We start from the raw sequence: 72,089 nt of genomic DNA, 5'->3' as shown, positions 1-72,089 counted from the left end.
ATTGTATAAATATTGACTCTGATAGGGGAAATAGATATTAGACTTTCAATCGCTACTAGTCATAAAGTGTTTAATGGATTTTAACCAAATTTGGTCAAGAACATCCTTGGCAGAAAGGGAACAGAGTTTGTATAACTTTTTACTCTGAACACCCAAGGGCCTGAGGGTCGGGGTCCGATAAGTGAAATAGGGGTTAATCCTTTAAATTGCTACCGGTCATAAAGTATTGAATGGAAATAACCAAATTTGGTCAGGAACATCCTTGGAGGAAGGAGAACAGAGTTTATATAAATGTTTTACTCTGAACCCCCAAGGGCCTGAGGGGCGGGTCTCGATAGGGGAAATGGGGGTTAATCCTGCTACTAGTCATAACGTTATGAATGAATTTGAACTAAATTTGGTCAGGAATGACCTTGGGGAAGGAGGAAAGAGTTTGTATAAATATTGACTCTGAACCCCCAGGGGCCTGAGGGGCGGGAGCCAAATAGGGAAATAGAGATTAGTCTTTAAATCGCTACTTGTCATAAAGTTCTAAATGGAATTCAACCAAATTTGGTCAGGAACATCGTTTTGGAAAGGGGGAAAGAGTTTGCATAATTTTTTACACTGACCCCAAGGGGCCAAAGGGGCAGGGCCCAATAGGGGAAATAGAGGAAATTCCTTTAAATCACTTCTAGTCATTAAGTTATGAATGGATTTGAACCCAATTTGGTCAGAAACATGCTGGGGGAAGGGTAACAGATTTTGCGTAAAGGGTGACTCTGATCCCAAAGGACCTAAAGGGACAGGGCCCTAATAGGGAAATATAGGTAATTTCTTTAAATCTCTACTTGTCATAAAGTTATGAATGGAATGGAACCCAATTTGGTCAGAAACATCCTTTGGGAAAGAACAGATTTTGCATAAATGGTTACTATGACCCTCCAACCCATTGCCATGTATAGCATCGCTATATGTTTAGGGATAAACACAATTCTTATGTAAAAATAGGCCCAAGTGTCTTTCCTCATTCTAAGGGACTTTTTCTTTAAACACAATCATGTCGTAAAAATAATCCGTAGGGTCTTTTAGTCCCTTAGACAGTAAAAGTATTAACAAATTGAACATAAACATTATTTTGACATTTGGTCAAATCCAACCAGTTGAGCGACCCCATGGGCCTCTTGTTGTTGAGTAGCTTTGTGTACTCAAGTTTTCTTCGTGTAAAATTATTTTTTAATGTCAATATTAGAAATCAGTACAGATAAATAAGGAAGCAGTTTCTTTTCAATCTGAAATAAAACCGTTGTCTGGAGGACCGTGGATACTGAAACATTAACATTCATTTTTATTAACAATAAAATTGAGTGTATATTTATTTGTATATATCATGTACATTGAATCTTCATATATTTAAAAGATTGTTTACCTAAATCTACATTTTTTTTATAGTATTTGTTGTTATCTGAATTTCAATATTAAATGCGACACTCATTTAAAGTATGGTTTAGAAGAATTTTGAGGTCATTTCTGACGTGTCAGTACTTTGTTTTAATACCAAATACACTTACTACCATATGCATATGTGCAAACATTGCGATGTGCTTCTGAAAACGGATTGAATTTAATAATGAAAAGCAGAATATACATCTTTGATGTTTAATTTTAGCTGGAAGTTATATTCTCTAAACAATAGGCACTAATAAATCGCTATATAAGTACATATACCTACATCTTCTTATATAAACGCGGGATAATAATAGAACATGCTTCATTGATATAGGCTACGACTGAGCAAACTACAAATTGATACCTAAAATGTATCTGTTTTTGGTCAAGTAAATCACAGATAATATACAAAACAGTTACATTGTATGTTTATGACTCGTCCATGACGCTAGGAACCAATAGTGTTGTTGGTACATCTATATAGGCTTAAACAGGTGTTAGCATATGGAAGGGACACACAAGTCATACATTAATTAATACTAGTAAATATTAATTCCTTGATATTGAGTAAGATGTATCGCCAGGTTTTATCAATGTCGTGAATGTCGATTGGATATTAGTCGTTAGCGTAATGGAATATTTTGTTTCATATACATAGTCAACATGAAGGAACAGTTGTCTTTGAGTAGTACCACTGTGTCAAATCCAAATTACCCAGTATCTAAGACGACAGACGGGAATTACGGTCCTTTTGATGCTGGCGGATGCATGGCCTCCGATCAGGCCAATCCTGTATATTGGAGAGGGACATTTACTGGTTCGGCAAGAATACAGAGAATCGATATCGTATTCAGATATGGTGGTGAGTCGTCCTTTTGTACATAACAAACTACGCATAAAATTATACTTATTACTCCAAATTATTTATGCAATCTTATTTTGTTATACTTTGTTTTACTAAATTTGACTAAGATTTAATTATATTTGTATTTTATGCAATACCTTAATGATAACTAAAGATTAATTCGAATTATATGTAATTTTATTTGGTTATTCTTGAAGCTTAAAATTGACGCATTTAGGTTCACTACCGTGATATATTGAAAACTAGAACTGTCGCCAGGATGGCTGACTAATACCCCCGCAATATGCACGAGTCAATGGTGAATTGGAACTGTTAATTAGAGGCTAACTAAGATAACCCAGTAATATAGTGACCAGTTGCCATAACAACCATAATTTTGAGAAATAGAAAGAGTCATGCTGGTCTACACATGATCATTAGTATTTTTGTGAAGTTTCATCGGAATTTGCCCATCGGTTTAGGAGGAATTGTCCGGACAAACTTAGAGTAATGGTTCTTATCGGAAAACCAGTTTATAGTGACCAGTTGTCAAAGCAACCATACTTTTGAGAAAAATAAAGTGGCATGCACATCTACACATGATCATTAATATTTATTTGAAATTTCATCGGAATTTGCCCATCGGGTTAGGAGGAGTTGTCCGGACAAACTTAAAGTTATGGTTCTTATCGGAAAACCTGTTTATAGTGACCAGTTGCCAAAGCAACCATAATTTTCAGAAAAATAAAGTGGTATGCACATCTACACATGATCATTAATATTTACTTGAAATTTCATTTGAATTTGCCCATCGGTTTAGGAGGAGTTGTCCGGACAAAGTGCGTCTACAGACAGACAGACGGACGGACGGACGGACAGACAACCTGATTCCAGTATACCCCCCCTAACTTCGTTGCGGGGGTATAATAAGCAAATGTAATCATCAATAAACATGGTGATCAGGTGTAAAATTGTATATTTGAAAATGTCTGACTTAGAAAAAAAAATCTTAATCATAATTGCAGCAAGTCAAAATTCATGTAGTAATTTCGAATGTCGCTTTATTATTTCAGGTGATGTAGACTGTTTTACTTTTATACGGACTGATATCCCTTTCTCATATTCGTCTCATCCAGGCTTGTGATATAAACCTGTGCAGAAACCATATTGTATTCGCATTGTATTGTTGTTATTACTAATACTTTTTGTAAAAACTCTTACTTTAAAAAAAAAAAAAAAAAAAAAAAAAAAAACAACATAAAAATGTTCATATTTCAGCACAGGGTAGATAACTTTAAGCGGATCATTACACAATCTAATTAAAATATAGGTGGTCATTATCACTACGTTACATGATAGCTATCGGCTAACATAGTGAGAATGACCATCTATATTTTAATTAGATTGATCATTACAATAATATCTTGGTGATAGTAAGTAAAAGGGTCAAGGTCACAAATCAGAATGTAAAAATGTTTTGAAAGACTTCCTTGTTTCAATGCACGGCAAATCATCAGACATTATGCAGATATGGCACTTTTTAATATGTTTTAATGCGAAAATCAAAATTAACCAATAATTACAATTCAAAGCTTTCGCTTCCTTAACTTGCAGTGATTTGATAATTAGCACATTTGTAGTTATGCAAGTCGTTGACCTTGGACTCCTAATATCCCTCTTGACGATGTCTCACATTTGGCATTCAGTTGAGCGTTCGCCAATGTGAGAAAGGCTTTGGGTTCTATCTTCCCTGGTCCTGCTTGATGTCTTCGGCAGTATGCTTCAGTGAGGTAGCACTATAAATCGGCAAAAGTTCCTGCCTATCACACGGAGACTTAACACAAACATACCACAGCCTCCAAAACACACATACGCACTTACCACACGCACGGGAGGGCGTCCTTTAATGACCATAGCTGTTGATAGGACGTTAAACAAATACAACCAAACTAAACAAAAACTGAACAAACAAAACAATCCGCGTGTGTGTTATTTTGTACACCTATTTGGCAGGGCGTATTTTAAAATATTTTTTTCTTGAGTGACAAGAAAGAAATTTATTTTAAAATACGCCCTGCCAAATATTAAGAAACACATTTCCCCATAATTTTCACTTCTTTGGTACTATTGCCACTGTGAGATAGTTATTATGTATTGAGGGGCAGCGGTGGCCGAGTGGTTAAGATGTCCCGACACTTTATCACTAGCTCTCCACCTCTGGGTGGGGCCGCGGTGACCGAATGGTTAAGGTGTCCCGACACTTTATCACTAGCCCTCCACCTCTGGGTGGGGCCGCGGTGACCGAGTGGTTAAGATGTCCCGACACTTTATCACTAGCCCTCCACCTCTGGGTGGGACCGCGGTGGCCGAGTGGTTAAGGCGTTCCGCCACTTTATCACTAGCCCTCCACCTCTTGGTGGGGCCGCGGTGGCCGAGTTGTTAAGATGTCCCGACACTTTATCACTAGCCCTCCACCTCTGGGTTGCTAGTTCGAAACCTGCGTTTCCTGGTTGCCTGGTACTGACCGTAGGCCGGTGGTTTTTCTCCGGGTACTTGGCTTTCCTCCATCTCCAAATCCAGGCAATCCTTAAATGACCCTGTCTGTTAATGGGACTTTAAACAAATACACGACGTTATGGATATCATATATAAATATATATTTTGTCTTGGTTCAACTACGACAGGAAATTCAAATCTATATCTTCGGATCACCAACACAAAGTGTATATGATACAGTGTGCTAATAAATAGATATATAACATTGTAACACAAATGACGGAGGAAGACAACTTTCTGACTCGTGCCCTGACCGGGCCTCGAACTCACGATATACGGCACCCAATCGCCTAGCCAGAAATACCTGCAGCTTATACCGCTGCGCCACAACTATACTTCCTATCATGCATTCCAAAGTTACCGTTCAGTTAATGAAATCTGTATTTTTATAATTATTGTCATATCTAAGTGTTCTAATAACTTTCGGCCAAACAATATATCACCTAATCTAACCATTTTGGGCTATGTATTTACATATATATATATGCCAAGACCCATTAACTGTGGTTACTCTAAAATTGGTTAAGTACCTGTCGTCCAATGGTGCAAATTGTATTTTTTATTCTTGTTTTCAGATCGTGCTGATGGATACCAATTTTGGATATCAAATGGAACAGATGTACCGTCTGGTATAAAATGTTATGAGGATGTGGAAGAGGGCCTTCCAAATGTCATTCAAAACATTACTTCATGTAAAATAACTGGTAAAACATTGATGATATACATCAAACGGACATCTGGCAGCGCGTATATGGACGTGTGCGAAGTGGATGTATATGGTAATTTATAATTAGACTTGGTCAAAACCTTCCATATCTAAAATAATGTTTCCTTTGAAATCATTACAATTGTTGTCACTCATCCTATCAGTCGCTCGTACCGTACGCCAAAAAACTTTTTAAATATTTCTGTTCGATGCTTCAAGAACACCTCTTATATTTAAAAGGGGAGCATAGGTAATTTGTAGATGATATGCTAGATACAATAATTTATATAGGTAAACCAAGCTATTCAAATAAAAAAATGATATAGCTTTATATAAATAGAAATAACTGTTCGTGTTGATTTTATAAAACAGTTAACGTAAAGTGTCCAAATTGATTTCGCCAGGCTGCTTTTCAAATAAGTATGGTGATCAGTGTCAAAACAATTGTAACTGTAAACACGGCTGTGATCCTGACAACGGAGTGTGTGATTCGCCATATTGTAACGCAGGCTGGAGTGGATCAAGATTTTGTGACCAGCGTAAGTATCATTAGGTTACATGTGTGTGTGAACATTGCGACCCTGTTCTCTATTCACTTCAATCGAGTTGACCTACAGATGTATAAATATAAGAAAACGTAAAAACTGGGATTTGAGAGTTACTATTCATTATAAGAATGACCCGGTAATGTAAACTGTTGGTTCTGTTCTAATTTTGTTGTTGATTTTATAGTGCGATTTATTAATAACGTACTTCTCCGAAGATACCCAGAAGAGCATTAAGCAAGTTAAGCAACTTCTTTTGTTTGGTGTCAATGACCACATTTGGATAAGTTGTTTACAGAGACGGGAAATATAACACCCCAAATTTAGTGGTCTTTTAACGTCAGTTTTAGATGACTTGCTAAAAGAACATCTGTTTTACATTATTTAGCATTTACACTTATAGATATTTAACCTCTTTTTGAGTTTGTTCATTAGTTGAACTATGTAAATACATTAACACTTGTTTTGAGCTTTAACTGTCTTTTTTTTTTATATAAGCATGTTCCACTTGAACATGTGGAAATATGAAAGTATCCTTATTTTTGCTTGTGCAGCAGTTTATGATGGCTATATTCTGTTTAAGCTTGTTCACAAATTACATTTGGAGAGAATTGTCTACAGAGATGTCATTGTAAGACGTCTGGATGTAACAGTCAGAACGGGGTCTGTCTCATACCGGGCTGTCAGGCTGGTTTCTCTGGTGCAACTTGCAGCCATGGTGAGTAACTGTTTAGGATTCTGAGTGATGCTCTATACGTGGTTTAGTTTCATTAGTAATTTACAGATATTAAACAACGTAACTAGTTCATTCATGTAATTTTTACAAGGATTTTTGTTTTGTCATTTACAATGTATACTGCTAATACTGATTATGACTACTTTCAATTCAATTTTATTTGCTTTTTTAAGTTTGGTAGTTCAAGTGATGTTTTGCCAAAAAAGTTCTTGTATGCTACAAATTGTATGTTGTATAGTTTTAACTTTTGTTTCATTTAAGATAAGTTCAAGATGTCATTTTATCACTATTTCTGTACACGTAGCTTGATCAAAAACTGAATATCTTCTTTTGTCAAAATATGATAACTCAGTTATTTCATGTTACGTAATATGATGACCATGCTAGTCTACCTGGTCAGTTTGTTACTGATCTCAGGCTCGCTTAACATCTGTTGTTAAGTGACATTTGTCACTAAAATATCTTCGAATTTATCTATGTTGAATTTAACATCGATATAAATGCTTTGTAAGCAGAAAGGTCCCACATTTTGTACGGAATACATCGGGTTTATTTTAGATATATTGTCATGTCAGAAAGATATAGTGAATTAGATTTCAAAATGAAACTGATCTAACTCCTATATCAACCACAATAACCGTTATCTTTATTTCCTATTCATTTCACATCCATATATTTTTGCTAAAAATGTTTGTTTCATGAATAAACTTTCAGCTTGTATAAACACAAGATTTGGTGAGAACTGTTCCAGCGTATGTCACTGCGATACACCAGGATGTGATTCCGTATCAGGTCACTGCATTGTACCCGGATGTGCTGCTGGCTGGAAGGGAGACACATGTAGCGAATGTAAAGATTATTCTTACTAATATTTATACATCAGCATAAATAAACAACCCTACTGTATTTGATCGTTGGTATCACCAGTATTGATTCCCTGCGTTAATATACACTCAATATGACATGGACTAGGAAATGAAGAAACTGTTTTTGTGATAATTATGTTAATCTATATTTATTTACCTGTAAGTCACGTTTTAGTTTATTTGAATAGTGGCAATGTTCTTGATATACACTTATACTTTAGTTTTTTTTTAAATCAAACGGAATACATGAATATGACTTCTTTATAGCCACAAAGGAGTGTTGTCATTTTGATATATTTTGCGCCCCCTCAATGATAAATGTAACTGTTTGAACTGATACAAATTCAATATTAGAGTAAAGAATAATATGTTTTGAAGTTTCTGTTAGACCTGAAAATGCACTATGTGACCCTCTTTAGAACACCACCCTTAAGCTCGCAGGACTCTGCAGGGCTAGCAAAATATACACTTTTATCCCCGTACGTAAAGTATTTGCGACCACAATTGCAATAAACGAGACGTTTAATTGTGTCAGTTTGACCTACCTATTCAAGTTTCTGACATTTTTGTCAACTGATTTATTTCTTTTAAATTTTCGACTTTTATTTAACATTTAAAAAAAAAAACATTAGCATTCTTACTCTAAAGAATGAATGTATATCAGCTCGAACACTGAGATTTGAATTTTACACCCAATGACGTTTGGCCACTGAGATTTCCACGAGACCAGAATAAATCGAAGGTTTTGAATAGCATAAAATACGTAGCTGACCTCAATGTATCTTCCTGTAAAGAATTTTGCTGTTCACTGAAGGCATACAGACCTAAATTGGCACCTCTTTCTTTGTTGTAAATGGTGCTTCAATTTAAATGACCGTATAGAGTAAAACTGTAGCTGGCTGCCAATCCTTAGAACAAATTTACTGACAAATCTATAATTTACTGTATATGTTGATATTTGTGTAATAAAAAATCTTCTCTTTCTGAGCAGATATCGAGTATATGACGTTACATAGACAGGCGAGATATATAAACAAGATATTTCCTTTTCATGATAAAACATCTAAAGACATGAAACTTTTCCTTTTTTATTAGCTTGCTCCGAAGGAGAATTTGGCAAGGGATGTAACATTCTATGTCAATGCGCTGAACCGGGATGTAACAGGGAGAATGGAATTTGCACAAACCTAAATAAAGGGTGTTTGGCTGGCTGGAATGGCACCACTTGTAGCCAAGGTAAAAAAGAGTCATGATGAAATCGTTATACTGTATCTTTATAATGAACAAACGATAGTGTAACATATCTTCTTAATTTATTCTAGAATGCGTTAGTCCGTATTTTGGAAACAATTGTGCCTCACAGTGTATATGTAGAACACATGGCTGTAATCATATTGATGGGACATGTACAGTACCCGGATGTCAGACTGGGTGGATGGGTACCTCATGCTCCACACGTAAGTACTAATTGCATAGACTAATTAGTTGTAGCATAGATATTGTATTGGATTGACTGGCGCACCAAAAAGCTCGTTGGTATATTACACTAGTCGCATAAATAATCGTATTACACGGGCAAATTGCGATTAAAAACAAAACTTGCTTGATTCCTTTATAATTCTTTGTTACTCCCAGATGCAAACACATATAATGTACAATCCTCGATACTCCTTGCGCTACGATCACATCCGTTTTGTTCACCTCTGAAATATGTCATTGGAAAAACGAAGGCTCCCAGGTCTACCACCTATCGGGAACTGTGAGTTACGTCCCTTGGGATTAATCAAAATGCGTGTAACAAAATGTGAAGGAAATGCAAACAAACATGGATTAATAGAAATATATATAATATGGTGCGCAGGGACCTCAAACACTAGAAATCGGTAATTCTGACATTAAGGAAGAGACATTTTAAACAAATTGTCATGCTACCCAATGCCTCATAATAGTTTGACGAGGCTGTCAAGACACGATATAGTTTTTGATTGATGTGCCATCGAGACAAATATCACACTTTCAAGCAAAAAAAAATTGTTAATTGTTAAATAGTTTCTGTACAATGCCAGATAAATTTTGCTTTTCCATGAAATCAGCAATTCAATTTCAGATACAATAAAGATTATAATCCTTAAATATATTTTTATATTTATATAGTACGCAATCACGCTGCATACACCTTAAAATATTGTATCGAAGAAATTGACATTGGGACCATTGCCCCTTGAACCCGGTGATTAATACACAAAGATAAAATTCATTATCTTCTATATGCACTGTATATTTGTAAAGCTATAAAGTTATTAGATTTTCATTATGCGTGCTGATTAACAGACACAAATGTCTAGGACTCCAGTTGGTTTATCCTTCACAAATCATCCCGTTGTAAGCTGTATCCTAGGACTTTCTGGTTATGACAAAAATTTCTAGGAAAAATGAAATTCATTGACGCTGATTATTATTGAGTTTCAGGTAAGATCATGTTAATTAGAAATATGTCACTGTCTGAGCTATAAGATACGACATAGGAATAAAAATAAATATTGTCATACAAGACAGTGCCGATAACGTTGTTCTATAATATATTTCTGTAAATTGCATTCTTTAACGGCACCTATAATCAACATTCAATCACAGTGATATCTTTGTTTATCCGTAATTAAATTACAGGCGATTACGCCCAATTTGATTAGTCACGTCTTTCCCCTGAAAAGACCAGTATATTTGCCACAACATATTGCAGGGGCAAAGACAGCGTATGTGGTGGTAACACTTAGATTATTGAGACCGTAATGTCATTCATAAGTTTGCCTATAACTTGCTGTCGATAAATGTCGATATAAAATTATGTAATTTTGTTAATTGTTTACCTAACGAAGATACTTTATAACAAATGAGATGTATAGTAATGTCTTACGATATAATGAATTCTTATCTTTACCCACAGAATGTACTGAGAACACTTTCGGAATGGATTGTCAATTCATTTGTCATTGCAAGACACCTGGTTGTAGCCGTTTCAATGGGACATGTACCTCGTCCGATGGTTGTAGCGATGGATACGTCAGTATCACGTGCAGTACAAAAGGTGAATTAAAAAAAATATATAATTTAAAAAAAAAATCAAATGTTAATCGGTCATTACGTGTAAAATGCTGCTTCAAGTGCATTAAATAAGATATTGATGCACAACATCTTACTGGTTAAGCGACCTCAAATACACTTGCATGAACAGAACAAAAATCGTAATGTTTTTCAATAAATTCATTATTTAATCATTTCCCCGTCAGTTATGTTTGTTTTCTCGACCGGATGTTACTGTTAGGTGTCCGACGTCCTTATCGGGATGTTTTCGTCGGTCCTCGTGTTCTCGCGTGGTCACGTGTCCGGCATGAAAGACTACACTAACACTTGGCCTGAACACCCGACTAACGTATTTCCCGTACAAACAAACGTGATACACTTGTTCAACGTACTAAGATCCGAGGGAAAATGCTGTACATTCTTCTCTTTATTTACGTACAGTTACATAACGGCGCTATAAACTGGTATTAATTGACAAAGTGCCGATTAATTGAGTACTTTTTAAAAATAATTTTGACGATGTTAGCCTTTTTCGTAGGAATGTACAGCACTTTTCGCTGTTCTCGTACAAATACCTTCACACTCTTATCTGTTTCATAATTATTGATTTTGGGTAGTCCGGTGCTCTAGGACAATTTATAGAGCATGTGTTAATGTTCATGCTTCAATATTGGAACTCTTCAGTGTTTTACGTACCGAAAGCGGCATAAAGTTTATAGACGAGTGCAATGGATCGTTATTAATTCATTTAATTATTTACAGATGACATAATGTATAGTTAGCAGTTTTCGGTTCTAAATGCCAGTTTGTAGATTCAACACTGTGGTAAAACCACCGTCCTCGACGTTGCCATGACAGCAGATCCAAGCAACGATCAAGAGTATACTGACAAAGTGAAAGTTGAAAGTATTGCGCGCAACATGCCGTCTTTTCTTAAAACAACATTTACACCTAATATTGTTGAGGTTATTTTACCATACCTAATCAATTGAAATATAGGAAAACTATCAAAAACACTAAAAAACACAAAATGAAGCCTTCGTGTCAGGCAGTGTAGACACAACGCGGCATCTGTAAACATTGTGACAAAATGGGACGCAAAATAAAACCACATGCGCTCCTACATAGGCATACATAATTGTCGATAGTTATATCAAAATCAGCATGCAAGATTTTAGTATCAGCATCAATGTTTGAATAAATCATTGAACGACTTTCCATATTACTCAATTAAAAATGATTTAAGAAAAAGGTCAAAAGAGAATCGACGTTTATCCATTTATAGATTAAAATCTGGTCAAACAAGCGCTCGCACTACCTCCTGTAGACACTTGTGACTATAACATCATGGTTCTTTTGTGCAATGTGTCTTATCTGCATAATCTTTATTTGTTCTCTTGAAACTTGCAGTTTATGGTTGTTTTGCCGAAATGAACAGGTAGCTTAACAAATTAAATGTCAAAAGCAAGACCCATGGATAGCCCTGACACATATGGACAATTGGTCAAGTTACTTCTATTTAATTGCAACAAAACATTGATTTTTAATTTGGATAAATACCACTTGATTTACTATTTACATGAACCTTAACTATATTAATATTTCAAACAAAACTATACAAATGTACTGCGACATGACTACTGTTGATATATAACCGATATAACGTACATACTACTCAGTCGTTAACTTGTTGAGATGACGGTAGTTTGTTTTGGTGATGTAATTCAGTCCGCAAACCAATTTGTTAATATATAAAACATAATGTTCTTAATCAAACCTATTCTTGATTCTTAGCATGATGTCTGTAATGTATCTTTTCATAAGAATGCAAACCGGGATTTTATGGAGTGAATTGTTCGAAGCAATGTCATTGCAAGGATGCTGGATGTCATTATATGACCGGAAACTGCTCGCCATCAGGATGTTTGCCGGGCTGGAGAGGAAATTCGTGTAGCGAAAGTGAGTATCATGCTGGATGGAGATATGTGTGGTGAACAAGTGTAAATTTAGATGAAAAGTAAGATTCATAAAATCGATCAAATGTTTAAGAATAGGCCATACTATCGCTCATGATCAACCGTGAAATAAGTTCCCTTTATTTGTATTTTGAAAATGAAGATGTTTTGGAAGAAAGGAAGTGATGTCAATATAGTGTTAGTGTTATAATCTAAAAAAAATTGTTCCATTCGTTGATTTTGTCTATTTAGTTGTTAAATCTTCCGATGATTGATCAAGACCGCTAGAGGACAGCATGTATACATATATGTTCCTTTTTTGCATGTATTTATGTTTCTTTTTGACATGAGGCTACATCTAAGTTTACCAGAATAACCGATATCGATTTTGCCTATTTATTTCATTATAGCTCGTAGTTAACAGGTCATTTTTTTATTTAATATAGAATAGTATAATTTGGGAGACTGAATGTTCCGACAGCTTTGGAAATACCTGAATCATCTATCAACACGACCGTTATCCTATCGAATGAACACTGGTGTATACATATCTTAATGTTACTTTATTTCAAGGTTGTGGCACTGGGAGGTTTGGTGAAACATGTTCCTTGATTTGTCCCGTGACGTGTAAAGACTTCTTGTGTCATCACGAAACCGGGCATTGCTTAGGTAAACGGTTATATATTACGAGAATAATAAAATCAGAAAGCAAATTAACACCTAATGGTATACATATATTTTTTTCTCTAACAAACTACTAACACTATATCTGGTACTTTAGAGTGTTCCAATTGTGACATTTTAACAGGATTTAACTGTAATGATTTTCTATATAGATTGCTACCCCGGAAAGTACGGAGTGGTGTGTGGTGCTGATTGTCCGGACACATGTACGAACAACACCTGTAATAAGGACGATGGACAGTGTCTAACCACTGGTGGGTACATGAGTAGATGATAATCGTGTATAGTTTGTCCATTGTAACCATGCTTTCAGTATAAGGTTTTAAATTAAAAAGAAACTGTACATGACAATCAACGATGAATAAAATATCGATATTAGTATAAATGACAGAACATAGCAGGAAAACATATAGCTATTGCATTCAAATCCAAATCTTCGAAAGGTTAGATACATTTTACATGTTCATTTATTAGATATTTTCTATTGTATATTTGAACGCTTTGCCTTAAAATGAAATGGGATATTTCAAGGGTTATTCAATAGCATGTAAAGTTAAAATTACGTATGCTTTCAATGGAAATGTTTATAAGGGTAAAGAGCCTTTGTTCGGTTGACTTTAATCATCTGTTGGCAACGCGTTTCTCTAGTCAAACAAGAGTCGTTTGGGAAACTTTATCTTTTGCACTTTTGTACGCAAATAATTGGCATGCAATAACCGCTTGATAATCATATTGTATTACAGTCGACCCAAACTTGTTTATAATAGCTGTTTTGGCTGTTGTATGTGGGCTGCTTTTAGCTGCATTGATCGCCTCAGTAATACGCCAGCACCGGTAAGTATTTAAGTTAAGTTAACGGCATAAACACTTTCATTATACAAGATTTAGCAAATATACCAAATATAAATGTTTGCTGTCACATCGGTATATATTTGGAAACAGCAAGTACTTTTGTAATGTCATCATTCTTGAGTTTAACAATCGCTTAAACGAAACATGTTATTTGATATTGTAACTATCTGTGAAGCATAAAAGATGCACAAACCTACCAATATTAGAACTTTCTTTGGTTGTTCAGAGGGCAATACAAATTACACATACTTATACTTTTATTTGTAGAAAAAGACAAAACATAAAGAAATCGTCAGATACAGGGACAGGTACGAAAGAAAAAGTGTTCAAACAAACACGACACGAAACAAATACTGATTTTTATATTTGTATTTTCTAACCGCCTAGTCCAAACGTTCAATAAAGCATAAACTTCTGACTGAAAATTATCATGTTTTAATGAAAGACATATTATGACAGTTTACGTTTGGTGATACTTCAGATTCTGCTTAATCTCTACTAATTTTTTGCATTTTTATACGCAACAACATTAGGATGTGGATAGGGGTAAACGTTCATTGTTTGTTTTAATCATTAATGTTTTGTTGCCATGGTAAGCAAGTCACTACACAGTGATTTCGGTCTTGTGTACTGGCTAACAGGTCATCGGTCCTTAGATCAATTATATTCAAACTTTGCCTTTTATTTAAGACATCAGGTATTTCAAAAACCGTTAGTATGGAAACCACGAAGGCTTCAAATTGGTCAATTGGGTTTGGTTTTATTTGTTAAACGTCCTATCAACAGATAAGGCCATTCAAGGACGGCCTCCCTCGCGTGCGATATGCATGCGTGAGGTAAGTGCGTATGTGTGTTTTGGGAGGTTGTGGTATGCTCGTGTTCAGTCTCCTTATGATAGCCCGGAACTATTTCCGATTTATAGTGCTACCTTACTGAAGCATACTGTCCAACATCAAGCAGAACGCCCCATCCGGTCACATTATACTGACAACGGGAGAACCAGTCGTCCCACTCTTAATATACCTAGCGCTAAGCAGGAGTATTAACTTTCATTTTTAAAGACTCTGGTATGTCTCCACCAAGGGACAGAACCCAAAGCCTTCCTCACAGGGGCGAACTGGTCATAATTAAGATATTGTTTCTGTAAATTGGTCTTATGTGAGGTGTAGTAGGTACTATAGTGGACCACAGGCTTAAGAATCTAAGTGTTCAAGGATATTCAGCAAAAACGAGGATTCAAATAATGAAAACAAATATCACAAGAAAGATCTTTTATAAAGGCACAGAACAACCACAAATTATACAACTTGCGCTTGATATCACTTTTCTCTCTATTATATAACTTTAACAATGTTATTATCTTTATTTGGTAAACAATTGATATTTATGACTCAAATGTGTATTATCCATTTGTATATTCTATATTCTTCTCATCCATGATTGCCTTTCAGAACAATCCAACCCGGACACCGGATATACATCTATTACTCATCGTCCAGAGGAGACTCCCCACGTCTATGAAATGGTTGTTACCTAAACCAAAGTTCACCAAATTCATCAGTGGATTCCAATCATTCAATATATGTGTACTATCTAATTTTACATACAGCCACAAACCCATGGTGTCAGTACAAACCAAGCCAGAAACAAGCTTCCGTTGTGTTGCCATATCAGATCGTGCCAAAATGTTTTCCTTGGCTGATATGCTTAAATCTGAATCAAGCTCTGCTGTCATGCGTCGACTCATACAGTAATATTTGGAAGTGTATATTTCATTTTCGGACATATGTGATACAATGCTTTCACATTAGTTTAAATCTGTTTTATCATCGTCTAAGTACGGCGTATCAGTGTGTGGGCTCATTTGTATTGAAATCGAGCTTTCCCAAACGAAAGTATGACTTATGTTACTTTGATGACGCTTTCTTATGACATTTTAAAAGTGTTTTTTTTAAACTTATTTTATCTCTAGCGTGGCTCGATATAGCAAAATGTACTAATACACCGCCTTATTATTGTGCGTGAATCAAATGTTGGTTACACAAGAAACGCATGATTTCCAATTGACAATACATACGCACTAACCACACGCATGCATGTCGCACGCACGGGAGACCGTCCTTAAATGATCTTAGCTGTTGATAAGACGTTAACAAATACAGCCAAACCAAACCTTTTCTTATTGATGTAACAGCTGAAGTGGTTCAGGAGACAGTTATCCAATAATATTTATAAAGAGACGGAAGATTAGAATCCTGGATGATTGAAACATCACTTCAGCTTTCTAGCCATCATTGTGGTGTCCTCAAAACACACATTTATCACATTTCATGACGACTCGGGGGGACGTACTTATTGGATGGACCAGTGATGTTACTAGGACATTACACAAAATAAATCAAACAACCGTTTGGTATATAAACTAGTATAGGCAAATATTGGCTCAGTTTAGACGAGTGCTTCAATGTCGAATTTCGTGAGTTTAAGTAATTTATAGATACCTACATATACTATGTGTTGAAGGATACTGCAGTAACTAAAGCAATGCTACACACATACAACTTGTACCATTGAAATAATGTAAAGGTACATCTAGGTGGAACACATGCTTTCTGAATAATTGGACCGGTGTGAACTAACTTGTATCATCATTGCTGGAATAGCATGCACATGTCATTGTCATATGATTCTAGAAATTAACAATGACTATTTAGCTAAGCCTCTCGGAAAGAATCTGTATTAGAAATGTGTTAAATGTGTTTTTCACAGTTCCATAAAAAGTGATGTTTCAAGTGAAATGGGCTGGTTACATATATCGGATGCCTAACCTTCAGTAGGGAATTTTAATTTAAACCAGGTGCCTCCTTCGACCACCAAACCCGCCTAGTGAGCGTGTTAAACATTTTATATTTACAATGCCTTCAGACACTACCTTGTAAATATATGTATATCTAAAATTGTGCTGTTCTTTTTTTACTTTTTGTACCTTGTAAATGTATATATATATATATATATCCAAAATTTTGTTGTACTCATTTGAGTAGTCAGAAAACTGTATGTAGTATAATGAAATATCCAGTTTTCACATGATTGTTGAGATTTCCTGGTTAATAAACATAACAATCTATTGCAAATTCAAGGTAGCATGTATTTATTTACCTTAATATCTCGCGCCGAGTATTCTACCAAATTAAAAAAAAACAAGTACTACGGAGTAAATAAAATGTTCATTTTATTTTATACAGCCACAATATACATATCATGTTTGTTAATTTATTTTATCGTAGTTTTCTTTGGTCACATGGGTAGCAAAATACCAAGTTATTCAGCTTACACATAATCGAAAGAACAGCTTGTACAAGACCTGTCTTATGCTAGGCGTTTTCATCTCGCACACAAAGCTGAAGAAATATAATTTCAACTTAGGTAACGAAGTTTTCAAGTGTCACTTCAAATTCAGGATTAGAGCATATGAGATATCATACCTGTTACATTTGGCTAAGATCACGTCATCGAAAATGATACGACACGACTTTGATCTACATTATCAATTTCCGATTTTTTTCTGTTTCTTTGTCGGCCAAGATGTACTTTTTAGCTCACCTGGTCCGAAGGACAAAGGTGAGCTTATGCCATACCGTTGCGCCCGTCGTCCGTCCGTCCGTCCGTCCGTCAACAATTGACTTCTTCTTCATAACCACACATCAGAATTTGACCAAATTTGGTCAGAAGCATCCCTATGGGTAGGGGACTCAGAATTGTACAAATCATGGGGCTGACTCCCTGGCCGGCCTCTGGGGCGGGGCCAAAAGGGGTCATTTTTGCGCTATTGATATAAACGACTTCTTCTCTGAAACCAAGCAATGGCTATCACTCATATTTGCCTGGTAGCATCACTATGGGGTGGGGATTCAAAATTGTACAAATGATGGGGCTGACCCCCCAGGGGCCTGAGGGGCGGGGCCAAATGTTGTCAATCTGGCTATATTGATATTAACGACTTCTTCTCTGAAACCAATCAATGGCTATCGCTCATATTTGCCTGGTAGCATCATTATGGGGTGGGGATTCAAAATTGTACAAATGATGGGGCTGACCCCCCAGGGGCCTGAGGGGTGGGGCCGAATGTGGTCAATTTGGCTATATTGATATGAACAACTTCTTCTCTGAAACCGAGCAATGCCTGTCACTCATATTTGCCTTGTAGCATCACTATGGGGTTGGGATTTAAAATTGTACAAATGATGGGACTGACCCCCCAGGGGCGTGAAGGGCGGGGCCAAATGTGGTCAATCAGGCTATATTCATATAATTGACTTCTTCTCTGGAACCAAACAATGTATATCTCTCATATTTTACTGGTAGCATCACCTTGGGGTAGGAATTTGAAATTGTACAAATGACGGGGCTGACCCCCTGGGGTGTGAGGGGTGGGGCCAAAAGGGGTCAGTTTTACAGAATTGATATAAACGACTTCTGCTCTGAAACTAAGCAATGGATATCACTCATATTTACCTGGTAGCATCCCTATGGAGTGGGGATTCAAAATTGTACAAATGGTGGGGCTGACCCCCAAGGGGTCTGAGGGGCGGGGCCAAAAGGGGTCAATTTGGCTCTCTTAATATAAACGACTTCTTCACTGAAACCAAGCGATGGATATCACTCATATTTGCCTGGTAGCATCACTATGGGGTGGGGATTAAAAATTGTACAAATGATGGAGCTGACCCCCCGGGGGCCTGAGGGGTGGGGCCAAATGTGGTCAATTGGGCTATATTGATATTAGCGAATTCTTCTCTGAAACTGATCTTTTGCCTGGTAGCATCACTATTGGGTGGGCCTTCAAAATTGAACAAATGGTGAGGCTGACCCCCCGGGGGCCTGAGGGGCGGGGCCAAGAGGAGTCAATTTGGCTGAATTGATATGAACAACTTCTTCTCTGAAACTAAGCAAGGGATATCGCTCATATTTGTCTCGTAGCATCCTTTTGGGTAGGGATTCAAAAATGTTATAAAGGAAGGAACTGACCCCCACTCCCCCCGGGGTGCAGAAGGCGGGGTCAAAAGGAGTCAGCTGGTTTAAACAACTTCTTTTCTGAAACTAAGCAATGGATATCACTCACATTTGTGTGATAGCATCCCTATGGGGTTGTGCCAAATGTGAATTTCATTTCATGGATTAATGCATTTTTTGACATCAAATCCTCATTTTCCCATATAAAGTGCCTATGATATATTGACATAGCAATACCAGTGACAAATATACTTTATCATCATTCTTGTTTCATATCTCATGAAATCCAGGTGAGCGATACAGGCCCTCTGGGCCTCTTGTTACTATATAATTATATATATAGCCTTACCTGTAGGTATATCGCAAGCTTGTACCAAAGAAAACTTATGTTTTATAAAAGTAATGTCGATTACATATATACAGATGTTGTACCGACGAATTTTTATATATAATAGTTGATACAATAGTCGTTTTCTAGATATTTGGATTTAATCCATGTACCATTGTATTACTATATGTACATATTCGCTTATATGGCACTCCGATAAAATACACTGTACTTTAATTATGATTGAGTGTTAGGACATCCAATCTGAATCTAACACACCTTGATGTATAGAGGAAGATCAGATATGCACAATTGTACATGAAACATCAGCGATTCTATATTTAAATCCGATCAAACATCCAAACAATAATGTATCTTTGGAAAGTAAAATCTCGATCTATGGATATACTGCAAATATAAATTATAACCTCCCTTTAACAAGTAACTGCGTATCAATTCTGATATGGCATGTCTTTTAATATCAACCAATCTCTGTAAATATGTTTATCATCATTTCTTTATATACGTTGTCAGCTTTAAATATGTTATATATACCTAATTTTCAACTCACCTGTTTATAACTGGAAAATATTTATACATGTTAAATCTGCTATATGATTAGTAGGTATGTTTTTTGTAGATAAGCCTGGACTGGAAACGAAATAAACTTGTATTTTATCACTTAAGACCAATTTCATTTTGCTGTTTTTAGAGATCGTTCTTGAATATACGTTTCCGTTTTTTAAATCAGTTTCTTAGAGTGGCATAAAACACATACAGATCATACACTGACTTGCATGATTATAATAGAGATGAGTTTTTACATAAATAGCCTACATGATTATGAGAATAGCTATAGGTTAGTTGTTATATACAGAGTATACACGGTCTTACATATTATGAACATAGCTAGAGTTAAGTTGTTACAGAGTATACACCCTTTTAGCTGAAAATAATTATAGCTAGGGTAGTTTCACTTTGATATAATCACATTTTTAAATAGGAGTTTATATCAAATCAAATATACGCCCTCTGTTTTACATAAGCTTTAAATAAATACACATATATAGTCTATACTCAACAAGGTAGTCATCCATTTTCATCAAAGGATCAGTATCAAAATCATATTTGACTTCAGCATGAAAAATAATCCAGAAAAATGCCAACGGAACATTAAGACAAACATAAAACACCTATTTATAGAAATTATAGACACGGTTACCGTTTCACAAAGCTAGATTACCAATTACTTAGCGTTTCACAAAACTTCGTAATTTGAAAACGCTCATAACTTGCGTAAAAAGAAACATTACGTAACGTAACGCCAAATCCACCCTGTCGTGAATTACGAAAACAAAATAAATCAAACACAAGCAAGTACTTCTGAACAGAAAATGAAGTCGTACTCAATCATAAACTATTACTATTAAAAAGAATGACTGCCTTACGGGTGATCGTTGCCAGACAGAAACCAAGTTTCGAATGTCGAAGAATGATGCCGGAAAAAAACTCATGGTCATGGAACTAATTGTACGCATATTCGTAGACCGCGTCACAAAGTCAATACATATATTTGTGTGCAGACAGCAAAATATGTGAATGTTTTGTTGTTATTGTTTGTTTTACCGTCTTTCAGTAACACGGTTGTTTTTGTAGAGCAGAATGAAGTTCATTATCTGTGTACGGGACACGGATATATGACCGGCGGACACTTTTCACCCCAAAAGTACCGTTTGTTTACCTCCAACTTGGAGAGCGGCATATTTTGACCGGGATAACGTATTACTTGGCCGTAATATACGAAAATAACGACGAACACCTCTGTGGAACGAACTTACTAACTTCTTATGTTTTGCGTTAGATCTGCATAAATATTTACGGAAAGTCATAAGTTACGAAGCATTGTAAACGGTACCCAGATAAACACAATCACGATATTTGTCTTATCAAACAACAACAACAACAATAACATGGAATACATATAAAGTAAATCATTGTAACAAAATAGAAAATCATCTTGATAAATCATGTTATTCTACATTAATACGTTAAAACCGTTAAGATTTTAAAACTATGAAACCTTAGCGAGATACACGATGAAAGCATCTTTCAATACCTAATATTTAAATTTTCACTTTCACTTTCACAACAACAACAACAACAACAACAACAACAACAACAACAACAACAACAACAACATATGGAATACATATAAAGTAAATCATCGTAACAAAATAGAAAATCAGCTTGATAAATCATGTTATTCTACATTAATACGTTAAAACCGTTAAGATTTTAAAACTATGAAACCTTAGCGAGATACACGATGAAAGCATCTTTCAATACGTAATATTTAAATTTTCACTTCGCCCCGCCTCAATGAACCTAGTAAACTCAGATTACTTCATTTCCCGTTGAACATTTTGGGTATCGTGCTTCTGTTCTGAGAGACGAATCACTTTCTTGCCGGCGTGTGAATACATTCACTGAGTTTACAATAGCGATCGAGTTCTGTACCGTCTCAGACTTGAATGCACTTTCACTTTGTGAATTGTGTAACAATGTTATAAACGTATTTAAAAACAAATGAAGAGACGTTTTATGTGCTAATAAAAATGCCAGTATAATGCAGACAGTTTAGAAAACAGGATCTGACAGAACACTGACACTCCCGATAGCTACGAGCTCATGACCTACGTAGCGCAGTAGGTCTAACGTTAGCTGTATCTCGAATGCCATGCTTGCTACCATTTTAGTGACTAAATCGAGCACAGGGACACATGGAGCCATAACGACGCCCAGATAACTTTTTTCCACCTTTGGAAACAGAGAAAAAGTCACATGGACTCAAGTCTGGAGAATAATGAGTATGGGGAAGCTGGGTGATACTCTCTTGTTTCAAAAAGTCTTGTAATTATTTACTTCTATGAGCTGCGGCGTTGTCATGCAGTAGACAGACATTTCGTATTCCTGTCTTTGGTCTTTTTTTTAGTGTAGAATTTCTCAACCTTTTGCAGTACAACTACTCTATAAAATTGGCCAGTAACACTGCGGCAATTTTGCGAGGGAATTTGCACAGCCGGTCCACTGAATTTGAAGAAGATTTGGTACAAAACCTTTTTCGTGCTCTGACACCTTTTTGCAATGATTGGTCCTGCTCTCTTTTTTTCGATCCACATTTTATTATCAATATTTCTTTGAGGTTCAAAATAATAGATCCAGGTTTCATCACCTGTTACAATATTGGAAATCTTGCGGGCATCATACTTTCTTTATTTTTAGGAGTTCTTTTGCCATTTCGACTATATTGTCCTTTTGCTGTTGTGTCAATAAATGAGGGACCCATCGCGCAAAAGCCTTGCGTAGCTTTAAATGTTTGGTCAGAATTTCATAAACTGTCCCTGATGAAATACCGACTGTTTTGGCCATATATTCTAACGTATATCTGCCATCTTCGGCTACGAGATTCTTTACAGCGGCAATGTTACCTTTTGTGGTTGCAGTTTTTGGTCTTTCTGATCTGTAGCAATCTTCTAAAGCAGTAGAACCATGTAAAGGTACATCTAGGTGGAACACATGCTTTCTGAATAATCGGACCGGTGTGAACTAACTTGTATCATCATTGCTGGAATATCATGCACATGTCATTGTCATATGATTCTAGAAATTAACATTGACTATTTAGCTAAGCCTCTCGGAAAGAATCTGTATTAGAAATGTGTTAAATGTGTTTTTCACAGTTCCATAAAAAGTGATGTTTCAAGTGAAATGGGCTGGTTACATATATCGGATGCCTAACCTTCAGTAGGGAATTTTAATTTAAACCAGGTGCCTCCTTCGACCACCAAACCCGCCTAGTGAGCGTGTTAAACATTTTGTATTTACAATGCCTTCAGACACTACCTTGTAAATATATGAATGTATCTAAAATTGTGCTGTTCTTTTTTTACTTTTTGTACCTTGTAAATGTATATATATATATATATATATATCCACAATTTTGTTGTAGTCATTTGAGTAGTCAGAAAACTGTATGTAGTATAATGAAATATCCAGTTTTCACATGATTGTTGAGATTTCCTGGTTAATAAACATAACACTCTATTGCAAATTCAAGGTAGCATGTATTTATTTACCTTGATATCTCGCGCCGAGTATTCTACCAAATTAAAAAAAAAACAAGTACTACGGAGTAAATAAAATGTTCATAAAATGTTTATTTTATACAGCCACAATATACATATCATGTTTGTTAATTTATTTTATCGTAGTTTTCTTTGGTCACATGGGTAGCAAAATACCAAGTTATTCAGCTTACACATAATCGAAAGAACAGCTTGTACAAGACCTGTCTTATGCTAGGCGTTTTCATCTCACACACAAAGCTGCAGAAATATAATTTCAACTTAGGTAACGAGGTTTTCAAGTGTCACTTCAAATTCAGGATTAGAGCATATGAGATATCATACCTGTTACATTTGGCTAATATCACGTCATCGAAAATGCTACGACACGACTTTGATCTACATTATCAATTTCCGATTTTTTTCTGTTTCTTTGTCGGCCAAGATGTACTTTTTACTATATAATTATATATATAGCCTTACCTGTAGGTATATCGCAAGCTTGTACCAAAGAAAACTTATGTTTTATAAAAAGTAATGTCGATTACATATATACAGATGTTGTACCGACGAATTTTTATATATAATAGTTGATACAATAGTCGTTTTCTAAATATTTGGATTGAATCCATGTACCATTGTATTACTATATGTACATATTCGCTTATATGGCACTCTGATAAAATACACTGTACTTTAATTATGATTGAGTGTTAGGACATCCAATCTGAATCTAACACACCTTGATGTATAGAGGAAGATCAGATAATGCACAATTGTACATGAAACATCAGCGATTCTAGATTTAAATCCGATCAAACATCCAAACAATAATGTATCTTTGGAAAGTAAAATCTCGATCTATGGATATACTGCAAATATAAATTATTACCTCCCTTTAACAAGTAACTGCGTATCAATTCTGATATGGCATGTCTTTTAATATCGACCAATCTCTGTAAATATGTTTATCATCATTTCTTTATATACGTTGCCAGCTTTAAATATGTTATATATACCTAATTTTCAACTCACCTGTTTATAACTGGAAAATATTTATATATGTTAAATCTGCTATATGATTAGTAGGTATGTTTTTTGTAGATAAGCCTGGACTGGAAACGAAATAAACTTGTATTTTATCACTTAAGACCCTTTTCATTTTGCTGTTTTTAGAGATCGTTCTTGAATATACGTTTCCGTTTTTTTAAATCAGTTTCTTAGAGTGGCATAAAACACATACAGATCATACACTGACTTGCATGATTATAATAGAGATGAGTTTTTACATAAATAGCCTACATGATTATGAGAATAGCTATAGGTTAGTTGTTATATACAGAGTATACACTGTCTTACATATTATGAACAAAGCTAGAGTTAAGTTGTTACAGAGTATACACCCTTTTAGCTGAAAATAATTATAGCTAGGGTAGTTTCACTTTGATATAATCACATTTTTAAATAGGAGTTTATATCAAATCAAATATACGCCCTCTGTTTTACATAAGCTTTAAATAAATACACATATATAGTCTATACTCAACAAGGTAGTCATCCATTTTCATCAAAGGATCAGTATCAAAATCATATTTGACTTCAGCATGAAAAATAATCCAGAAAAATGCCAACGGAACATTAAGACAAACATAAAGCACCTATTTATAGAAATTATAGACATGGTTACCGTTTCACAAAGCTAGATTACCAATTACTTAGCGTTTCACAAAACTTCGTAATTTGAAAACGCTCATAACTTGCGTAAAAAGAAACATTACGTAACGTAACGCCAAATCCACCCTGTCGTGAATTACGAAAACAAAATAAATCAAACACAAGCAAGTACTTCTGAACAGAAAATGAAGTCGTACTCAATCATAAACTATTACTATTAAAAAGAATGACTGCCTTACGGGTGATCGTTGCCAGACAGAAACCAAGTTTCGAATGTCGAAGAATGATGCCGGAAAAAAACTCATGGTCATGGAACTAATTGTACGCATATTCGTAGACCGCGTCACAAAGTCAATACATATATTTGTGTGCAGACAGCAAAATATGTGAATGTTTTGTTGTTATTGTTTGTTTTACCGTCTTTCAGTAACACGGTTGTTTTTGTAGAGCAGAATGAAGTTCATTATCTGTGTACGGGACACGGATATATGACCGGCGGACACTTTTCACCCCAAAAGTACCGTTTGTTTACCTCCAACTTGGAGAGCGGCATATTTTGACCGGGATAACGTATTACTTGGCCGTAATATACGAAAATAACGACGAACACCTCTGTGGAACGAACTTACTAACTTCTTATGTTTTGCGTTAGATCTGCATAAATATTTACGGAAAGTCATAAGTTACGAAGCATTGTAAACGGTACCCAGATAAACACAATCACGATATTTGTCTTATCAAACAACAACAACAACAACAACAATAACATGGAATACATATAAAGTAAATCATTGTAACAAAATAGAAAATCATCTTGATAAATCATGTTATTCTACATTAATACGTTAAAACCGTTAAGATTTTAAAACTATGAAACCTTAGCGAGATACACGATGAAAGCATCTTTCAATACGTAATATTTAAATTTTCACTTCGCTCCGCCTCAATGAACCTAGTAAACTCAGATTACTTCATTTCCCGTTGAACATTTTGGGTATCGTGCTTCTGTTCTGAGAGACGAATCACTTTCTTGCCGGCGTGTGAATACATTCACTGAGTTTACAATAGCGATCGAGTTCTGTACCGTCTCAGACTTGAATGCACTTTCACTTTGTGAATTGTGTAACAATGTTATAAACGTATTTAAAAACAAATGAAGAGAAGCTTTATGTGCTAATAAAAATGCCAGTATAATGCAGACAGTTTAGAAAACAGGATCTGACAGAACACTGACACTCCCGATAGCTACGAGCTCATGACCTACGTAGCGCAGTAGGTCTAACGTTAGCTGTATCTCGAATGCCATGCTTGCTACCATTTTAGTGACTAAATCGAGCACAGGGACACATGGAGCCATAACGACGCCCAGATAACTTTTTTCCACCTTTGGAAACAGAGAAAAAGTCACATGGACTCAAGTCTGGAGAATAATGAGTATGGGGAAGCTGGGTGATACTCTCTTGTTTCAAAAAGTCTTGTAATTATTTACTTCTATGAGCTGCGGCGTTGTCATGCAGTAGACAGACATTTCGTATTCCTGTCTTTGGTCTTTTTTTTAGTGTAGAATTTCTCAACCTTTTGCAGTACAACTACTCTATAAAATTGGCCAGTAACACTGCAGCAATTTTGCGAGGGAATTTGCACAGCCGGTCCACTGAATTTGAAGAAGATTTGGTACAAAACCTTTTTCGTGCTCCGACACCTTTTTGCAATGATTGGACCTGCTCTCTTTTTTTCGATCCACATTTTATTATCAATATTTCTTTGAGGTTCAAAATAATAGATCCAGGTTTCATCACCTGTTACAATATTGGAAATCTTGCGGGCATCATACTTTCTTTATTTTTAGGAGTTCTTTTGCCATTTCGACTATATTGTCCTTTTGCTGTTGTGTCAATAAATGAGGGACCCATCGCGCAAAAGCCTTGCGTAGCTTTAAATGTTTGGTCAGAATTTCATAAACTGTCCCTGATGAAATACCGACTGTTTTGGCCATATATTGTAACGTATATCTGCCATCTTCGGCTACGAGATTCTTTACAGCGGCAATGTTACCTTTTGTGGTTGCAGTTTTTGGTCTTTCTGATCTGTAGCAATCTTCTAAAGCAGTAGAACCATTGTTGAAAGTCAGAAAATATCTTCGTTGCAGGATCATTCAGACTGCCTTTTGTTTTGGTATAAGCTCTGATTTCTAGCTTCTCAGATGACCTCATAATTACCACAAATATTGACAGTATATACGAGTTGACCAACTTCAAATGCTTGTAACTTTGCGATAAAGTAACGCACGAGCATTTTTAGCATACTCGCAGGTAGGTTAGGTATCGAACTATTGAAGCGTGAAGACTTGGTTATAACCCAGTTTTTCAATTCTATGGAAGCCCATTACTTGCAAAACTTTTTGATTGGCCCTCGTAAAATGCGAAATTCTCAAGTAGATAATCAAGATACATGCAAATAGTTAGTCCATTGTGATTATGATTATATAATACACTTTTCACAAAAGGGGGAGGGGAGTAAAAATTCGACTTGTCCGTGATCAAATTCATTTTCACAAAATCAAAAAATTTCTGAAACTGCTATTTCCCCCCAGCAAAATACTATCCTTATCTATATTTAAATATAGATATGTATATGTAACTTGAATAAAATTCTTACAGATATCTTTCTGAACAACTTTCTTCTTCCTAATGTCTCCCTTGACAAATGCCTCGCTTTTGGACTTTAGTTGAGCGTTCGCCGCTGTGAGGAAGGCTTTGGGTTCTGTCCCCTAGCAGAGACATACCAGTCTTTACAAATGGTAGTTGCTGCTCCTGCTTAGCGCTCAGATATTAGGAGTGGGACGACTGGTTCGCCCGTTGTCAGTATAATGTGACCGGGTGGGATGTGCTGCTGGGTGCCTTCGGCAGTATGCTTCAGTGAGGTAGCACTATAAATCGGCAAAAGTTCCGGACTATCACAAGGAGACTTAACACGAACATACTGCAGCCTCCCAAAACACATATACGCACTCGTCACACGCATACATGTCGCACGGTCGGGAGGCCGTCCTTAAATGACCTTAGCATTTAATAGGACGTTAAACAAAATAAACCAAACCAAACCAAACCTCACAATATATAAAAGTACATTTCTCTCTTTTATATACATATAATTCGCGATTTGAATAGATTAGTAGCAAGGAATATTATTTAAGTACCCATAATTGTATTTGTCACAAAATTTCATCATTAAAATAAAAGAAACTAGAAATAAAAAAACTATCAATTTTGTTTATATTTTTTTTTATTTTATTTACTTTTTTATTTTTTTTTTCTTATTTTGACAAATGGTCATGTACAAGTATTTTCAAATAAATTACCAATTCAAAGAAGTTAAGCGAAAATACGTATACTTTCGAAATAATTTATTGTAGAAGATCACTAAAGATAGTCATGTTGCATTTGCCATACCCATGCAACATATCATTGCTGTCTAGAGAAGTTTAACATTAACTTCTACAAGATCAAGTGTGTACTAGGTACGGCTATGTTATTACAGCAACAACATGAAATAAGTTAAGGATACTTTAGAAATAGTGTATGTGTCCCTTCCAATGATCTGCTTTTTTAAAAAGAATATTGCCTTTAGTGTAGGTAAATCTTATAAACTGTAAATGTAGTCATGACCGAATAACTAGCTCACTGCAGCTTAATTACATATATTGATAATTTATTTAGTAATGTGATGACATGCATTGCCCGTAATACGAAATATGCCCGTAATACGAAATACGAGGTCAGTACTGTAGTACGATAATGTATATAGGGCCAACACAAGCTCAACTCAACACTTATTTGCAATCGCGAAAATGACGTTTTGCACGTTATAAAATAAATGGCAAAGTGATCTGTTTAGTTTTTTACATTTTCATACAGTAAATTCTGGTTTTCTACTGTAACACTTTAACATTTATTGAACACGTATGTCATTGCTGTTATGGTTATAATTTTATGTGAAAACGAAATCCTTTTAGATAAATATATATATATATGATAATAAGTTTAGGATATATCCATCTCGAATCCAGATTTCAGCATCCTCGGGCCCTCGGGCTGATATGTGGTGCGATATCAAACTGGTCATATAATACTTTCTAAATATCACAGCATACCAACAACTGCAACCAATACGGGAACTTGCATACGATGAAGTACCAGCCAATTGCTTCTGTATCGTTTATTGATATAAACTATAACACTACTATATTTACAATAGTGCACACAGATTACCATACAATATTCCCAATATATAAAACCTAATCATAATCACATACAAACTGAATGCACACTCTCATACTACATATATCTTACATTCTAGACACAAAGTCACACACTGACGATCGATAAGTCAACAATAATCAATAAAATACTTTCATACACACTTCTAACAAGGGACACAACTCTCAAACAAAGGGACATAACTCTCAAAATCCATTCTTTTTTCATATATAGTAGAGATGACACTGTTCAAACTGCACATGCTAAAGACGTATCTGTAACACATCTTGTCAAAATTATCGTTTTGTAGTGAATTAGGAAATAGACAAGTTTCATATATGTGATGTGTTCAAAGTTACCTAGAGTAGAAAGCCTGTGTTTGAATTGCTTCCATTAGATTAGCAGTTAATTAACCCGTTTAAAGTTAACGGCCTTCATTCGTTGTCTTTGTCAAGTAACCAAACGGTAGCACCTGAAAGTCAGTCATTAATATGTTGCACACGGTCCGTGGGACCAGTGGTCAGTGCCTAGGGCTTTAATTAGAAATGACGTTATAGGGGTTTAGAGACGCCCATATTTCGGGTAAAAGGTCAGGATTGGTCAATTGACCACATCGTCAATTTATAGATATTAATTAACTCTCAGGGGATATAAAAAGACTTGGGCATTTTGCATAAGGAGTTTTCCAGTAGTTTTTAGACCAAACGGACTTGTTCGGATGTAAATATGTAGACTTAGATTTGTTTAAATGTGTGTGAACTGTTAAGTGTGAATGCGGCGGCGATAGTGTGGAAGATGGATGAAATTTCATTGGATTATATTGTACCTTCGGGATTTTCCTGTGGATTAATAAATATAAGTAAACTTTATATCCTGTGTTGAATTATGTTTATCGCACCACAACCATTCCAAAAAGAACTTTCACGTCCCGTGTTTATGGAGAGCGGACGTTACAATTGGTGGCAACAGCGGTGGGATGGTTTTAAGTTGTATATTCTCGGATATCCAAACATGGAAAGTGGAATTTATATTCTTGACACGGATGCTAGTAACTTTGTCACATTTAATTGTAAACTCTGGATTTACATCAAGATACGTGAAAATTAATGTTTTTCAAAGGACATATCATGGAAACAATAATATTCAATTCGAACTCAGTGCATTCGCAGTAATTCGAATTAACTCGGTAAACTTGTTTACAAAGTTAACCAATCATTCAGTACGGCACGGTTTGGTTTGGTTTGGTTTATTTTGTTTAACGTCCTATTAACAGCTAAGGTCATTTAAGGACGGCCTCCCGTGCGTGCGACATGTATGCGTGTGATGAGTGCGTATGTGTGTTTTGGGAGGCTGCGGTATGTTCAGGTTAAGTCTCCTTGTGATAGGCCGGAACTTTTGCCGATTTATAGTGCTATCTCACTGAAGCATACTGCCGAAGACACCCAGCAGGACACCACACATGTCACATTATACTGACAACGGGCGAACCAGTCGTCCCACTCCTTATACAATGGTCCATCAAATCAAACGTAGAGTGGTGACAATACGCTGTATTGTATTACTTGTCGTTGATATTACTGTTGTTTTTAACGGACAATGACATACAGATGTATGTCTTTACAATCACGCAGGATCTGGAGTCAGCCAACGGTATTAGTTTCGTTAAACTCAATGAAAATAAATACATACACACGATAGAGATTACATATAACACTTAAAAATGCATCTGACGGTATTTACCCTACGAAATTGGTTTTATCTGTTTCTTTACAATGGAGTACATTGTAAATTAAAATAACCATGTGGGTCTATCTTAATGAGCCTAGTTTCAGATCGTATATTAAGTATTTTGCAATTTTAATTAATAACTCAGGCCTGCGGCCTTCGTTATTAATTTAATTGCAAAATATCCTCGTCCTCGTTGTATATCCTGCAACAATACACGAATCATCGTTAATTATTTCTTAAGCATAGTTAGGGAAAATCAAATACATTAGCTAATGGAAATAAATATACTTCCATATTGTCAGTGTTTCTGAAGTGCATGAAATGTTTTCGAATAATATCTCTGGAACGAAAGTTCAGTCACATTGAACACGTCATGAAATCAAATATAAAACAACCTATAGAAATCGTATTTATTAAATACATATATAATCATAGGTTAGGTATTGGATAGCGACAGGTTGCATTCAATTAATCGACTTTCCGGAAACAGCTTAATCTGATAACCAGTCAATTTAATGAAACAGTAATCAAAAAGACAGAATTGGCCCTTTAACTTTTCTTTGTAAACGATACTCATCACCAAGTCCTATGTACTTCCACCATACTTAATTGTAATCAAAATCAACCTTTAAACACACGTAATTATTAGCCATTAGATTGTAAGATCTAAGTGAGATTGTATGTACGCTGATTTAATACGTAGGTAGTTAGTGTTTCCCTGAAAATAACAGATTTTAGATTATGTTAGCTATATGGACTTTTTCGTCTGCACTAAAAAACCCAGGTTTAATAGCAAATTGAGATTACACACACATACCTTTACAAAATGCACGCGTTAAAATAGAGAAGAGAAGTTTGCCAAAGCAATAATAGAACTTAACCATTAAGTGTCTTTGAATAAATTTTCAATAATGAAACTGATAGTTTGAATGAACTCTTAATTACAAGCTATATTTTAGTTTACTCTGAGCCATAGAGGACCAAGGCTTATGTCGTATTTACATCACTCGAAGGGATAAAGCCAAATTGCTGGGATATTAAAAGTGTTAAAGTCCGTCCCGCGAGTGAATTTGTATATAATTCGGGAGTGAAGTCAATAGTCGCCTACAAATACTAGTCACATTTATTTAGTATTGTGCATCCTTTATACAATACCACCTCCCTTGAGGATGGCTCTCTTCGGTTCCTTTGGAGACGTGTAAAGTAGAAGAGGATTGTATCAAAATTTCAGCGATCATGTCGAAAGGTTCGCCCTTAGATGGTCTTTCTCCAGAGCAGGAGAGAGCACAGACCATGGTTTTGTTAGACTCCGAATATAATTTTAAATATGTGGCTAACTGTCTACAAAACATTGAAAAATGGGTATGGAAGTGGAGGAAGATGGGTATGGAAGTAGAGGAAGATGGGGAAGAACAATATCGGACTAAAAACTGGTCCCCGGGTGGACGTCCTGAAAAAGTGAAAGTTAGGGTAAAACGGGAGATAGTTTAAAAGAAATTCAAACGAGAGAAATTGACAAGGAAGTGTTCCAAGGACATGAAGAAGTGTGGAACTGACGCGAGTCATGTTGCAGTGTAAAAAACATGTAAATGAGCCATATGAAAAAAACAGCGATGCTGTGTCCCATATTGCCAAAAAAATCAGCACCTGACTAGTTTTGTTTGGTTTCGTTTATTGTTGTTATTAAAAGTTCTATCAACAGATAAGGTTTTTAAGGACGGCCTCCCGGGCGTGCTACTGTCTTTGTGTGGTGAGTGCGTATGTGTGCTTTTTGAAGGCTACTGTTTGTTCATGTTAAATCTCCTTGCGATAGTCCGGGACTTTTACCGATTTATTGTGCTACCTTCAGAAGACACCCTGCAGGACACCCCACCCGGTCACTTTATACTAACAACGGGCAAACCAGTCGTTCCACTCCTAAAATTCAGAGCGCTAAGCAGGAGTAGCAACTACCATTTTTAAAGACTTTGTTATGTCTCGGCCAGGGGACAAACCAAAAACCTTCCACACAGGGGCGAACGCTCAACCAAAGGCCAAAAGTGAGGCATTGTCAAGGGAGAAATAAGGAAATAGAACGTCGTTAAGAAAGAAGAGAAAAGGTATGATCTCAATTTTAGTCGCCTCTTACGATCATGTAACGGGGCAACAGGTATAATTCTTACGTCTTACCTGCAAGAGGGCACCGGAAAAGTATGAGGTTTGTTAGAGATAACAAATATTCAACAGAAGAAAGACTGTGGGAATTGCATCTCCAAAATGAATCTACTAAACATTTGTTTCATAGTCCGAATCGACAACATGCCATTGTGTAGGCATCCTAGTTAAATGACGTACCCGAAACTAACATCGAGTCAAGCAGGAAAGGATATAGGGGGCTATGGGAGTGAGCGGATTTACTGAACTCCATGTTTTACCTTCAGGGAAAACTGTTGATGATCAATTTCAGGGAGTCGTACCTATTAACTTTGCTGATGTCATATTTGCTTTGCGAAAAAAAAAAAAAAAATGGCTGCGCCAATCCGCTTTGGAGCACAGAGGTGGGTAAATATATATAGTGTATAGGATGATATATAAATAAATTGCCAAACTGGAGTAGCCTGGCAATACTCCTGATTTAAATCTAATTGAAAACAGAGGTCTAAATGTTTAGTGTCAATGGACAAACTACGATTATGTTTAAGATTTGTGTGAATGGATATGAATCAGGAACAAGTTTGCCGTAATTCACCTAATGCCTAAAAGAATAAAACAATTAATCAGAAACAAAGCTGGTGCCTGAGGTTTTTAAAACAAAAATATTCATACCAATGCTTTCATTATTTTTGAAGTTACATCATTTCTAATTTGCAGAACAGACTTTCTAATATCCTGTATATACTTCCGGGAACTGCCACGAAATGGAGACGTGTTGATATCAGGTTGGCGCCTTGCCTTGTCCCAGGCTTTTTTTAACTTAATTTAAATATTGTCTTCAGTATAAGGAATTGATACGACAACTATTAATCGGTATCTTATTCTTTGCATTGTCTATAGGAAATTCATTGCTGCCAACATAAATCCAATGTATTACAGAAAGTGAGGTCTGACATCATAACCAAGATCGCATGCAAAGGAAAGTGCTGACCTTGCGCAACTGTATTCTGCTGTTCTAACAGGTACATTCTCACGGGTAGAAATAAAAATGCGAATACTCAAGACCATTGTTGGCTTCTAGTTTTATATAAGCGAACGGAAATAATCATTTATTAAAACAGTTATATCATTTATCATAAAATCTTAAACTGTAAGAAACTAGTGTTTCTTCTGCACAATATTCCCCCACAATGCCGTCTTCATATTTTCACTAACAACAGGCCTATGTCATGTAAAAAGGAGTTTCCCTGTATAGTTTTAAAGTGGTCACATAAGATATAAGATATTTAAAAAACACATTTTCAATCAGAATAAGCCTAGTGTTTTATCTTCCGTTACTACATGCATTAGTAGTAGTAGATACATTGATAAACAATTAGCTTTAGTATTGATTAACACCTCTAGTGCTGCCTTAACTTATCACCACGATCGCCCGGATTTGATCTTTGCTGGCTTGGTGTTACAGGTTTTACTTTTTTTTTCATGACAATTTTTTGTGTTCAGTGGACGTGAGGTGGAGGTAGTCGAGTGCCTTTGGTGCTATATCCCCCTCACGTTAGGCTTGTCCATACGGTACGTCCGCATGACCGGATTGCTCCCTCGACGACCCTTGGGTGTGGCTAGGTGGTCCCTCTCCGTCCGGTGTCTCATATGTGCACTGATATCTGGCTCCTCCGCCTTATATATACCCTTTGGACGAATTAATCATAACATAGGACAATACCATTGGTTTCAAACAATGTGACTGTTTCAAAGCGCTTGAATAACGCTTATTACGTCTTATGAATGCTTGCATATTAACGGTAACATTGAACAAATTATGAACCGAACAAATAAATTAAGGAATAAAGGGACGGATGATTGACTAATAAAAGTACAGATAATTTGTGTTACGGTATTTTTCACAAAAATCAGACATGTCATGATTTATTACAGCGGAAGGTCCAACCCGTAGTTATGGATTCCGCCAGTAGGACGAAGTAGCATATAGCCGGGCCGATTACTTCTTGTTAGGCTTGTTAAGTGCAGTATTAACAACACGCCAGTATACTACATAGCTATAGCCCGGTTCCCATGCCTTATTCTCATCTCAATAAACTAGACATAATTATGGCATGAGACGTTCGAATTACATTATCTCCGACAACCAGTATTTGTAAAAACTTCTGCATTTTAATGATCATAATGACATATGAAACAAATCGCTTATTTATCCTTCATGGTCCGTCTCGCCTACAAATGCAAGACAACACATTTATGTGGCAATATTGACATGTAAAGCTAGTAGTGTATTAATATAGCGATCCGTTAGAGGTGTGACATTACCCTGTACTTTGTCTTTAACATAACAGTCACGCAAATCCGTCAATGATATTAGCTTTGCTTAACACAATGGAATGAACAAGTATATACATACACAAGATCAAGATTGCATATTACACTGGACAATGCGTCGAAAGACATTTACCTGTACGGTTGAATAGTTATGAAAGAATTTAAAATGTTTTGATTTGTATCTTGATTTAAAAATAAAAGTATAACCACCACGCTTACGTCCAACTTCCTGGTCTTACACAAAATCACTGACAGGTATACTACGATGTGACCAACAACTACACCCCTGATATCTTCAATCGACAGAAATGGCCAGGCGTGCAGGATCGGTGTTTACTGTGTTAGTGATAATTTGGTTGAGCGAGTTGCCAGGGATACAGATGAGCGGTATGTTAACATGTTCTAAATCATCAGACTGGTCACTGTTTCACACATGCTATTTATTTCAAAGGATTCCGTTTGTATACCTGGTTAAGGGTTAAATTCGTGGAACTTTAACACGATTTCTTATTTTAATATAGTGCGGTAGATGTACCTTAATCACTATCAACAGCACTATTGATATTTTTGTATACATAACAAATATTGATCTTGATCTTTACACTCCGTGAATACTTATAAGGTAGTAAACAATTGTATTGTTTGCTTTACATGTATATCGAAATTGATATCTTTAAGGCATAGTACAAGGGCCCAATGGGCCCAAATCGCTCACCTGCAATGCAGTGATCTTTTCATATATGGATCCGGCAGTTATTTGAAAGCATGCTACAGGACCAATATAATGTCTCTCTGCACTTTGGCTATTCACTAAAAGTCATTTAAAGATTTAATCATGCTTGATCGATGTGACCTTGAAGGTCAAAGTCATTCATTTGAACGAAGTTGGTAGCACTTCACCCCAGCATGCTACAGACCTAATATTAGGTCTCTGGGACTCTTGGTTATTGAGAAGTCGTTTAAAGATTTTAGCCTTTTTGACTCCTGTGACCTTGAATGAAGGTCAAGGTCATTCATTTGAACAAACTAGGTAGCCCTTCACCTAAGTATGCTTCAGACCCAATATCAAGTCCCTGGGTCTTTTGGCTATTTAGAAGAAGTCGTTAATTTTTTTTTGCATATTTGACCCGTGTGACCATGAATGAAAGTCAAGGTAATTCATTTGAACAAACTTGGTATCCCTTTACCCCAGCATGCAACGGACCCAATATCAACTCCCTGGGACTCTTGGTTATTGAGAAGAAGTCGTTTGAAAGATTTTAGCCTTTTTGACTAGTGTGACCTTGAATGAAGGTCAACTTTATTCATTTGACCAAACTTGGGAGCCCTTCACCACAGCATGCTGCAGGTCAAATATTAGGTTTCTGGGACTGTTGGTTATTGAGAAGAAGTCGTTTAAAGATTTTAGCCTTTTTGACTCCTGTGACCTTGAATGAAGGTCAAGGTCATTCATTTGAACAAACTTGGGAACCTTTTACCCTAGCATGCTGCAGGCCAAATATTAGGTGACTGGGACTGTTGGTTATTGAGAAGAAGTCGTTTAAAGATTTTAGCCTTTTTGACTCCTGTGACCTTGAATGAAGGTCAAGGTCATTCATTTGAACAATCTTGGGAGCACTTCACCCTAGCATGCTGCAGGCCAAATATTAGGTCTCTTGGACTCTTGGTTATTGAGAAGTCTTTAAAAGATGTTATCCTTTTTGACTCCCGTGACCTTGAATGAAGGTCAAGGTCATTCATTTGAACAAACTAGGTAGCCCTTCACCCCAGCATGCTACAGACCCAATATCAAGTCCCTGGGTCTTTTGGCTATTTAGAAGTCGTTTAAAGATTTTAGCCTTTTTGACTCCTGTGACCTTGAATGAAGGTCAAGGTCATTCATTTGAACAATCTTGGGAGCACTTCACCCTAGCATGCTGCAGGCCAAATATTAGGTCTCTTGGACTCTTGGATATTGAGAAGTCGTTAAAAGATGTTATCCTTTTTTACTCCTGTGACCTTGAATGAAGGTCAAGGTCATTCATTTGAACAAACTAGGTAGCCCTTCACCCCAGCATGCTACAGACCCAATATCAAGTCCCTGGGTCTTTTGGCTATTTAGAAGTCGTTTAATTTTTTTAGCATATTTGACCCCTGTGACCTTGAATGAAAGTCAAGGTCATTCATTTGGACAAACTTGGTAGCCCTCACCCAGCATGCTACAGACCCTATATCAACTCCCTGGGACTCTTGGTTATTGAGAAGAAGTCGTTTAAAGATTTTAGCCTTTTTGACCCCTGTGACCTTGAATGAAGGTCAACTTTATTCATTTTAACAAACTTAGTAGCCCTTCACCCCAGCATGCTACAGGCCCAATATTAGGTCTCTGGGCCTTTTGGTTATTGAGAAGAAGTTGCTTGAATGGAAAAGTTTCAATGGACGGACGACGGACGCCGCGCCACGGCATAAGCTCACTTGCCCTTCGGGCAGGTGAGCTAATAATATACATGGACTCAATGTTTTTGAAGAAGGATAACTTGTTAGAAAATACCTATATAACTGTACGTGTTAAAAGATCCAAATTAAATTACACAGTGAACTATATCAGACAAATATACAAAAAGATAATCTTACATGAGTGGCAATGCCATATGGAATGTATTAAACGAGTTCAATAATTTAATATACCATTCCCGTTTAGGCGAGTTTCATATCAAATTATAGAAGGATTTTAATAAATGTCATATGGCATAGCCACGAGTGTAAGTATAAATCACGTTACTACTAACTATAAGAATATATAATAAAACAAGAGGCTCATGGGCCTTAACGGTCACCTGAGTTTTGAAGTACTTAAGTTAATTAAATTGACCCTTTTTGGCCCTACAAATCAGCCCAGGGGGTAAGTCACGGCCAAAATGTGCAGACCATCGAGCTGTCATCCCATGCTGATAATGTTTACAAAGTTAGAATGAATTTCAATACAAATTCAACAAATAATAGTCAAAAATGTGATTTCCTTACATAAACTATAGTAAGATTTATCATCTCTCCATGGGCCAACGTAAGATCCCAGGGTTAAGAAATTCACAATTTCGGTAAAGCACTTTAAGACCCTTTCATCTACAATGAGTGTTTGATTCCCCCATATCTGAGAGTAAAGAAGGTTTTTGAAATTTCAGTCAACATGACCCTTTTTAGCCTCGTCTATTAGCTCCTGGGGGTCAGTCAGGGGCAACATGTCCATACCATCAAATTGTCATCCCATGCTAATAATGTTAGAATGAATTCCGATAGAAATTCAACGAATCAGTCAAAATTGTGATTTCTCTATATAAACTATAGTAAAGTAGAAAAGACGATTTTTGATTCACAGGTTTGATATATTTAAAGCTCGATATCAAATGTAACACTCAATTAGTTCTGGAGCGGACATTTCAAGGCCCGTTCCGACGTGTCAGTTAGCATACCAAATCTACCAACTTGTGTATATAGATACATGTAAACATGACAACGTGTTTCTGAATTAGGTTTTTTTTTAATTCTGGAAAGTTTTATTTTGAGTTATTTTCCTAACAACAGGTACAAGTAAAGTGATATATCATCATCATAAACATCCATTTCTTCATCTATGTGCGATGAATTTAGGAAGACTCGTAGTCCGATTCCGTTATATAGATTATGACTGGGGAAAATACAAAATGATTATTTATTTTCGAGGGATTATTTGCTAATGATAAAGGAAATGACGGACGGTGAATACAAACTACAAAGTAGTACATTCAATTTATCTGAAAGGAACTATCCGTTATTGATAAAGTCGATGACGGACTATGAATACAAAACAGTTGTATCGTACTAATAGGACTCGTCTAGGAACCAATACTGTGGTAATCAAGAGATGAAATCTCAATATAGGCTAAAACAAATGTTAAAATATTAAAAGGACATACAAATACAAGTTATACATCAATTAATAGTACTGAATCTGGGTTATTTTATATTGAGTTACATGTTCCATCATGTTTATTAATGTTGTAAATGTTTATTCGTTGTCAGTCATAGGCGTCATATTTTTTTTTATATACATACACTGTAGTAAACCTGAAGGATCAGTTGATTTTGAGTAGTACCACTGCGTCAAATCCAAATTACCCATTATCTGGGACCACAGACGGGAACTACGGTCCTCCTTCTTGGGGGATATGCATGGGCTCCGATCCTGACAACCCCGTATTTTGGAGAGGGACGTTTACTGGTTTGGCAAGAATACAGAGAATAGATATTGTCTTTAGAGATCCCGGTGAGTTGTCCTTCTGTACATCAATAAACCTTTCACTTCCGATTGTTCTATACATAGAGTCCGTTATAACTTCATGAAAAGAGACATTTACTCAAATTATTATATCTTATTTTGTTATACTTGAAATTTAAAATTTATTCAGATTTAATTGCATTTATATTTCCTGTAAAATGCAAAGGTTTACCTTAATGATAGCTGAAGATGCATTCGAAGTACCCTGTATATGCCTTTTTATTTGGTTATAGTTTAAGTTTAGAATTTACGCATTTTAACTTCAGTATCATATATATTGGGTAATGGCAAATTTTAATGATCATTGTACAGTACATGGTGCTCAGGTGTAAAATTGTTTATTTGAAAATGTCTGATTAAAAAAAAATCTTAATAATAATTGCAGCAAAGTCAAAATCGATGTTTTTAATTTCACAGGTCGCTTTATTATTTGAGATGATGTAGGCTTTTTACATTTATACTAACTGATATCCCTTTCTCATATTCGTCCCCTCCAGGCTTGTGATATAAACATATCTTGTGCAGAAACTATGGGAACATATTAGAAATCTCTATTGTTTCGCATTTTTTCATTATTATTATTACTATTGATTTTTTTGTCTCTATTGACGAGAGATAAACTGGCGAGTTTCACCTCTAAGTTCTCCGAATGGTTGCTTACCGTCTCGAAAACTTCGTGTAACATCTTTTCCGTATAAACGACTAAGCGGACAGCACTTTTGAATCAGTTTTAAGTGATATAATTACCAATCTAATTAAACTCTAGAAGGTCATACTAACTACGTTACATAAACATCTAACAACATTCCATAAGGGGTCACGTTCTGATGACCTTTGAGATGTGTGTATTTCACTTTCGGGGCGAATTGCCAATTTGTCGATGTCATCGAAGCAAACCATTTCGTCACAGCATGCATCTGGTGCAAACCATTTCGTTATAGCTATAGTGATGACTTGAAACAAATTGACAGATTATGCAAGCTATGCACTCTAGTTATGCTAAGTCGGACATATAAAATTCACTTCCAACATTCTGGAAGTAGTCATTGATTGGCTAATCCAAAAGTTCATCAGAACGTGACCCCTTATGGGATGTTGTTAGATGTTCATGTAACTTATTGAGAATGACTATCTACATTTTTATTAGATTGATTTAAGACGGAACTGCGAACGTGCACGGGTCTGTAATATGCAGTATCTATACCTCGTTTACACATTCATTAAACGTTCATATTTTAGCACATGGTAGAGAACTTTGAGCGGATCATTACTCTAATATCTTGGTGATCGTAACCAAAAGGGTCGAGGTCACAAATCAAAAAGGAAAAATGTTTCGGACGACTTTTCCTTCGTTTCCAAGCACACCGAGGGCTTCATGTAACTCATGGTCGAGGGTAATACTTCCCTATCACCTGGGGCCGCGGTGGCCGAGTGGTTAAGGTGTCCTGACACTTTATCACTAGTCCTCCACCTCTGGGTTGCGAGTTTGAAACCTACGTGGGGCAGTTGCCAGGTACTGACTGTAGGCCGGTGGTTTTTCTCCGGGTACTCCGACTTTCCTCCACCTCCAAAACCTGGCACGTCCTTAAATGACCCTGGCTGTTAATAGGACGTTAAACAAAAACAAGCAAACAAACAAACAAATCCCTATCACCTGTTATCAGAAAATGAGTTAAGGTCAAGACCGCATTGTGGGGTAAAAAGTAGGTAACATGAATCTAAAATCGATTAATTTTTTTAAAATTTAAATTAAAGAGAAAGTTCCAAGAAGACGGATTATTTAAATTTAAAAGAGATATACCACTTTCAATTGTTTTTTCCCCGCAAAAATTGCACCCGAAATGGTTCTGCTCCTTTATAAACATTAGACCTGATATTTGCAACATTCATATCTTGCATAATTGGCTTCTTGATTTTCTGGTGACCCTGTCCTTCATATAAAATCAAATAGGTCAAATGATCAAAGAATGTAAATAATCAAAATAATTTAAAACGGTTAATTTGTACGACTAGATAATGTTCTTAAGATGATATTTGCAATGTTTCAAGGTCAACTAAAAACATTATGCAGATATGGAACTTTTAGATATCTTCCCCCCCTTCAAAAGTCAAAATCATCCAAAATTACAATTTAAATGCTCCGCTTCTTTAACTCAGATATTTGATAAGTAGCACTTTTGTAGTTATGCAGGTCGCTGTCCTTGATCTGAGCAGATAAAACAACCCCATTTTGCAGGGCGTATTAAAAAAAATTGCTCTCTTTAGAAAGATTTTTTACTATACTTTTGTTTCCGAATTCAAAATTAAGTTTAAATAATTTTCCTCGTGCATTATAACTCATGCCTATATTTTTAAACAACACAAAACCATATTTACCAGCTTCACATTATGATTTACAGCGAAAATGTTTAATTCATCCTCAACAGTTAATGTGATTTCATTACCGTTAGTAGTTATTGTTAAGAGTCACTGGACCAACGCTTAGATCGGTAGTTAAAATGGCATAATGTATCAGCAAAGCTGGAAGCTGGATAGCATAAGTACAGCTATTATTCCTATCATGCATTTCAAAGTAACCGTTCATTTCATAAACTATCTGTATTTCTATAATCATTGCCGTATATAATTGTTGTAATAACTTCTGGACAAGCGATATACCAATTGTTCTAAGCATATTTGGCTATGCATTTACATCTAGATATGCCAAGACCCATTAACTGTGGTTATTCTAAAATTGGTTAAGTCCCTGTCGTCAAATGGTGCAAATTGTGTTTTTCATTTTAATTTCAGATCGTGCCGATGGATACCAATTTTGGATATCAAATGTAACAGATGTACCGTCTGGTATCAAATGCTATGAGGATGTGGACGAAGGTTATCCAAATATCATTCAAAACATTACTTCTTGTAACATAACTGGTAAAACACTGATGATATACATCACACGGCCACCTGGCAACAACGCATTTATGGACGTGTGCGAAGTGGATGTATATGGTAATTTATAATTGAATTTGGTTGTAATCTTCAGTATCTAAAATAATGTTTCCGTTACAAATGTTGTCACACATCTACTAAGTCGCCTGGACCGTGCATTTTTTTTTTTTTTTTTTTTTTAAATATTTCTGTTCAATGCTTCAAGAACACCTCTTATATTAAAAAGGCGCGCATGGGTAATTGTGTTGATGATATGCTAGATACTATAATTGATATAGGTTAACCAAGCTATTCAAATAAAAAAAATGATATAGCTTTATATAAATAGAAATAACTTTTCGTGTTGATTTTATAAAACAGTTAACGTAAAGTGTCCAAATTGATTTCGCCAGGCTGCTTTTCAAATAAGTATGGTGATCAGTGTCAAAACAATTGTAACTGTAAACACGGCTGTGATCCTGACAACGGAGTGTGTGATTCCCCATATTGTAACGCAGGCTGGAGTGGATCAACATTTTGTGACCAGCGTAAGTATCATTATGTTACACGTCTGTGTGATTATTGCGACTCTGTTCTCGATTTACTTCAATCGTGTTGACATACAGATGTTTGATTATAAGAAAACCTAAAAACTGGAATTTGAGAGTTAGTATTCATTATAAGAATGACCCGGTAATGAAGATGTTGGTTCTGTTCTAATTTGATTGTTGATTTTATAGTGCGATTTTTTCATGAAGCACTTTACCGAAGATACCCAGAAGAGCATTAAGCAAGTTAAGCAACGTCTTTTGTTTGGTGTCAATGAAGACATTTGGATAAAAAAAAGTTAACAGAAAAGTGAAAGACAACATTCCAATTTTAGTGGTCTTTTAATGTATTTAACATCTTTTTTGAGTTTGTTCATCGGTTGAATAATGTAAATACATTAACACTTGCTTTGAGCTTTAACCGACATTTTTATATAAGCGTGTTCCATTTCAACAGTTGCATACTTGAACAATTGTTCACTTGTGGAAATTAAAATTATCCCCATTTTTGCTTGCTCAGCATTTTATTTTGGCTGTTTAAGCTTGTTCACACGTTACATTTGGAGAGAACTGTCTACAAAGATGTCATTGTAAGACGTCGGGATGTAACCGTCAGAACGGGATCTGCCTTATACCGGGCTGTCAGGCTGGTTACTCCGGTGCAAGTTGCAGCCAGGGTGAGTAATTGTTTAGGATTCTGAATGATGCTCAATACGTGGTTTACTTTCAGTAATAATTTACAAATATTAAATAACATTACTAGTTTAATCAACAGATTTTATTTATGTTACGTAATAGGATTAGCATACTAGTCTACCAGGTCAATTTGATACTGAACTCTTATTAAACATAGGTAGTAATGTGAGATCTGTCACTGACGTATCTTTAAGTTTATCCCTGTTGTATTTAACATCGGTATAAATGCTTTGTTAACAGCCTAAAGCGATGATATCATAGATAGGATAATTAATACATGCGGATTAAACTATTCCAACGAAATGCTGATATAGCTATAGGTATCAATGAATATATTCTTGAAGAAAATTGTAATTTGATATTTACATAATGAACACATTATAGTGCAAAATATAATAACTATATTTTTCTCTAGAATGCGTTGTTCCTTATTTTGGAAATAACTGTGCCTCACAGTGTAGATGTAGAACGCATGGCTGTAATCATATTGATGGGACATGTACAGTACCCGGATGTCAGACTGGGTGGATAGGGCCATCATGCTCAACACGTAAGTACACATTACTTAGACGAATTACTTGTATTATCGATATTAGATATCTGACAGGCGCAGCCAATAATAATAAACACTCCTTGGCGTATTACGCTAGACACATAAGAAAAATATCACAGAGGGGAATGGCAATGACAAACACTTACCAGATTCCTTAATAGTTCTTAGTAACTTCCTTAAGCGTACTCATTTAACGTGCCATCCTCGATATTCTAAACAAAAACGTTCTTCCTGCTAGGTTCAGGGAACGCATATTATACAACGCGATGAGTTGTCGTTTCTTAAGCAACGTATAGTCATTTTTTATGAAAACCAAAGATCACTCTTCACTCTTCCTCAGGTGAACTGTCCCACTTAAGCGACAATCGAACAATGTAATGGCTATGATTGTTTATTATTAATTAAATTACTTTGTAGGATTTTTTTATTTTGCCATGACATATATCAGGGGCGAAGAGGGCGCATGTGAAAAAAAACACGACTAATCTTTAATGAGATTACTCTGATATTTCTTCCAAGGGGTCATTCTGTATTCTATGTATGTTAACAATTTGGACTCTTGTCTTGTATAACCTTTGCCATGGATATCGTACTGATATGAATAGAAAGCTGAACTGAAAACTGACTGAATGAACGTAGTGCGCTTTTTGTTTCATACAAACATGAAGTAGAAATTTATTCACATCAAAACTTATAATCAATGTTTTAACAGATTTACAGCGAGGTGACCAGTGTTGATATATAACGTGTATAGTAAATAATGTTTCGTGTAAATGGAGGTAAGGGTGCTGCCAGAGAGCCATACGCAATAGGTTACATAATGTCGTCTTAAAATTCGGACGTAAACTTGATAAGCTGATGACAGTTTGATCTTGCGATGTAATTCAGTCAACAGTTAATTGTGTTAATAAATAAACATTAATTATATCATACCAAACCTAGTATTCCCTTATTGTTTTAATTTCAAGACAAGAAGAGGTATTCAAACATTTGCGTTGCTGCAGCATGCTTGTTTCGCTTTTTTTTTTTTTTTTTTTTTTTTTTTTTTTTTTTTTTGGGTTTTTTTTTTTTTGTTTTTTTTTTTTTTTTTTTTCTTTGGTTTTTTTTTCTTTTTTTTTTAAATTTATTTTTTTTTTTATTTTTTTTTTTTTAAAAATTTTTTTGTTTTTTTTTTTTTTTTTTTTCTTTTTTTTTTTTATTTTTTGGGTTTTTTCTTTTTTTTTTTTTTTTTTTTTTTTTTTTATTTTGTTTTTTTTTTTTTTGTTTTAAAAATTTTTTTTTTTTTAAATTTTTTTTTTTTTTTTTTTTTTTTTTTTTTTTTTTTTTTTTTTTTAAAATTTTTTTTTTTTTTTTTTTTTTTTTATTTTTTTTTTTTTTTTTTTTTTTATTTTTTTTTTTTTTTTTTTTTTTTTTTTTGTTTTTTTTTTTTTTTTTTGGGGTTTTTTTTTTTTTTTTAACGAGGTGTTTAAATCCATTTTGGAAAAATTTTAAAATCTTTAAGTTTTTCAAAGGCCAAGGGAATTTTTGGGGTTTTTGTTTTGAGTCTTGGGGGAAAGCCATTTTTGACAAATTTTCCCCGGGGTGTTGGGTTTTGGGGGGCCCTGGCAAAGTGGGTTGGTGGGAAAGGTTATTAATTTGGGAAAGAATTTTCCCCTTTCAATTTCCTTTTAATGATGAACTAAAAACGGGGGGGGGGGACGGATAAATTGGAAAAAAGGAGAAAAAACCAAAATTCTAAAAAAAGAGCAAAAAAATTTATAATTTTAAAATTATGTTTTGTTAAATTTTCCTAGCCTTTTGTGTTTCCCTTTGGTTTTAAGGTATTTGTAATTATGTCAAAAGGGGAAATTTTCCTGGGTTTTTTAACGAAAAAAATTTCCCAAGAAAAATTTTTTTAAACGCCCAAAGGCGGGGGTCAAAAAAACCTTTCCAAGACGAACCCAGGGGGGGGAGACCGAAAGGGGCCCTTTGGGGTTTTGGAGGGGCCGAAAAAAAGGGCTAGGTTTCCCAGAAAATAAGGAATATGGGAAATTTGCCAAAAAGGGGGGGGTTTTTTCCCAGGTTTCCCCGGCCAATTTTTTTTAAAACTTGGCCCCCCTTCCCCCTTTTCGCCAAACAAAAGAAAAAAATTTTTTAGTGGCTTTTCTTTTTTTTTGGTAAATAAGTTTTTGGGGAAAATTTCCCAGGGAATTTAAAAAGGGGAAAAGGAAAAAATTTAAATTCCCGTCCGTAAAAAAAAAACTCGTTTCACCAAACTCCAGGTTTTGGGAAAAGGCCCTTTTAAACCTGGTTTTTGTCAGTTTTTAAAGGGTTTACCCAATTGGGAAAATACACCTTTTCTATTAATGTATCATATTCTTACGGGAAAAAAATGAAAAATACCCTTCTTTAAAAACAGGTTTAAAATTAGTTCCCTTTTTCCAATAGTTGCTTTGGGAAAAAAGGATGGGGGGGGGCTTTTTCCCCCGGGAACCGTCCGGGAAACAAATTTTTTACTAAGAAACCCCCTTTGGACCTTTTTTTCAACCAAATGGGGGTTCCCAGTTGATGCCCTCGGGGGTTTTTATCCCAAAATGGTTTTTTTTTGCATTTATTTTCCAAAAATTTTCACTCAAAAAGAAGGAAATCAAATTTCCAAAATTTTGTTTTAAAACCTTTAACCGCCCCTTTTTTTTTTTTTCCCCTTTTTTCCCCAAAAAACGAAAAAAAATCAACTTTTTTTTAAATTTGGTATATTTTTCATGTTTTTTTTTACGTTTAAAATTGGGGTTATTTGGGGCCCCTTTTTGGGAAAAGGAAAATTTCTAATTTTTTTTTCCCCAAACATGTATTTTTAAAATGCAAAGCATAATCCACTATTCAAAAGCCAAACCCAACCAAGTTTACATTTTCAATTTTTAAACTAATTTTTATTGGGTTCATCCGGGAATTTTCGGGGTTTCCATTTCCAAAAAAACCCCTGTGGAACTTAAAAAGTTTGGGGAAATTTTTTAACCCCCGGTGGGGGCCTTTTTGTGGTTTTTAAACCCAAAAACCTCTTTAAAATGTTCTAAAATTTTTAACAAATTTAAAAATGAAAACTATTTTGGCCCCTTTTTTCCTTTTTGGTTGGGTTTTTTTTTCCACCCCTTTTTTTTCTTTCCGCGGTTTTAATTTATTTAATTAAACCCTTTTTTGTTCCCTTTTGGGAAAAAGTTTTTAACGAAATTGTTAATTTTCAATTTTTAAAAAAAATTTCAAGGGTTTTTTTTATTCCCGGAGGTTTTTAATTTAAGAAACCCTTTTTGGTAAAAAACCAAAAAACCTTTCCCGAAAATAAATAAATTTTTAATTTTGCTAACTTGATATTTTTAAACAAACTTAAAAATAAAAAGGGTTAGGAAAAATTTTTAAAAGCAGTAATTTTAAAAATTGGGAAAACGTTTTACCCCCCAAACGGCGGTTTTTGGGGGTTCTTTTATTGCAAAACGCCTTTTTAACATAGTTATTCTTTCCTTTGTTTGGAGAAAGGAATTTAAACCCGGGGAAAGAAATATATAAAAAACAAGGGGAAGAAAAAAGGTTTTTATAATTTTTAAAATTAGGGAACCAGGCAAAAACAAAACCGGGTTTGCCTTATTTTGTTTTTTCAATTTTTGTATTTATTACCCCGGCTTAACCCTTAATAAAAGGAGGACTTTAAAGGCATATAAAAAGGGGGGGAAAATTTTTAAAGGGGGTTTTGGCCGGGGTTTGATTATTTTAAAAAAAACTTTTCTTGTTAATTTTTCCCGGGAAAACCCAAAAGGTTGCAAAAACTGAAAGGGAAAATTTGTTTTAAAAAGAGAGGGCAAAAAAAACTTTGTTTTTTTTCGGGATTTTTCCCGTTTTCAAAAACTTTTGCCCGTTCTACAAATTGGTATAAAAAAGGGTTTTTAGGGTTAAATTTTCAATTATCCCCAATTTTCCAATTTGGAACAAAAGTTTTTATTTCCTTGGTTTCAAATGTTTCCAAGGAACACCAAAAGAGAACCCTTTTTGTCCGGGTTTTTTCCCTTCCCCAAATTTTTTTTTCAAAATTGGGTTAAAGGGTTTTTAAATTCAAAAAAATTTTCTTTTTTTTGTTTGTTTTGGGTTCTTTTTTTAAAGTTTTTTTTTTTCTTCCAAACCTTTGAATTTAATTTTAAAATTCCACGGAATTTTAAAAGGTTCGGTTCGTTTTTTCCTTTTTTTTGTTTCCATTAAACCCCCTTAAATTTTTTTTCCAGAAAATGGTGTTTCCCCGAAGTTTTTTTAAACCTTTAAGGGTTTTGAATTTGGTTTAAAATTTTTAAAGGTGTTGGCTTCCAATTGGGGCAAAAATTTTTTTTAAAAGGGGGGGTAGCGGGGGGTATAATCAGGGCCCTTGTTATAAAAAAGTTTTTAAAATGGGTTTTCCTTCGGTAAAAGGGTTTTATATTTTGGGGGCGGGTTTTTTGAACCCTTTGTTTCTTCTATAAATTTCTTCTTTCCCCAAACCCTTGTTTTCTTTCAGAACAAAACCCCTCCCGATACCGGGTTTTAAAATCTATTAAACCCCTCGCCGAGGAACTCCCAAAGTCCCATGAATGGGGGTTTTTCTTTTAAAAAACAAACCCGTGTCTCTATCCATCAAGGGGGAAACCCAATCATTTTAAAATCGTTAGTGGGCCCGCTACTCCTTGGTAATTTAAAAGAAAAAAAACCAAACGTTTCCAAATTCCCTTTTAAAAAAAGGTTTTTCATGGAGGAACCCTTAAAACATTTCCTCAATCTCCAGCAGTTTATCACTTTAAAATTTAACCTCAAAAACCCCTTTTAATTGAAAAAATTACGCAGTTTCGTGAACACACATCCATCCATACAAGACTCCGCAGACTTTCCCAACGGGGCCTTTTTTTGATAGGACCAAAAAATAAACAATTGATTTCCACGTAAAAAATGCATTTTTTGGCGAAATTTTTGTATATTAAAATGCATTTAGATAAATATGTTAGATCTACTCATAGCTTAAGACCTATACCTAAAAAAAGTATTTGCTTCACCCATAAACTTGTGGGCCCCTCATAAAAATGGACATTTGGTGGAAAACATGTTTTCAAATAATCCGACTTTTGAAACTATTTTCACCACGGCTGGAACCAAAATCGATTTTTTTTTTTAAATGATTCTAGGGAAATTTTAAAATGCTTTGGAAATTTATCTAACTATTTTTTAACGAGCTTCTCAGAAATTTCCCTTGTCGAAAATTTAAAAAAAAATTTTTTTATGTAAATTTTTAATGTATTTTTCACAGTTCACTAAAAAGTGTTATTTTGGGTAGAAATGACATAATTTCGTGAATTCAGTTATTTTGAAAACATAAAAACCTGTCTATTGAATGCATAAAGTGATAGTATGCAATCATCCAGAAATTTTGTCTGGAATCCTTGTAAAACAAAAAAAAGACAGGCCCCACATCGCCAACAAGATTTCAGACTGTCTCATTTACAATATCAATACTACGCATATTTTCCTATGTTGGGATCAGCCACTTATTACAATGTATGACAGTCGATATTTTCCTTTAATATTTAGTTTCCTCGTTTCCAAAGATGATTTAAAGCAAACTGCGGTTGAAAATCATTTAACTGTTTTTCATCTCTTCCAATGGGCCAATCCCTCATCCTCTTGAGCGGTTTCGACTTAATAGTTGTTGAATATTCATTGATGTCGTCCTAAGATGCTGCAACCCAAATATTATGAAACTATATCTGATACGCAAGGAAAAAGGCTTCGAAAATTTATTTTTTTGTTCAATTGTCCCTTGCCCCTACACCCTCCTCTGGTATTCCGAATTGACTCCCCTTCAATCGATGATGCACCATATCAGGTTAAATAAAATATCTTAATCCGTATTAAATGAGATTGTAAAGGATTTGCCTTATTCAAGCAAAATGGGATGATACTTACCATTTGAACAAAGTTGTTTCCCTTTCCTAATTGATATTCAAGACCAAATGAAGGCAACTTACCTACATCCCCAAGAAGGTGGATTTTGATGCTATTTCCCGTATAAATCCACACTTACCTGTATAAGTAACCGTAAATATGCCAGGTAAAGACGCGAGTCAAATACATTGTTCCATCCTCCGAACATCTGGAAGGGGATTCAAACTTAAACCACATCATGTTTCCTTCCATCGAACACGCCGTGTCAGCGTGTTGCACCTCTCGTATTGACATTGTCTAAATATACTATTTTTTTCTTAATTTGTATACATATATCCGTATCTGAAATTTTTTTGAACTGGTTTAGGTAGTTAGAACATTGTAATTTATGATGAAGTACACTTATTTAACTCAATAGCATACATGACTTTCCTTGTTAAATAAACATAAACTATTGAGGATTCAAGGAAAGCTATTTATTTTAAGTAAAATAAAAAATACAATCATTTACTTAAAATTGCCATTTTATTTGATACAACTTTATAAATATGCATAGATAGTCGCTTATTTATTTGATGCAAAGATTAATGTCTTATGCTTAGTGTTTTAACCACACATAGCTGCAGAAAACAGAATATTCAAACTTACATAAAGAGTTTTTCCCAAATGTTTCCCAATTCCCTGATGCTATGTGATTTTCTAGTGCGACTACACAGTGATCTGAGACGGGCTGTCATGTGACTAGTGCGATGGATCAAGATGCATGACGTTTTCGCGGGAAATTTTAAAAGCGGCACAGTTATTGGCCTAAATGAACTGCTGGTTTGCTATTAATGCGCCGCACATAAATCTATTAATTTGTTGAAATAAATTGAATAAATGATGGTTTATGTCTTAAAAGCATTGTTGTTAGTTATTAAACTAAAATTATAAGCATTATTCTCAATTTTTTTTTGGTTTATGAAGTCATAGACAAAAAAACGGAGGGGCATTCTTTTTCATAGACGCTTCGCGTCTATGAAGAATGCCCCTCCGTTTTTTTGTCTATGACTTCATTTCGCGTCTATGAAAAAGAATGCCCCTCCGTTTTTTTGTCTATGACTTCATAAACCAAAAAAAAATTGAGAATAATGCTTAAATATATTTCATGTATCTACCATTATATTATTCTATAGTTAATGCATCTTCCATTATATGATTCTATATTTAATATATCTACCATTATATAATCATATATACGTATTTGACTACTGGTCTCTCTAGTAGTATACATTGTACATTAATTTTATTTGAATTATGAACGATTTTATGGGTGTCAGGATATCCAGTCTGAATCAAGCACACCTGTGTGGAAGTCTAAAGGAAATGTAGATAATGAACATTTCTGCCCGAAACTCTACCGATACTGGAACCAATACATTACCGAAATAATAACTAATATATCTCGGAGATGCAAGTCGACCTATATATATATACTTTTTTTATATTATAAAATAAGTTAAACATAAATGACAACTCCATATTGACCAATCTTTAAACATATGAATCTTATTATTTGCTTTAATAATTTTTATTCATCTAAATTTCAACGCATATGTTTATAACTGATTCAACGCATATGTTTATAACCGGTGATGATTATTATAGCCCGAGTCTGCTTTATGAGCCTTTTTTGCAAATAAACCAGGCAATAGAATGAAATAAAATTATATTATATTACTTAAGACAAATTTGTCTGAGTTATATTTGGACAACAATAGTCATATAACGCATACAGGTCATAAACTCTCCGACATAATTATTTGCATTATTATGAGTTATTACATACAGAAACATACACTATGTTATATGATTATGAACATATCTAGAGATGAGTTTTTACAGAGCATACACTATTTTACCTCGAAATAAAGCTAGAGTTGATTCCCTTTGATATAATCACATTTGTGAATAGTAGTTTATATCAAAGTTACGGGCGCTATCTGTTTTACATAAGTGTTTGAAAAATACATATATAATCTATACTCATTAAGGTAACCACCACTCTTCATCAAAAGATCAGTATATGAGATATTATTGATCCTAGCGGAAAATAGGCTTTTTCGGACTTCTGCATACAAAACAATATAAGAAAAATAACAACAAAACATTAATTAAGATAAGTATAATAAACTCCTTCGCAAATTATAGACATGAGTTCTGTCTAACAAAACTTCGTAACTCAAGAATTTTCGTAACTGTTGCGTAAGTCCGATTTACCAAATTCTAAGCGTTTAACAAAAACTTCGTTACTTTCGAACGTTCGTAGCTTAGGTAAAAAAAAACATATTGCGCAACTTTACGTCAAATCAACCCGGTCGAAACTTACGAAAACAATATATATCGTACACATTTACAAACTATTACTATTAAAGAATGAATATACCTTACGAGTGATAGTTTTCAGACAGATATCAAGTTCTGAATGTCGATGATTGATGTCGGCTAAATACTCTGGTCAGGCACCGAATTGTACTAATAGTCGTAGATCGTGCCAAAACAAGTCATTACTTTAAGGACCAAGGTGAGCTTATGCCATACCGTGGCGTCCATCGTCCGTCGTCTGTCGTCCGTCGTCCGTCCGTCCGTCACAATTGACTTCTTCTTCATAACCACTGATTAGAACTTGACCAAATTTGGTCAGAAGCATCCTATGGATAGGGGACTCACAATGGTAAAATGATGGGGCTGACCCCCAGGGGGCCTGAGGCGGGGCCAAGGGGTCAATTGGCTATATTGATATAAACGACTTCTTCTCTGATGCAAGATTAATGTCTTATGCTTAGTGTTTTAACCACACATAGCTGCAGAAAACAGAATATTCAAACTTACATAAAGAGTTTTCCAAGTGTCATTCGAAGTTCATGATGCTATGTGATGTCATGCCTGATACATGTGACTGACAACACATCATCAAAAATAATATAACACGACTCCTACAGTTTGAAGCATCCGATAATTTCCGTTTCTACAGAAACACTTTGTACAAGAAACCTTTGCGTGCTACTTCAATATAAATCCCTAACTGCAGATATAAGCTTAAAGAACTGTAGAAACTACATTGAGTGTATCACATTAAATTTGTATTCATGTATAATGCTTAAATGTTTAAAATACCTTACTTTACATATATATACATTTATATTTGTATTTTACCGACACATTGCTATGTCGAATTGATGTTATAGTTGATTTCTAAAAATCTATATTTAATGTATTTACCATTGTGTAATTCTATATTTAATGTATCTACCATTATATAATTCTATATTTAATGTATCTACCATTATATAATTCTATATTTAATGTATCTACCATTATATAATGATATATTTAAGGTATCTACCATTATATAATTATATATTTAATGTACCTACCATTATAATTTTATTTCATCTGTTACACTCATTATCATTGGTTGGAAAATTAAGGTTATTTCTTCATAGCCCGAAAAAAATTACGTCATTTTTTATGACGTAATACACGTAGAACTACTTTTGACGTCGTCTGCTTGCAATATTATCAATATGTCGTTCAACGTCGGCAATCCTGATGATATTTTCGGATTGGATATCGAACAGAACCATTATAAACCCATCGGAGATACCGAACTCGATGCAATATTATCATTTTTTGGATCTGCTTCTGATGACATTTCCCCTCAAAAAGCCAATCGGGAAATGAACGAGACACTTGAAGACTGTCAGCTGTCTATGCCTACTCCATACACACAACCGAAACGCTTTCCAGAGCTCCATGAATCTAGTTTGCAAGAGATCGAGAAAAATCGACAGGCCAAAGCGACGAAGAAAAATACCAAATGGGGATTGAAAGTGTTTCAAGGTAAATTATAGATTATTCCATCATTCATAGCTGAAATTTATTCCATTTCAAAGAAATTTTAATCGAAATTTTGATTACACAGACCAGGAATTGAACCTGGATCCCTCGGACATGAAGCCCGAGTACTCTACATTGAGCTACCTGTGTCTAAAATTTCATAAACAATCTTTACATCTATAGGCTACGCTCTGTCCCGATTACAATTTTAATATGATTTTTTTTTTACATAAAGCAACTAATGTCTCAGCGAAAAAGCTTATAGGCCATTTTTCATTTTTTAAAGCATGGAGCACGGAGAGGTACGGAGAAGAAATCGATTTCGGTACAATAGACACTGGCAATTTAAATGACAAGTTGAGGGTGTTTTATGCTGAAGCAACACCGAAGAACCCAGAAAAGAGAGAAAAAGAAATGACATCCGATCAGGCCAGGGAGTACCATAAAAATTCAATGAAGAGCATAAGGGGAGCCCTGAATAGACATATAAAAGATGTAGGTCGGGATATGGACATTGTCCGGGACAAGGATTTTCGTTCGGCGAACAACATGTTGGATGGCAAATTAAAACAGAATATCGTGGAAGGAAAATCGCGTCCAACACAACATAAAACCATCATCGAAAATGATGACTTAATTAAGATCGGCACTTACCTTCATCAGAATGTAAATCCAGTAATCCTCAGACTTAGAGTCTGGTACGACCTATCGATACACTTTGTCTCACGTGGCCTAGAATTCCATTCCCAATTAACACCTGAATCCTTCACATTTCACACTGACGCAGATAGCACAGAATATGTCACTCTGTCGCACGAAACAAAACAAAAAAAATCGCCAGGGTGGTCTTACTAGCATTGACGCATCGTCCGACAAAAGAATGTATGCCACTGGAAATATCCGTTGTCCTGTACAGTCGCTTAAACTTTTTCTACGAAAAACACCTTCTGATGCGAAACATCTATTCAATCACTGTGACAAAGACGCAATGAATCATCCAGAATCATTTGAAGGTTGGTACACTAAAACACCAGTTAAACAGTACCAGTTCGCGAGATTCATGGCGGATATTTCCAAAAACGCCATTTGTTCAAATACGTACACCGCCCATTGTTTACGGGCCACTAGTATCTCCAAACTGAGTGAAGCTGACGTTGAACTCAGACACATTATGTACTATTCAGGTCACCGTAACGAAAGCTCTATCAGAAGCTACAGTCGGGATTGTTCTGCAAACCAAAAACGTGTAATCAGCAACACTTTAGCTTCGCTAACCAATCAAAACTGCGACCATAATCAAAATGGCGTAGGCCCACTTGCCGCCGCGGAAAAATACAACTTGCCTTTGATACCGTCCAACTCATTACCGATGACATACGCCTCCTCGAGTAGCAATGTTCTGTCGTCAGGGCTGTTTTCAAACTCATCTTTCAATAACTGTGTGTTTAATTTTCCTCACTAGGCTCCTACATAAACATTCCAGTGACTGATTTGTTAGTCTAGTCTACAACACCGTGAGTGACTGATGACTGGGCTGTCAATGTGACTAGTGCGAACTGGATCAAACCGGATCGGCATGATCGTTTTCGCGGGAAATTTTAAAAGCGGCACAGTTATTGGCCTAAATGAACTGCTGGTTTGCTATTAATGCGCCGCACATAAATCTATTAATTTGTTGAAATAAATTGAATAAATGATGGTTTATGTCTTAAAAGCATTGTTGTTAGTTATTAAACTAAAATTATAAGCATTATTCTCAATTTTTTTTTGGTTTATGAAGTCATAGACAAAAAAACGGAGGGGCATTCTTTTTCATAGACGCTTCGCGTCTATGAAGAATGCCCCTCCGTTTTTTTGTCTATGACTTCATTTCGCGTCTATGAAAAAGAATGCCCCTCCGTTTTTTTGTCTATGACTTCATAAACCAAAAAAAAATTGAGAATAATGCTTAAATATATTTCATGTATCTACCATTATATTATTCTATAGTTAATGCATCTTCCATTATATGATTCTATATTTAATATATCTACCATTATATAATCATATATACGTATTTGACTACTGGTCTCTCTGGTAGTATACATTGTACATTAATTTTATTTGAATTATGAACGTTTTTATTGGTGTCAGGATATCCAGTCTGAATCAAGTACACCTGTGTGAAAGTTTAAAGGAAGGGTAGATAATGAACACTTTTGCGAAAAACTCTACCGATACTGGAACCAATCTATTACCGAAACAATAACAAATATATTTCTGAAATGCAACTCGACCTATATATATACTATCTTATATTATAAAATAAGTTAAACATAAATGACAACTCCATATTGACCAATCTTTAAACATATGAATCTTATTATTTGCTTTAATAATTTTTATTCATCTAAATTTCAACGCATATGTTTATAACTGATTCAACGCATATGTTTATAACCGGTGATGATTATTATAGCCCGAGTCTGCTTTATGAGCCTTTTTTGCAAATAAACCAGGCAATAGAATGAAATAAAATTATATTATATTACTTAAGACAAATTTGTCTGAGTTATATTTGGACAACAATAGTCATATAACGCATACAGGTCATAAACTCTCCGACATAATTATTTGCATTATTATGAGTTATTACATACAGAACATACACTATGTTATATGATTATGAACATATCTATAGATGAGTTGTTACAGAGCATACACGCTTTTACCTTGAAATAAATAAAGCTATAGTTGGTTCCCTTTGATATAATCACAATTATAAATGGTAGTTTATATTAAAGCAACAGGTGCCATCTGTGTTACATAAGTGTGTATTAAATACATATATATTCTATACTCAATAAGGTTAACATCCCTCTGCATCAAAGGATCAGTATCGGAAATATGATTGATCCTAACGGAAAATGGTCTTTTTCGGACTTCAGCATAAAAAAACAATATAAGAAAAATAACAACAAAACATTAAGTAAGATAAGCATAATAAACTCCTTCGCAAATTATAGACATGAGTTCTGTCTAACAAAACTTCGTAACTCAAGAATTTTCGTAACTGTTGCGTAAGTCCGATTTACCAAATTCTAAGCGTTTAACAAAACTTCGTAACTTGCGAACGTTCGTAGCTTACGTAAAAAAAAACATATTGCGCAACTTTACGTCAAATCAACCCGGTCGAAAATTACGAAAACAATATATGTCGTACACATTTACAAACTATTACTATTAAAGAATGAATATACCTTACGAGTGATAGTTTTCAGACAGATATCAAGTTCTGAATGTCGATGATTGATGTCGGCTAAATACTCTGGTCAGGCACCGAATTGTACTAATAGTCGTAGATCGTGCCAAAACAAGTCATTACTTTAAGGACCAAGGTGAGCTTATGCCATACCGTGGCGTCCATCGTCCGTCGTCTGTCGTCCGTCGTCCGTCCGTCCGTCAACAATTGACTTCTTCTTCATAACCACTGATTAGAACTTGACCAAATTTGGTCAGAAGCATCCCTATGGATAGGGGACTCACAATGGTACAAATGATGGGGCTGACCCCCCAGGGGGCCTGAGGGGCGGGGCCAAAAGGGGTCAATTTGGCTATATTGATATAAACGACTTCTTCTCTGAAACCGAGCAAAGGATATTGCACCTATTTGTGTGGAAGCATCACTATGGGGTGGGGATTCAAAATTGTACAACTGGTGGTGCTGACCCCCTAGGGGCCTGAGGGGCGGGGCAAAAATGGGTCAATATAGCTATATTGATATTAACGACTTCTTCTCTGGAACCGAGCATGGGATATCACTCATGTTTGCCTGGTAGCATCACTTTGGGGTGGGGATTCTAAATTGTACAAATGATGCGACTGACCCCCTAGGGGCCTGAGGGGCGGGGCCAAAATGGGTCAATATAGCTATATTGATGAAACCGACTTCTTCTCTGAAACCGAGCAATGGATATCGCTCATATTTTCCTGGTAGCATAACTTTGGGGTGGGGATTCAAAATTGTACAAATGATGGGGCTGACCCCCAGGGGCCGGATGGGCGGGGCCAAATGTGGTCAATTGGGCTATATTGATATAAACAACTTCTTCTCTGAAACCGAGCAAAGGATATTGCTCATATTTGCCTGGTAGCAACACTATGGGGTGGGGATTCAAAATTGTACAAATGGTGTGGCTGACCCCCATGGGGCCTGAGGGGCGGGGCCAAGAGGGGTCAATTTGGCTAAATTGATATGAACAACTTCTCATCTGAAACTAAGCAATATATATTGCTCAATTTTGACTGTGAGAATCCCTTTGGGGTAGGGATTCAAAATTGTACAAATGGTGGGGTCTACCTCCTTGGGGGCTTTGGGGCGGGACCAAAAGGGGTCAATTCGGCTAAGTTGATATAAACAACTTCTTCTCTGAAACTAAGCAATGGATATCACTCATATTTGCGTGGTAGCAACCCCCTAGAGTAGGGATTCAAAATTGTACAAATGACAGGGCTGACCGCCCAGGGGCCTGAGGGGCGGGGCCAGAAGGGGTCAATTTGGCTGTATTGATATAAACGACTTCTTCTCTGAAACCGAGCAAAGGATATTGCTCCTATTTGCCTGGAAGCAATCAATATGGGGTGGGGATTCAAAATTGTACAAATGGTGGTGTTGACCCCCTAGGGGCCTGAGAGGCGGGGCAAAAATGGGTCAATATAGCTATATTGATATTAATGACTTCTCTGAAACTAAGCAATGGATATCACTCATGTTTGCCTGGTAGCAACCCCCTAGGGTAGGGATTCAAAATTGTACAAATGACAGGGCTGACCCCAGGGGACCTAAGAGGCGGGGCCAAAAGGGGTTATTTTGGCAGAATTGATATAAACAACTTTTTCTCTGAAACTAAGCAATGGATATCTTTAATATGTGACTGGTAGCATTCCCTTGGGTTAAGGATTCAAAATTGTACAAATGATGGGGCCGGCCCCCTGGAGGCTGAGGGGCTGGGCCAAAAGGGGTCAATTTGGCTAAATTGATATGAACAACTTCTCTGAAACAGCTCATATTTGACTATTAGCATCCTATTGGGGTAGGGATTCAAAATTGTATAAAGGAAGGAGCTGACCCCCAGGGGGCAGAGGGCAGGGTCAAAAGGGGTCAATTTGGCTGTATTGATATAAACGACTTCTTCTCTGAAACCGAGCAAAGGATATTGCTCCTATTTGCCTGGAAGCAATCAATATGGGGTGGGGATTCAAAATTGTACAAATGGTGGTGTTGACCCCCTAGGGGCCTGAGAGGCGGGGCAAAAATGGGTCAATATAGCTATATTGATATTAATGACTTCTCTGAAACTAAGCAATGGATATCACTCATGTTTGCCTGGTAGCAACCCCCTAGGGTAGGGATTCAAAATTGTACAAATGACAGGGCTGACCCCAGGGGACCTAAGAGGCGGGGCCAAAAGGGGTTATTTTGGCAGAATTGATATAAACAACTTTTTCTCTGAAACTAAGCAATGGATATCTTTAATATGTGACTGGTAGCATTCCCTTGGGTTAAGGATTCAAAATTGTACAAATGATGGGGCCGGCCCCCTGGAGGCTGAGGGGCTGGGCCAAAAGGGGTCAATTTGGCTAAATTGATATGAACAACTTCTCTGAAACAGCTCATATTTGACTATTAGCATCCTATTGGGGTAGGGATTCAAAATTGTATAAAGGAAGGAGCTGACCCCAAGGGGGCAGAGGGCAGGGTCAAAAGGGGCCAATTGGTCTAAACAAGATTTTCCCTGAAACTAAGCAATGGATATCACTCACATTTGTGTGGTAGCATCCCTATGGGGTCGCGCCAAAATTCAATTTCATTTCATGGATTAATGCACCTTTTGGCATTTTTAGTATTAAAATAAAACCAATGTACATGTACCCATATAAAATGCTTATGGATATATATTGACATAGCAATACCAGCGACAAATTTACTTAAGCATCATTCTTGTTTATATCTCATGAAACCAGGTGAGCGATACAGGCCCTCTGGGCCTCTTGTTTGTGTGCAGAAACCAAAATTAAGGTGAAAATTGTGTTGCTATTGTTTGTTTTACCGCATGAAAAACATTATCTAACATAAATCATATACAGAACATTTGGTCTTTCAGTAACACAGTTGTTTGGATAGAACAGAATAAAGTTTATTGTTTTAACTTCTAATTAAAGTTGTAAAGCTGCATATTTTGACCGGGATAACGTATGGTTTGGTCGTAAGAAACGAAAACAGATAAGAATGAACTTACTTACTTCTTATATTTTGTGTAGGTTTTTCATGAATATGGCCTCCTTTGTTTACGATATGCATGTGTGTGGTGAGTGCACAATTGTGTTTTGGGAGGCTGCGGTATGTACGTGTGAAGTCTCCTTGTGATAGTCCGGGTTTTTTGCCGATTTATAGTGCTACCTTACTGAAGCATACTGCCGAAGACACCAAGCAGGACACCCCAGGCGGTCACATTATACTGACAACGGGCGAACAAGTCGTCTCACTCCAAATATCCTGAGCGCTAAGCTGGAGTAGCAACAACCATTTTTAAAGACTTTTAAAGTATGTCTCGGCTAGGGGACAGAACCGAAAGCCTTCCTCACAGGGGCGAACGCTCAACTAAAGGTCAAAAGTGAGGCATTGTCAAGGGAGACAATAGGAAGAAGAAAGTCGTTCAGAAAGAAGAGAATCGATAAGATCCCAAAATTAGTCGCCTTTTACGATCATGCAATGGGAGCAGCAGGTACAATTCTTACGACTCACTACAGTAGTATTTTTTTCTTAACAATACATCATTGTAATCCGTTTGGTATCCTTAACATATGTCCAACAATTACTTAAATCCCTGATGGAAGTTAAGATGTTTTTTGGGGTGAATTTTGCAGTCACACTTTGTCACACACGTTTTTCTTTGTTGCTTAAAAATCGGAATCATCTGATCTGACACACAAAATGCTATAGTAGTGCTTGTGAGTGTCGTTATCTGCAGATGCAGGGGAATTACTTTAGGAAAATAGAAATATAATGAAAAAATGATAATGATTAGCTATATTACAAACAAAATATAGCCTATATCGGTATTTAAGCATTCGGGTATTTATAAACTATTACATTGTGTCGGTTAGCTTGTGTCTATTTGAGATGCCTGTAAGCCTGTATATCTAGTACACGCATAATTGAATACAACGGGTGATACAACACTTAGTGAATAGTTTAGATAACTGATGGGTTGAAGGCAGTGTCCCGGAACCCGTATGTGTAGGCGTTTTAATACCTGCCTATGACGTTAGCAAGGTTAAAGCTAAAGCAATGTACAATTAACTTCCCTGTTGATTTGGGGTCGTCATTAAAGGCAATATGGGAATTTTGACAGGAAGATATATATATATGATCCTGATCATGTTCTCCATATTTAATACAACAAGATCTGACGGTATACTAACTAAAACTAGGCAATTTAAAACGACTAACATGTATGTAGTTGATACTAAAATACATGATAGTTAAGCATTCTTCCTTGTTATTTATATGATGTTTTGATCCATAATATAAAACAGTTTTAGAATTTACTAATTAATTTCATTTTGTTATTAGGTGCATTAATGAATACTATTTTTGTCAATTGTTGTCTCTGACAACATACTAAATAATTGTATCTAGGTGACTTATCAACTGAAGGTTTAAGACTAATAATAACACAAAGAAAACAAAAACATTAGGTAAAATGTGTATTTATACTACAATGCATCTATACTCAAGCATTTTTTTTAATACTGATATTTTTTGAGAACCTCAATTTAACACTAAATATTCAAGTCTAGGATACAAGTATTCTCCCTCTCTTGAGTCACTGTACCATCATTACTGGCAGATAATTCATAAATCAAGGGTGATCTGTTACATTCTTCTACCTGTATATTTCAGTAAAAAACAAAACATTTAAATGTTAATGTTCACGACAGCGCTGCAGTCACAATAGTTTCGTTTGCTCGACTCAATATGTAACGATTACCTAATTTACGCCGGGTAAATATTTAACGCTGCCTGAATACAACATATACCTATATTATACTATTGTATCACAATGTACTTTCACTTGTACACCCTGTACCGCAACACACATGTGTTCATGTCAACTTGACCGAGACACACTTTGACCGAGTGGCCCGTTTACCAAAACACTTGTCTTGGTACCTATCACAGTCTTGGGTGTCTTCGGCAGTATGCTTCAGTGAGGTAACACTATAAGTCGGCAAAAGTTCCGGCCTATCACAAGGAGAATTAACACGAACATACCGCAGCCTCCCAAATCACACATACGCACTCACCACACGCATGCATGTCGTACGCACGGGAGGCCGTCCTTAAATGACCTTAGCTGTTAACAGGACGTTAAACAAAATAAACCAAACCGAAACCTATCACAGTCACCGTAACACAGTACGCCGCCCTGTACTGTGATACCATGTAACGATACGTGATACCGGTACAACAGTGGAATCCTAACTTATGCAGCTAGGCCCAAACTTATTCAGCTTGGTCACTGTTATTTATTTACCTTTTTGTAATACTGTATTCCGTTGTCCAAGCGAGCTGGAGAGCCTGCTGGTCTGGTGGAGCCCTATTTATACCAGTAAGGAAATACTTCAATCCGCCATGGAAGTTAAGATGGTTTTTGGGTAAATTTCGTAGTGACGACGTTTGACATTTAAAAGATTATAAGATATTTTTCTATAAGCTAACTTGTGTGTCTTACTCGGTTGAAATGCCCATTTATTAGCGGACTACATTTTACATGGTCTGGTAGATTCGGATTTTTGATTAATGTCCGTCATGTTCCGGATATAACCAAACATATATTGAAATGCCAAGATTAGACATTCCTTTGCTGATTTCAAGGCCAATTTATAACACCTTAAACCGAAAAAAAACAAACAAACAAAGCAATGTAGTGATGTTCTAAAAACATGAATGTATACTAGGTTGATATAAATCTGAAATCCAAACAGTACCGTAAACTTAAGCTTCAGTATTCCAATAAGCGTTATATGGTGTGTTTCTGGAGAGATAATACATGTCCTGAGGTAATATCTATAGAGTATGAAGTCAAAAATGAATATCTATGTTTTATTTTCAGAATGTATTGCAGGAAAATATGGATTTGCTTGTAATGATGACTACGATTAGCCGAGACCATATGTATTGGCATATTTTTGGATAACACTTGGATAACATGTCAAGTTTGCAAAAAAAATGTTAAAAGAGTGTTTAATACAGAAATGCACATACCTATATATATCAAGAGTTGAACTGGTCGGTGACAAAATCTTGGTAAATCGTATTAATGGATTATTAATTCCACCAATAGTTGATTGAATTCTCATTGGACCTTTCACATGTTATCAAAAAGTAAGCAATGCTACCTGGAAAAGGAAAAACGTGTTGTGTAATGAATTATGTTTTTTTTTTTTTTTTTTTTTAATAACATGTCAAGTAAGGTATTCCGGCTTATTGTACCCGATTCTCCACATCGATATTTAATACACTATATAAATTAGCGAAATGACAGACATGAAGTCAAACAAAACAGTCTAATGTACAGACAAAAAACAAGATATACACAAATATCTTTAGTCGAATAATATCAATTAATCATAGGAAAAGTATCGGTAAATGGCGTCAGGTGGAAGCATCCATTTTAATACAGACGCCTGCTGGTGACGTCACTTCTTCGTGTGATGTAAACACGCCACCTAGCGGCCATCACCTGACTGACAAGATTGACAATAGCCAAAGAAAATCACAGTAAACAAGTGGGACAACTATCGCATGTACGAGATTTAATCAGATCTTTATTACTGTTGACATTAGCTCATGGGTGTTCAGTTTCCCGCAGTTTAAAGCGACTCAATCTGTAGATTCAATACCCATTAAAAGGTGATTTTTTTCTTATAAAAAATGGAATTGGTTTAAGAAATATCATTATCCGAATGCATATCATAAAAAAATATTTATACATATACGTTTACGAATTATAAAACACTGTTCACCTCAGTCGATGTTTCTAAAGGATATTACACGGACAAGTCTGACTGGGGTTATGTGAATGTGAAAGACAAGTCCGTGCACAGCGTTCTCGAATTAGGATGTCATTATTTCGGACTGATTCGAGAGTTACAGCGCAAAGTTGAGACACTTTTCATATATACATTGCATATAAAAACCTACGCGTTTATTTTACACGTTTGCTTCCTTAAGGTAAAAATTCCGTTGTACACAACACAATCATGTATCGTTACCAGAAGGGTAATATGAAATCATCTCATGCAGAAAAATTTTGGAATTCACCGTCCTATCCAATAAAGAAAAAGAAAAGTAGAATAAATGAATAAATAAATAAAAAGTTAAAGTGAGAAACAAGAATATAAAAGTGCTGATGAATGTGAATTTTCATAGTGTTTATCCTCTATGAAAACATTAACATAGCAGGTATTTCAACAAACATTGGAATGTCGCCATACGTATCTTAGCACACAAACACAGCTCTATATCATACGCAATGTTAGCGCCGGAAGTAAACGTAATGATATTTCTAACGTGTCCTCGCTTTCCATGTCATCAGGATCAAATAAACATGTTGTATTCATACAATTAATAGATGAAATATATACCCTGGTTATCATACCAAAAATGCAAAACAATAATTAATATTAATCTATCGTGCTAGCCCGGGTGGAAGTGCGAGTGTGTAACCTGACCACCCAAGTACTTGTACGTTATCAGTGTACCAGCCGACCACCCATGTGTGTTGCTATCGTGCCACTTTACCAAACATTTTTAGTTTTTAACTAATACAGCAAAATAAAAAGTCGTTATTAGTTGAAATTCGGATTCTAAAATTGACTAAAATCTTAATTCGAATTCTAAAATTGACAAAAATTTAAAGTCTCTTAAATTTGTATCTTCACCCATCTCTTCATTGACTTAATTTCCTCAAATTCGACATTTTTTATATGATCAGAAATGAACGACATGATCATATATAGACGCCACAAACATGTTCATCAATAAAGACACAAAAAGACATGGTCATACATATATGTCATGAAGACATGGTCATAAATAGACGTCACGATGACATGTTAATTAAAATACGACACAAAGACATTGTCATAAACATACCACACAAAGACATGGTCATAAATAGACGATATGACGACATTAATATAAATAGAAGTCATAAAGACATGGTCATTAATAGAAGACACAAAATCATTGTCTCTCTTTCTCTCTAAAATTATGTAAATATGCCATCTTGCAAAATGTATGTTGTTATGTTATTTTCTATGGAATTATCTTATCATATGTTGGATAACTTGTGCTCAGTTTTTTTGTATGTTCAAAGATAGAAATACAATATCTTTAATGTGTTAATTTACCCATCTTGCCTGCAGAGAAATTGAAAATGTTTGCGTTCAGAGGTAAACCCTATACGGAAAGTACTCCATCACCTTGTGTGTAGGTATAATGTTGCAGTGTGTCGAATAACTGGCTGCAATGTATTGTACAAGCTATTCAGAAGGTACATATCGAACGGTGGGTGCCTGTGTCACATACTGAATGCAGGACATGAAGAAAAAAACATAACCGAGCCAGTCGCTAAAATGACAACAAGTATGCATATGTGAGTCCAATCGCCTTTGGCAAGACACATTACCCTAATTGCTCTTGATGGCACGCGACGGGCCTCCCGGATGTTGTTCTGTCAGGAAGTCACCAGTTAGCACAAAGAGACCTCTACTCAAATTGACCCTGACTGTTCGTGACATTGCTTTTCAGTAAAACTTGATATTATACTGTAAATGTTGAATAGCGTTAGATTTATGCACTCCTAATACTGCCAGCACTTCGTTATAATATTAATTACATATGTGTACCTGTGGATCGACGTATTGAAGGCATTTAAACCTAGTACATACGCATTTGATATTTAACAGAAAGGTGCACACAAAACAGCGTAGTATAAGGTTAACATAGCTGTTGAGTTGAAGGCAGTGTCCCGGAACCAGTATGTAATTTTGTTTGGAAAAATACACCTTGTGCCAACTTCTATTGAAAATCGAACACAGGATCATTAAATAACATACATTTAACTTCCTTGTTGATGTGGAGTCGTCATTAAACTGAGAATGGCGACGAGAAAGAGTATTGTAGAAAGATGTTTGATCCTGATCTTTTTCTACATATTTAATACTGTCATATCTGAAATGAAACTAGTACATACACAATGATGTACATGTATGTAGATAATACTACTAAATACGTGGTAGGTTATATTACTTCCTGATTGGAGAGGTCAGTAATGGGTGTTTCAATGCGTTGATGTTTTGTTTCGTAATAGCCAACAGTAATCACTTTCAGGATAGTCGGCTCTTTCATCGTGTAATTATTTCAAAAACTAACAATATCTTTTTTGCTACTACTTTTGAGCTCCTACAGAAGGGAGATTAACATTGCATGAATAATTTCTTGGGACTATTTTCAGGTTCATTATAATATTAAATCTCAGTCATACAACCACTAATATTGTTGTGAAATACCGCAGGCATATACTTCTATAAATGTATATAATACTTATTTGAAGAAAAAAGTTTATTGCCATCTATGAAATGATCATTAATTACATTCCAATTAGAAACGTACAAAAACAAAGATATCTTTAACCAATTGTTGATATTGATTGCATTTTTGTCCTTGTACTTTGGATCTAAGTAAGAAGTTACATGGTTATACATACATGTTGGTATCAATTTATTTCATGATATTAGTTTTTTTATCTATTAGATTATATTTATGTTGTTATATATAGTTAAACGCTCTGTCTATGCATAGAATATGACAAATTGAACTCGCTGATGAGCAAAGTTCAATCATATGTGCACTAAGTTACCAATACAGTCGGGGGGGGGGGGGGGGGGGGGGTGGGGGGGGGGCATATAGATTGGCGTAATAAAAAAATATAATATTGCAATAGCGGTTAAGGTGAAATTATTTATCATATCTTAATGTAAGGAGAGATAATGTGACCAGTTATGTCAGAACCATCGTTAATTTATCAGGTATCAACTTATTCTTAATTTATTGCAGGTAACGTCGCCGTGAATAAACAAACAGAACAAAGTAGTGAGTTTGGGGGAGATAATTATGTAGCAAGAAAAGTTGTGGATAACTGCATAGATACAATCTTTCCTGAATAGAGGTTGTTGTACACATACGGCGCCTGGTAAAACAACGGTCTGGTGGCGTGTTGATCTGGGAGAGCTGATGGCCATTAGTGAGATCAAAATATACTACAGAAGTGAGTGAAATGTCTCAATCAGACATATTTCGATCTTGGAATTAAGTTATCTCGATTAGAACAGCGGCATTATTGAAGTTAAGGAGCTAATTATTTTAAACAATACTTTATTCTATAAAGGTAACTGAATAAGGAAATATAAATAATTGTTATCACTAGGAAAAATTATATTTTCACAATTGACATTGAGAGGGGAGGGGGGGGGGGGGGGGGGGGGGGGGGGTAGGAAAATCGTCTGATATCATTGAAAATACCTAAACAATACACTGCCATTTTGACTCGAAATGGATTACTATCTTATTAATGTATAGAGGTTATATTTCAAACGAAATTTTACTTGTACGAACTTTACCAACACGAATTTTAGGAACCATACCTTTACTGAAGAGTGATAAAACGACACATTTTATGCAATCAGGACGATAAACATTATCTGTTGTGGTCACGGAAATAAAGCCAATTTACATATAATTGCCCAATTACCAAGCCAAAAAATGAAGCGACCAGAATATTAGGTATTTTTAAAATCGACGACGTTATGATTTGGTGTGTTTTAAAATTTTGGCCCTTCCATGTCAGACCGGCCGCGGTGGCCGTGTGGTTAAGGTGTCCAAACTTTTTATCCCGGTACTGACCACAGGTATGGACAGGGAAAGGTCGTATGCCTTCTACGTCATCCGGGACCTTACAGTTACAGAAAAGAAGGTATAAATAAAACAGGAATAGCAATAGTTAGAAAAGCCAAACTAAATGTGTTCATATATGTATGACTATAAATGATATCAATAATTCTGAATATCAAATTTACTCATTCAGACGAAGTCAGTACGTCAGATACATCAGTTCCACTATACCACATGGCCCGACCACGGGACTCCAGACCCAAATGAACTCGTTGTCTTCCAGGATTCAGTATATCTTCATGCTCGTCGTTTTAAAGGGGCTTGCGACGTTTTCCTATTTTTTTTATTTATTCATTCACTTTGCTATGGTATTGTTATTATGTTATTGAGTTTTGACGATATCGCATCATCTGTTTTATGTTAGTTCTGACGTTGTTCAATTCCTTAATTAATGCCTGAACCCTTTGGCAGTGCTGGCATAGGGATAACAGGAACATGTATTGCCCTAGACGCTCTCCTGGAATATGGGAAGGAGTCCGAACACATTGACGTAATGCAGTACATCAAAACCATGCGAAAGGATAGGATCAATATGGTTCAAACTGTTGTAAGTTTCACAGTGATGAACTCTATATTGTTTAAATAAAAGTTGATAATATTTTGAATACTTTAAGCAAATGTCTCATTTCAAAATATTTTCTTTTATATTTCTAGCCATTCGTATATCTATGTAGAGTTCATCTATTTGCTCAGGAGGTATCAACTGGATATAAAATAATCTTCAATAGAAATAAGTATGTTGACTATATCATGAGATTATGTCTCTCGAACCTTGTGTATTTTGTTTCGTCAGTACTCGACATTGTTCACGAAAATCGTGATAATGACAACTAGACCATTGATAACAAATAGCTACACCAGAACGAGTGCAAGAATGTTACTTGCTAGATATTAAAAATTCATATAGCTTATTTTTTCAATAGTCCCGGTTGGCATTGCTTTAATTAAAGATCGAGGTAATTGGTTGTTTTTGAAGAGTTGAAAAACTTTAAACTCGTGTATTTTGGTAACATATGAATCGACATGATCAACCCACCTGTTTTCCGATTAAAAGATCGTCAACATATATATAAATAATGTCTTTGATGCCTTTTCTGGTAAGATCTTACATCTGTTGAAATGTCGTATAATAAAAAAAAACAACGATGTTACTAAACGAAATTATTATTCTCATCTTTACATCCCAGGTGTAGAAAATGCACTCCAGTATTCATGCAGATTTTATAATAGATTCTGATGAACACCTAATGCATACTTACGAAAAATTGCAAGAAAATAAGTTATTTAAACATTTGTCATTGCATGTACATGTGACAAAGATAGAATCATAAAAAATAACATAATAAAGAAATATGTTGTGCAATTTCAACACACGATACACCTGGCCCTAAGATTATCTTTTGATGAAACCTATAACATTGAAGTTCGTGTAGAAATTATGAAACTTTAAATGCCAGTAATACTGATTCATTCATTTATCCAGGAACAATACATAGCTATACACCATCTCCCTATAGAAGCCTTCGATATGCCAGACACCCTGATTCCAAGAATGAAGTACCACGCGACACTTACTGCCCTCTCCAATGGCGGCCCCACGAACCAAACAAAGCTCAGGAAGGAATACCAGGTACTCTCTAATTCTATATAGAGTATTCCCGTTTGATATCAATACAATTGCAAGAGAAAATTTACTATTAATACAATTGGCATTTTCTGTAATAGAATTCTGATAATAAACCTGTTGTTGAAATATAGACTTCTAGAACGTAAAATTATGTTATTTTTCTACATCATAAGAAAAAGGTCTCTATATCAATACGTATATTTTACTTGCAGTTTACATAAAAAGATATCTACAAAGATATCACTCAATGATTCTGCAACAAACGTTTCATTTAGCTGACACAAACTATGAAACCAGCTTACAATGAGACAAACTACAGAGCCGCCTTATTGCCATCAAACAAGTTGAAGAACAGAACCTTATCTGTCGTTGCAGGTAAAAAATAACCTCTTTCCAATCAAAACTCTATTAACATGAAGCAATGTTTGGCAAACGTATTCAAACTCACAAAATTCTCTCGTCAAATGACGTCTTCCTTGAACAATCACCAATGAAATTAAAGTATTTTACGGTAGTTAAATTTTTTCGTGTTTTAACCTAAATCTGAAGCAAATTTAAAACGAGTTTTGTGAAACAGAGTATAATTGCAATGGAAATGTACAATAATTAAACAATTGTAGTGATGAATTGCATGTTTTTAAAACATAAAACCTCTACATTACACAACCAGTCATAGACTACCATGTATGATTAAAATTCGACTTCTTAACTTCATATGAATTATCAGAAATTGTTAAAGGAAAGGAAATATTGTGATTAATGCTTTCTCTGGTTCTGTTCAGTTGACAAGTTCAGGGCGTACCTTCGATCATATGCTGACTGTAGAACGGACTACATAAATGCCGTATCAGTGCCAGTAAGTAATATGCGTATTATGTGGCATTTGTTTCACCTTGTTGAAATGGATTAATTAGTATGTGTGTGTTATGTATGTCTGTAAGTTAATCAGAATCAAAGAACTTGCTCGTTAAAAAGTGGTTACGGGTGATATTTTAGATCAAATCTTGTACTTGGTCACCTTTCCCCACCATTCAATGATATAACGGAGGATATGCATTACGCAACGATAAGCGAACTAGTGGTACATCTCCATGCTGATACGAATAAAACAAAGTGTGCTATGAGATTATTTAGAGATGTTGTGAAAGAGTCAATCTTAACGTTAACATTTTTCATACTGAAGTCCTGAAGTATTTTATGTTGGGTCTACCTCTATGATTACTTCACTAAATGTCTGTGACAGTATTACCACATGAAACCAGTACACATATCTAGTGATCACTCTTACATTGCTTCCCACATGTAATCAACCTTTCATTCACATGCAAGCAATTATTCCGTTTTCCTTTGACCTAGTCCTATACATCCAAAACTGGGTACATCGTCACACAGACTCATCTGGAGGACACCGTGGTGGATTTTTTGACGATGATAATGGAGCACAGCTGTCAAACAATTGTCAGCATCGATCCGGACGACATTGTAAGTGTATTTCCATACTATTGTAACGCAACGAAGAAGCTCGAGGTGCACTTTATTTAAAAAACTGTAATTTCATCTGTTCATATTGGTATCATAGAATCATTTCAAACTGCAGGTTGGTGACAGTGGTTTATCATTAACATTACGTAATTGACTTAACAACCATTTCATTTAAAACGTTACAAAATTACACCGGAAAGGTATAAAATCTTACAAAGTACCTATGTAACATAAAATTAATATGGGGTTAATTCATTA

At 35.5% G+C, this 72,089-nt stretch overlaps 3 protein-coding genes and 2 long non-coding RNA genes across 5 annotated transcripts; all 5 read left to right on the top strand.

Annotated features, from left to right (window-relative positions):
- Nucleotides 1-6,593: 6,593 nt before the first annotated feature.
- LOC117318798 (multiple epidermal growth factor-like domains protein 10) lies at nucleotides 6,594-13,675 on the top strand. Its single transcript, XM_033873753.1, has 7 exons — nucleotides 6,594-6,609; nucleotides 8,777-8,917; nucleotides 9,004-9,138; nucleotides 10,626-10,766; nucleotides 12,587-12,721; nucleotides 13,291-13,386; nucleotides 13,554-13,675. The coding sequence occupies exons 1-7, from the start codon at nucleotides 6,594-6,596 to the stop codon at nucleotides 13,673-13,675; spliced, it is 786 nt and encodes a 261-aa protein (XP_033729644.1).
- Nucleotides 13,676-14,154: 479 nt separating this feature from the next.
- Nucleotides 14,155-17,821, top strand: LOC117318812. Its single transcript, XR_004530460.1, has 3 exons — nucleotides 14,155-14,235; nucleotides 14,521-14,561; nucleotides 15,705-17,821. It is a non-coding gene; the product is annotated as an uncharacterized LOC117318812 (long non-coding RNA).
- Nucleotides 17,822-36,120: 18,299 nt separating this feature from the next.
- LOC117318797 lies at nucleotides 36,121-45,011 on the top strand. The gene is made up of 6 exons (XM_033873752.1): nucleotides 36,121-36,233; nucleotides 39,925-40,128; nucleotides 42,931-43,137; nucleotides 43,470-43,604; nucleotides 44,147-44,281; nucleotides 44,716-45,011. The coding sequence occupies exons 1-6, from the start codon at nucleotides 36,155-36,157 to the stop codon at nucleotides 45,009-45,011; spliced, it is 1,056 nt and encodes a 351-aa protein (XP_033729643.1). The 5' UTR covers nucleotides 36,121-36,154.
- A 9,199-nt stretch (nucleotides 45,012-54,210) lies between these two features.
- On the top strand, nucleotides 54,211-56,436 carry LOC117318809. Its single transcript, XM_033873765.1, has 2 exons — nucleotides 54,211-54,663; nucleotides 54,947-56,436. The coding sequence occupies exons 1-2, from the start codon at nucleotides 54,348-54,350 to the stop codon at nucleotides 55,513-55,515; spliced, it is 885 nt and encodes a 294-aa protein (XP_033729656.1). The 5' UTR covers nucleotides 54,211-54,347; the 3' UTR covers nucleotides 55,516-56,436.
- Nucleotides 56,437-70,637: 14,201 nt separating this feature from the next.
- Nucleotides 70,638-71,744, top strand: LOC117318813. The gene is made up of 3 exons (XR_004530462.1): nucleotides 70,638-70,724; nucleotides 71,132-71,205; nucleotides 71,706-71,744. It is a non-coding gene; the product is annotated as an uncharacterized LOC117318813 (long non-coding RNA).
- The last annotated feature ends 345 nt before the right edge of the window (nucleotides 71,745-72,089 follow it).

Source organism: Pecten maximus, unplaced genomic scaffold (assembly GCF_902652985.1).
Source record: "Pecten maximus unplaced genomic scaffold, xPecMax1.1, whole genome shotgun sequence".
Classification (NCBI taxonomy): Eukaryota; Metazoa; Mollusca; class Bivalvia; order Pectinida; family Pectinidae; genus Pecten; species Pecten maximus.
The sequence above is the reverse complement of the archived record's forward strand: the minus strand, read 5'-3'. Positions and strand labels throughout refer to the sequence as shown.

Coding starts and splice junctions, on each gene's coding strand:
- LOC117318798 (XM_033873753.1), top strand. Junction 8,918..9,003: donor TGGCACCACTTGTAGCCAAG/GTAAAAAAGAGT, acceptor AATTTATTCTAG/AATGCGTTAGTCCGTATTTT. Junction 12,722..13,290: donor AGGAAATTCGTGTAGCGAAA/GTGAGTATCATG, acceptor CTTTATTTCAAG/GTTGTGGCACTGGGAGGTTT.
- LOC117318797 (XM_033873752.1), top strand. CDS start 36,155: ATGGCCAGGCGTGCAGGATCGGTGTTTACTGTGTTAGTGATAATTTGG. Junction 40,129..42,930: donor TATTGTCTTTAGAGATCCCG/GTGAGTTGTCCT, acceptor TTTTAATTTCAG/ATCGTGCCGATGGATACCAA. Junction 44,282..44,715: donor CGGTGCAAGTTGCAGCCAGG/GTGAGTAATTGT, acceptor ATTTTTCTCTAG/AATGCGTTGTTCCTTATTTT.
- LOC117318809 (XM_033873765.1), top strand. CDS start 54,348: ATGTCGTTCAACGTCGGCAATCCTGATGATATTTTCGGATTGGATATC. Junction 54,664..54,946: donor GGGATTGAAAGTGTTTCAAG/GTAAATTATAGA, acceptor CATTTTTTAAAG/CATGGAGCACGGAGAGGTAC.